At 43.5% G+C, this 72089-nt stretch overlaps 1 long non-coding RNA gene across 1 annotated transcript; it reads left to right on the top strand.

The window, feature by feature from the left end:
* The first annotated feature begins 30978 nt into the window (after window positions 1-30978).
* LOC134482976 (uncharacterized) lies at window positions 30979-34805 on the top strand. The gene is made up of 3 exons (XR_010059758.1): window positions 30979-31756; window positions 31946-31997; window positions 34657-34805. It is a non-coding gene; the product is annotated as an uncharacterized LOC134482976 (long non-coding RNA).
* Window positions 34806-72089: the final 37284 nt, after the last annotated feature.

Below are 72089 nucleotides of genomic sequence, written 5' to 3'. Positions count from 1 at the left end.
TCAGGTTGCTTTTGGTCAATGTTTTATTACAGCAACAGAGAAGCAAAGCAGAATACGATCCAACCAGGCAGGAAAGACAGTGAAGTGTTTGCCTAAGAGCTACAGAACCTAAGTTCCAACCCCAGAGCCATGTTTTCAAAAGGGACATGGAGTACTACCTGCTTATAATCTCAGTGTAGGCAGGGCAGAGAGCCACATGGATCTCTGGGGCTCCCTGGACAGCTAGCCTGGTCTACTTGGTAAGCTCCGGGCCAGTGAGAGACTGTCTCGAAAGGCAAATTGGACAGTTCCTGAGAAACAATGGTACAGGTGCACATACACACAGAGACACACTCACACACACACACACACACACACAGACACATTCACACACACTCACACACACACTCACATACACACACAGACACACACACACACTCACACACAGACACACACACACTCACTCACAGACACACACACACTCACACACAGATACACACACACACACACTCACAGACACACACACAGACACATTCACACACACTCACACACACACTCACATACACACACAGACACACACACACTCACACACAGACACACACACACTCACTCACACACACACACACTCACACACAGATACACACACACACACTCACAGACACACACACACACACACGAATTCACTAAATGTATTATATACTTCCACCAACATGTCTTGTGTGTATTTGCAAACATCTACAGAGGGGGATTTTCTGTCTCTGGAACTAGCGATTTGCCCTGGGTCAGGATTTTGTTCTCAACGTTCTTTGCTTGTAAGAGTCTTGTTTGTGATGTTAATAAATGAATATTTATCTTAATAATTAAGCAAAACTAATACTCTGTCTTCCCAGAAAGGGAAATAGCAAGGGGCCTGAGGCTGCCAGTTCCACTCTGGGGCTATCCACAGATTTCCCATCTTGAATTACTTGTACCCAACACTTACAGCAGCAAAAGTTCCTCTCAGGAAGGCCTGGCAATGATTGCAATTCCCTCACTGGGCTCTGACATCTGTCTGTTCTATTACACTATATTAGCCATGACTGCTTTGTAGAGGCAGAGTCTCATCTTTAAAATTCTTTAAGATTAGAAATTCTCAGAATAGTGAAATAATGCACATCAGAATGGGGCAATGTCAATATTCTCACCATTCTTCCCTATGACTCCATGTCAGAAATGGCCAGAAAGGGTTCGCTTTCGCCTGGTGACTGGTTTGCAATGCAGTTGTTTGGACTGAAGATAGCGTTTCTTCTTGTTTCATTTTTAATATCATAACTGAGTTAAGATAATTAGGGTTGAAAGAAATTTTAGATACATACATTTATCCATAGAAAGGCTTTTATCAGTTTGAAAATTCTATTGATTGGGGCTACTGTAGTGTTTTTGTTTTGAAGGCATCAGTGATGACAGAGGCATTAGCCATGGGGCAGATTAGGAATCAGCTGAAGGCACTTTCAGAGAATGACCACAGAGGCCCATTTAGACCAAGATAGAACCGAATGAGTGAATGGAAGTCAAAGCCAAGGAACTCCTAAGACAGGTTATGAGGCTAAAAGTAAGCAGGAGAACAGAGAGCAAGCGATAGAGTATGGGTTTGTGCTGGGTTCCTCTCTAGGGGGAAGGATACATGGAAAGTTCTGTAGCCCCCACTTCTGCAGGCCTCTCACCTCGGCACCCATAGTTAATGAAGAAGTAAACAAGGCAGAAAACACTGCCTGGGATCTCTTCAGGATCCTGACAGAGCTGGGGAGGGCCTGCTGCCAATCTTGGTTTTTATATCATTTACAATGCAGAGACCATAATGGGCAAGGGGGAAATTACAAAGGTCAACCCCTTTCTGTCACTCAGCCCTCACCCAGATTGAATGTCAGAATGATAAAAATTACTCCACAGGAAAATCACCTTGACCTAAGGCTACATCCCAGTCCCTGTTGTGCCAGTCACACCATAACTATGAGTTACCTCCCATGAAGACTCAGACTGCCTTTCTCCAAGGACCCTTTGATCATGTTGACCACATCTCTTCTTGTCTGTCTGGATATCAGTCACCAGACTGCCATGTGTTCATTGTTGGCCAATTCTTTTCCTCTGAAGATTTAGATTTCCAGGAAAAAAAAATCACCCTCCTAAACTAAAACCTTCAGACTATCTTCAGAATGTAGCAAACTTATGGCTTCAAAACAAAACCCATAGATAAGGGGATGAATTCCCAAAGAGCTAGAAAGATTCAATTCTTACAAAGAAGGAGGGGGGCCTACAAGTATGAGGGTCAATTTTCTGTGTTTGAAAGAGCCACAGACCATAAAAGTAAAAATAAAAAATTAAATTTTATCCTGAAGATATGGCTTAATATGCTGAATAGCTTTTTGTCAACCTAACACACGATAGAGTTATCTAAGAGAAGGGAACCCCAATTGAGAAAATGCATTTATAAGGTTGGCTTGGGCAAGCCTGTGAGGCATTTTCTTGATTGATGATTAATATAGGAAGCCCATCATTCCATTGTGAGTGGTGCTACCTCTAGGCAGGTGGTCCTGAAGTATGGAGGAAAACAGGCTGAACAAGCCATGAGGGGTTTCTTAACTACGGTTTTACTGCTGTGAAGAGTCACTGTGACCAAAGCAACTCTTATAAAGAGAACATTTAATTAGGGCTGGCTTACAGTTTCAAAGGTTTAGTCCATTATCATCAAGGTGGGAACATGGCAGTGTCCAGACAGGTATGGTTCAGGAGGAACTAAGAGTTCTACATTTTCATCTGAAGGCCACTTAGTGAAGATTGGCTCCTACAAGGTTAGGAAAAAGGTCTCATTGCCTAGGTCCCCAGTGACACACTTCCTCCAACAAGGCCACACCTACTCCAACAAGCATATAGCTTCTAATAGTGCCACTCCCAGGACCAGGCATATTCAAAGCACCACAAGGAACAAGCCAGTAAACAGCCTTGCCTCATGGCCGCTGGATCAGTTCCCACCTCCAGGTTCCTGCCTGCCTGACATTCTTCAGTGATGGATTGTGACCTGAGAGTTTTAAAATGAAATACATGTTTCCTCCCCCACATTGCTTTTGATTATGATGTTTAATCAGAACAATAGAAACTTTGCTAAGTCAGTAAAGCACTTGCTGTTCAAGTGTACAGGCATGGTTCAATCCTCGGAATCCAATTTGGAAAAAAGAAAAAATCAGGAATGGTAGCATGTGTTTGTAATGTCAGGGTTGCAGAAGCACAGACAGGCATGTCTCTGGAGCTCCATGGTCAGCCAGTCTACTCAAAACAGTGAGCCTCAGGCAAGTGGGAGAGTGCCTCATGCAACAGAATGGACAACACCTGAAGAAGAGACCCAAGGTTGTTCTCTGCCCCTGTAGATGTACACTGCACACATACATGCACGTAGCCCCATACGCATGTCTACACACCCACAAACAAACCAAATAATCCTTACAGGTCATGAATTATCCTGTAAATGAATGCAAACCATCTGCAATAAATAAAATAAATAATACATAAATAATTCCACCTATTAGAGCACCCGGCACCTGCTGAGCTCTTAGGGTGTGTTGGGGTCTTTGAACATCCTTTCAAAAGGATGCGATTTGCAACTTTGACATAGTGGTCAGGTGATGGTGAGCAGGTGCATGAATGGTGCATGCACTGGTGCACTGAGGAGACAGAAGGTGCATGCTCCTTCTCTGAGTGAGTTAGGACTAGAAGCATCTTTCTTTGCACAGTAGCATATTTGTGTTATTGCAACACGGTGAGGTTGGGACCTAATGAAGTTGACTATTATCTCATTAACACCTGGATAGAGCCCAGACATAACTTTTCACAATAGTTTTAATGTTTTGTGCATGAAATGAAGTTTACAGAATAGAATTTTCCATCTATGGCATCATTCGAGTGGCCAAGATGCCTTGGATTTTCGTGTATTTCAGATTCCCATGGAGTAAGCACCTACTGTACATTCTGGGGAGATACTTTAGGGAATACTTCGTGTCTTTAAAGCGGTCTTTGCATTTTAACAGACTTCCCTGATTTTATGTTAATTCTTCATATTCTAAATAAGAAGTGGCTTTTCTCACAGTTCCCTCCCTCCACAGATCTCTCTATGTGAGTAGCAGTTTCTTCTTAGAAATTTTGATGATATTGGGAGTCCAGAGAAACCATAGTAAGACAGAGAAGAAAGCAGAGTTAGACCTCCCAATTCCAAAGCTGGTGGGACTAGGCTGGTGGGTGAGTCTGCTGTCTCTGCTGCCATCCCAAAGAAGACTCCAGGGGAACAAAGATCTAGTCAGTGATTACGTTCCAATTCTCATGAGCCTGGAAAAGGCCACGAACAAATGAAAGACAGTGGGGTCTCAGAACTTTATTCCAGGGCTGGGATATAGCATGTTAGAGAATGTCTTGCACCACGTTAATGGGAAAAGAAAGAAAGAAAGAAAGAAAGAAAGAAAGAAAGAAAGAAAGAAAGAAAGAAAGAAAGAAAGAAGAAAGAAAAGGAAGGCCAAGTGTGGCTGTGTAGATTTATAACTCTGGTGCTATGGAGGCCAAGGGAGGCACATCCCTCCCTGTGGCTCACTGGCCAGCTTGGCTGACTCAGTGAATTCCAGGCCAGTGAGAGACCCCATCTTTAAAAAAAATTTTTTTTTAAATGTGGACTATGTCTGAATAACAACACCTGGTTCCACCCACACATACATGTGTACCTGTACACACACGAACACACACACACACACACACACACACACACACACACACAAACACACACACACACACACAAGAAAGAAAGAACTGAAAATAAAGCAATGTCCTCTAAAGCATCGTTACTGGGATTTCCGAGACAGGAAATAAGAGTGGAAGGAACGGAGAAATAGGTTGAGGTAGGTGGGGACTAGATGAGATTTGTTCAAGAACAGATTTAAAGCACTTTGCTTTTTTTCCCTGAAACAACTTACTTTGTAATCATTGCCTTGGCATCTGGCCTTCTCTCATTTAACCTCATCTGCCTGACTTTAAATTCATGGAACAGATTTTCACTGCCCTGGATTCCGCGCAGTTGGCCGGCAGACTGTTCTTGGATGTTACCAAAAAAAAAGGCATTTGATACCATTAATCATATTGCCATATGTAATAAATTGGCTGCCTATGGTACATTGCCTAAAATTGTCACATGGTTCCAATCAGAGCTCTGCCAACTGCGCTTGGTTACTGGAAATTCTGATTCTCCAAGCCTGCCTCTGCTGGGTTCCACCATCCTGTACGCACCACATGTTAGTGACATGCTGGCCCACCAGCTACACAAAGGGCAGTCCTTGCTAGGATGCACATGTCTAGGTGTGCTGCTGGACATGAGCAGGGACCTGCTTGGGATCAAAGTCACATTGTTACCGTCAGCCTTTGAGAGCCAGACAGGGACTTGAAGGCTGATCCCAACCACTGCTTTATTTGGGGGTTGTATCCTCTTGCAGCCCAATTCTTTTCCGCTGTCTGCGCCCCTCCCTACGAACTATTTCTGTATTAAATTAAGCAGTGTCTCTGTGCTCCTAGGTCAACGTGGTGGCCTAGACTCAGCCCAGGTACGAATGTCTTCCCTGTCCGACTAGACCTGCCAAGATGGATTTCTCAACATGAGAAAGAGGAGGTGGTCTAGAATGAGAAGCCATAAAGAGTGTGTTTGAGCATTTCGTGCCATCCCTGCCCTGCCCCTGGCCTTAATAGGTTACATTTGCACGTGGGTCAGCTGGGGTCGCTTTCCTTGTTCCTGCCCCTGTCCCCAGGCCTCCCAGGCAGAATGATCAGACAGAGCTGGATAACATAATAATGAGCTTACCCTTTCCCCCAAATCAGATTGTTGTTTGGTTTGGTTTGGAAACTGAAATGCATTTATGAATGTTTTGGAACTTGATCCTGATTTATTTGAAATGGAAAGTCCTGGGTGCCTGATTTAAACAACATTTTTGTGAGCACACAGCATGCCCTTCGTGCTAGGTTCACTGGTATCTGTGTGACCATACGAACACACATGTTCCTCTCTGTGCACACCTGCATGCCTGGGCTCAGTGTGGACCAGGCACTGAAATTCTGAATTACAGTGTTTGTCTCCGTGCCAGTGACTCTAAAACATGAAGTACAGAAAATCTCAACTACCCCTCCTCCACCCTGAAAGAAAAGTTCTGTTCTCCCGAAATCCGCAGCCTGATAGCTGCAGGCCCAGGAGGCTCAGTCAGTTTGGGTAAGGTTCACATAAACACCCCTGCCACCATCTGAAAGCCATAAATAAGGCCTCTGGGGAAAGAAAAAGAACTAGGGCTCTCCTTTTTCACACTACATTGGCATCTTTTATCTCCAGTAAGACATTGTTTGGCGGAGTAGAGACCACTGCGGAGTCTGAGGAGGGAAATTAATAGGTGGTCTTAAAATAAAGGCTCTGAGAGGAAAAGAGCTGGTGGTTTGCACCTCCCCACCCCCACCCCCAGAACCTCAACAAGAGTTCCAAAGTCTCTGTGCAAGGAGGCCTGATGGCAGCCCCCAGGCTTTGGGGAAGTACAGTGAATGTGGAGACCCTGGGCTCTGTGTCCTTCTGACATTCCCCACCCACATAGGTGCTATGGCGGAAACAGAGCGAATTTGACCTTTGCTTCCCAGAAAAACAAATAATAAAAGAGAACTAAATGGCAAGTTCAGAAGAGAGTTGAAGGTTACATGCTCATCCCCTGGACGAGCAATGCCCCAGGGACACATGAAAATCCAGTAATACACCCACCACGCAAATAACCCTATTGACTATGGTGCAAAGTTCAAATCTAAATATTCGTCCCTCCTATATACAAGCACTTTGTTCTAGAATTCTGACTCGAAGAGGCCACAAGACAGCGTTTCTTAATCCACTGGTGTGTCTTGGACTGACAAGCAGTTTCCCCTTCAGAAACTAGACACACCCACATGGGAGGCAGCAGACTGGCCACCCAGTGATCCCATGTTTGAAGAACTCAAGGCTCTGGCCAGCACATTTTCCTTCTCACTAAGCCAACACTTTGTGTGTGTATGTGTGTGTGTGTGTGTGTGTGTGTGTGTGTGTGTGTGTGTGTGTTTGTAGGTAAGTAGGTCGCTAATTAGGCAGATTGGTGGGCAACTTCAAATGTCAATATTTTTTATTTTTTGAAGTTTTAATATAATTATACAACTTCCCCCCTTTCCTCCCTGTACTCCCTCCTGTGCACCCTTCCCTGGCTCTCAAATTCATAGCCTCTTTTTCTTTAATTGTTGTCACACACACACACACACACACACACACACACACACACACATTCCTAATGCATAAGTACATCCTTTTTACTCTATGCAATGTTTTGAGACATCTCTTGATTCACTGATGCTCACACCTCCTCATTGACTCATGAGCTTCTGCAAGTTCTCCCTCTCACCTGGGCTACAAATGCACACATTCGTCTTTACATGGGTATTGAGGATTCGAACTCAGGTCCTCACATTTGTACTTTACCCACTGAGCCATCTTTCCAGCCTCAAGCCAACTGAGTTTGTGGTAACATTAGGAAAGGAAAGTAGAAATCTCTGTCCTCAACATTCAAAGCATTTAGTTTAAGCACATCAAATCACCGTGCTATGGTGTATGGCTCGAAAAGTCTTTATTTTTCCTGGGCATGTTAAAGGGTTTTGTTTGTTCGTTTAGATTTGCCATTTTGGAGGCAGTATGCTTTTCCTGAGGTAGTTAGTGACTGCCTCTAGGAGAAGCCATTGGTATCCACGGTCAGTTGCTATCGTTGCTAAGTGGGCCGTTAAAGGCGAATACTGTGTGGGAGAGAACAGGTGTGTGCATCTTTAAAAAGCAAGTAACAGGCTACAAAGAAAAACTAGTGAGGCAATGAAGCAGTCCGGGAGTCTCCTACAGGGGCAGGACCCTCAGAGGGACATCAGTATAGTCCGTAGCCAGCTCTTAGCCTCCCCTGTCTAATTGTCCAGCAAAGGTTGTCAGGAAGCCAAAAGGAATAGCACATTTTCTGCTGACTCAAGTATCACTGAAGCCGGCCAGCTAAGAGGGTCATGCTCAGTGACCTCAGACCAAGCTGCGAGTGCCATCCATTTATTACAAGGTTGGAACCAAAGCACTGACTGCCAACAAAGGGCACTCTGGCAAACCTTAATGCCAGAGGGTGGCATAATTACACACAAAGAAACCTCACAACAAGACAAAGTTCAAGAAAAGTTAAAAGGGGTATCCCAGTAAAACGCCTTTGTACTGGTTAAATGATAAATGTTTTATGGTCTGTGCTACATAGCTCCCTCCCCCTGTGCGTGCATGTGTGTGTGTGTGTGTGTGTGTGAGAGAGAGAGAGAGAGAGAGAGAGAGAGAGAGAGAGAGAGAGAATATGTGTACTTAGTCTCTTTAAAATGTCTAAAAGATTTTCAACTCTAGAGTCTTACCAAAACAGGTCCCAGGGTGGAGTTAGCCTGGAAGCCAGATTTGTCCTGTGAGTAATGACTCCCAACCCTGCAAATTTCACTGAACAAATGTGTTACTGGCCTGCTATTGGGCATTGTGTCCAGAGTAGAATGATACAGATGGATGGATGGTCACCATTGTCAAGAAGCGTCTTTAATAGCCTCCAGGGACATAGGAGACCAAGGCATCTCTGAAAGCATCAGGAGCTGTTTTGAGTGGTACCCAATGCTATCCTCACGAAATTAGCTTCTTGCCTCCTCCAGGGCTTAGTCACCTTGATATTTCTGCTACCTAGCATGTAGATGGATGATCTCAAAACATCTATATTATTAATACATATACTAACTAAGCTCTTTAGCTGAGATTTGTGTCCTCTTTAAAAGCTTTCTGTGTACTGGGCATGACAGCACAAACCTCTAAATCCAGCACCCAGAAGGTAGAGGCATAGGATCAAGGTTGAAGTTAACCTGATCTACAGAGTAAGTTCCAGCCCAGCAAGCATTACACAGTGAGACGTTATCCTTTTCTTCTTGTGTAAAGCGCTCAATGTAGTATTTGAATGCAGAAGAACACTGCTTAACGAAGCTTTGTTATGCCAGAGTTCACCAAAGCATTTGTTTCTAATTTTTACCTTTGGACATATCTTTTACTTGCCCTATAAATCTTTAGGTTAACATACCACCTACATGTGTACTACACATATACTAATGTAGTAGGATTTACACATTTCAGGATTTTATGCTGTCTAGGTAGGCAAATTATATCTTATCGATTGGATCAGAAGTTATTGTGTGGTGTGTTCTTTCATGTGGCCACTTAATTGAGTTCAAGAGAAGGTACAGTGGCAGGATGCACCAAAATGGCCAGAGAATTGGGATGTGTAGGCCTGGTGTGGTAACAACCCGTCAAGGGAACTGTGAGTGAGAGCAAAGCAACCTGGCAAGGTCACTCGGATGGCCCAGGTTAGAGAGTACCATGGCAGCCAGCATGGAGACACTGAGATCAATTAGCGCTAGTTCCTATGGGCCGTCAGAGCCTGACCTAGCGAGAGACTGACTGCCCAGGTACGAGCTGGACCGACAGTGCTGCTTTATTATTTTTTTACCTCATCAATGGGAAGTCTCATGGGGTTTTCCACAGTGATGACTCCTCTTCTCTTCCAAAGCCACAGGAATCTTTCCCAGACAAAAAGCCTAAGCAGTGAAAGGATCCTGGGGAGAACTGTCAGCCTCCCTAAGACTGCAGTGCCCTGGGGTGGTGCTCTGTGGGTCTGGTACACACTTATTTCCTACAGCTCTTTGCAGCTCTTCAGGAACAACATTGTAGTGTACTTCCCACTTTCTCAGCAAGCTGAACTTCAGGTGAGCAGAGCCGAGGTAGAACTTTCCGAATGTGGTTATACCTTCAGCATGGCTCCTTTATGAATGAGAGGAGTGTTGCCTTCTTGTTTGTTCATGTTTCTTATAGAAACGGTGGGAGTAACAGTGTCTTAGTTAGGGTTTCCACTGCTGTGAGCAGATGCCATGACCAAGGCAACTCTTATAAAGAAAAACATTTAATAGGGGCTGGCTTACAGTTTCAGAGGTTCAGTCTATTATCATCCTGATGGGAACCATGACAATATCCAGGCAGGCATGGTGCTAAAGGAGCTGAGAGTTCTACATCTTGCTCTGAAGACAACCAGGAGGCCACACCTACTCCAACAAGGCCACAACTCCTAAGAACGTTACTCCCTGAGGGCCATGCATTCAAACACAAGAGTCTAATGGTGCCAAACCTATTCAAACCACTACACTTTCCAAGGTCTTCACAAATCAGAACTTAGATGTAAATAGTGAGAGGTTGTAATGAGTAAATAAATGGTCAGATAAGCACAAGTAGACAATGCATTTTCAAGTCAGTCTCAGTGGTGAAGTTTTCTTTAATGCTTGCCACTAAGACTAAAATACCAGTGCCACTGAGTTACAGGAAAAGGATGCAAACATGTATCTGTAGGACCAACAGCACATAGAGCCATAACAAATAATTTATATATATATATATGTATATATATATATATCTTCACACAGAGGATCAGTGGTGTGATTTAACTATAGTATGCCTTCCACTCTTAAACCTATCTAGTTACAGTACTCAGTCTGCTCAGAATGCACACCATTTCCTTCACCGAGTGATTACACAGCACGTTGCACACCATAACTATGAGGACTTAACAATGGCTGAGGTCAGGGAGCCTAGTGAGCTAGGACTCGCACTACAGTTGAGGAAGGCACACAATGAAGTATCCAACCACAAAAGGTTATATGAAAAATCACAAATTTTCATATATTCCTGCAGAACATCCACTGATTCTGTAGGATCCTAGTCTGTGTTCTGTTGCTGTCTAGGGATCGGACTATCTACAATGAGCTGGAGTCTCCTAAACCAATTGGCAATTAAGATCTCTGACAGACAAGCCTACGGGTTAATTCAATAGACGGAACTGCTCAACTGAGGCTCTTTTTTCCCGAGGATTAGCAAAATATTAGCTGTGGTATTTTAAATACTTTTATGGATGGTGTGCTGGTATACCACTTCATAGCTGAATATTAAATTAAATAAATAACATACTTGATAAATAGTAAGTAGCATAGGCAGTGATCCCTGAAGAAAATCAAACACCCCATGTACACGTACAGTGGTTAGTGGGGTGCTTGTCATCACCTCCCTTTGTAGACACTTGAAAGATCCAATTAACATTAAGTGCTACTGTTAGCTGAGGTGACCCACCAAACGTCATTTTATACGATGAGATGGAGACCACCAAGCAAGGCTTGTGGAAGAAAACTTAATACTACTTGGTAGTCCTTTGGTGATAGTTCACTTCAGGTGAGGATTTAAAGTGGGGATTGAAATCTCAGAAAAGGCTTTGGTGGGAAAAAGAGTGGTGTGGCTTGCCTTTCTACAGAAAGGGAGTTGTGAGGGAGTGTGCCTTCAAAAAAAAAACACCCACCCCATGAGGAAGTTAAATCCCTCCATCCAAACAAGAATTCTTGATCCAAGGCTCACACCCCAAACATGAAAGCTAGTTAAATAGCACTGGCTATTTAAATACAGAGTTGATTTCCATTATGAGGTAAAGTTAAATGCTGGTCTGGTCTTGCATCTGGTGCTCACTGACCACTGTGGCTATACCCACAGCAAGGGAAGAGACACTATCAACTCTGAAGGTTCTCCTGGGGCTGCACTGAGACACACTCTTCCTTTCCTGTATTTCAGTTTGCAAGAAACGTTTAGCAAGCCCACAGCTAATGCATTTCTGCAGTGCCCAGGGGCCTTCATGACACATGCATTTTGTAAGCATTTTTTGCTTTTGACTTTGGGAGGCAAATGTCTTCCCAGAAAATGCCGGGACACCTACCAGAAGCTTTCGATTTCAGAATTACCTTGGATCCAGAGCACTGATTTGCTACAGTATCGTTTGCTTGTAGTTGTTGTCTTCTTTAAAGTAGCCTTGACTGCAGGATGTCTCTCTCCCTTCCTGGCTATTTGTATACTTCTCCTTTGGAAAGGCTGGTCAGTTTCTTTTGCCAACTTGTTTTTCTTGAGCCCATAAGTGAAAACCAGCTTTATCCAGTTTTCATCTTCTCAACTCTGGTCTGGCCCTCCTTTTTACCTCTTCTTTAGGGTTCTGTGTTCCTTGCTCTGTGGCTGCCGAGGGAGTCAAGGGGAAATCAGCGATAACACTTGTGCCCCCTGAGGAGAAGACCTGTGACGAGACTTGTCATTAAGTCACTGGCAGTGGCTCGCGTGTAGCAACAAGTTAAATGTTAACGCCAATTAGCTTCTCCTATTAGCCAGCTATTACTGAGCCGAGGGCGGGCCCCCGGAAAATGGTGCAGGGGAGGGAAATGACCCAAGGTGAGGTCAAAGAAGGGATAAGACATAAGAAGCCTGCAGAGAAAGCCAGGTCAGCCCAGGAAAGAAAGGCCTTGAGTAGGGCAGAGGTATAGGGAGAGAGAACATGAGGTGCAAGGGAAAGAGATGGAGCTGACTGGCCAACTTCCCTTGTCTGTGGAAGATGGAGGTGACTGGCCAACTTCTCTTGTCTGTGGGAGACGGAGGTGACTTCCCTTGTCTGTAGAAGTCACAGGTATCTGCTCAACCAGTACTCATTGAGTTTCTGTCAGGGTACTTGTACCCTCAGACGGAAGGAGTCAACTATGAGAATGGGGTTCACAAGGAGAACCAGAGAGCCAAAGTCCATTGCCACTGAGCCTGGTGACTTTAGGACTCAGTGGGTCCTCTGTTCCCTTTCCTACACTCGAATCATAAGAACAATGTGGGTCTCTCTGGTTCTATGATGTAGGGCGGTGCTTTATAAGCTGGGGAGTGACCGCAATAGCAGAGTCTAGCACAGCACTGTCTCTCCACACAGAGCATCTCCATCATTATCTACTCATAGATCAGACTCTGTGGCCAACTGATTGCAGTGTTGTGTTTGTTAGAACTGACTGTACCAGCAATGGTGTGCTCGTTAGAGCTGACTGTACCACCGAAGTGGTGTTTGTTAGAACTGTACCAAGGATGCTGTGCTCGTTAGAGCTGACTGTACCAGTGCGTTGATACAATGACTGATCTGCTTGCCTCAGAGCTCCTCTCTGACTCTTAAGCCCTTGAGTACATATTAGAAAGTTAAATATGCAGGAAGAGAGGAGGCAGAGGGAGGAAGGAGACAAGGAGAGAGAACACTCGGCACTATTGCCCACCTGGGGCAGGAGAGACTGGTCGTCTCCACAAAGCAAGCCACAGAGTGTCTTTTCCAGTAAGTGCTACTTGTTAATGAGACAGGGAGACTAAGATCACCCAGTCTGTTTTCAGTAAGCTTCTACGGGAAGTTGACAGATCATTAGGCAAATACAGCAAAACTCGAGTGCCTATGACATAGGATTTTTTGAAAACTGTTCACATTGTTTTTATGGGAAAAGGTGGGGTGTCCTGATTTGGAGGGGAGGTAGGATCAGGCTTGTGAAGTTCCAGTTTATGTCATCACTTTCAGGAAAGACTAGTCCCCTCCAACATATGCTAAAAATCTCAGCACAGAGAATGGTCTAGTCTAAAAAGCCAAACCCTTTAGTTGAGAGAAAGAACTTGACAATGATTTAGGGAGAAGTCTCTTTCTCTTTTCAAATGTTCCAACTTGCTGTAGTGCACTCCACATCTGATTACATTAGTCACGTTGTATTACACCATATCCGAAGTGACATGGTGCATTGGGATTGTGAGCTGTGTATGAAGATGTACCAGCAGCCACTCTCGATGTCAGAGCTCAGCCACTCGTCTTCCTGGTAACACTGTTAGTTCAGGTGAAGTATCAAATTCTCCTATCAAGGGGGTACTCCATCAGCCCTCATTAGGCCTTGCCCAGGTCACCAAGCACACGATTCTAGAGCCCTTCATTAAACACTGACACTTCTGCTGTCCTAGGACCAAACTAGAATTTTCTGTCTCCCAGACACTATCTTCAGTATTGGCCTCAAGTGCCCAGATATTCTATTTTTCATTAATAAGTTCCTGAGAGCTGTCATCCATGTGTATGGAGATCAGAGGGCAAACTCTAGCGTTATTTCTCATGCGCATCAACCTTGCTTTTTGACGCAGGATCTTTCGATGGCTAACTAGCCATGTAGGATAAGTTATATGGCCTTCGACTCCAGGTATCAACCTGTCTCTAGCACAGAGACAGAATCCCCAGCATAGGAACCAGTGTGCTATCATGTCTAGCCTTTTCATGAGTGTTGTGGGGTTGAAATTGGGTCCAGGTGAGTCATCATCTCCCTGATTTTAAATGTCCAGAGAGAAGTGCCTTCTTTCCCTGGGACTTCTCCTTGAGTTGGGTAAGAAGGCAGCAGCTATCAGAGCCCCGTCTTTGTAGCAGAGAACAGCCATCATCCAGCCGTGGCCATGTGTGGCCCACACCCATCTGCGCCTGTAAAAGGAGCTACTTTGTATGTGGTGCTTCACATGACTTGACTTTATTTTGATCTAAGTTCTGATTAAAAGCAAACTCTTGGAATCACATATCATAATAATAGTACAATAACTTCAAGATGAATTAAGATGTTTTCCCACAGAGGGAAGTTAAAAAAAAGTCTTCCCAGGAAACCTAAGACTGAGCAACTCTAGCATAGTTAAGCAAACCTCGTACAGAAATTGTGCCTGGTTCTTACAACAGCCTTTCTTCCTTTTGTCATTTTCAAGTGACTCAAAGCAGCTTCTAGAGTCTCATCACAGAGAACCCAAGATCTTGGCTCCAGTTTAATATCTGAGGAAAAATTGCTTACTGACCTTCAGCCATTATAACCAGAGAGTAACTTCCAGGTCAGTGATGTGGATGGTGCCTTCCTTTTCTAGAAAAAGCAAACCTTCTAAGAACTGCTATGCCCTCAACTGGTGAATTTCCTCTGTGAGTCACAGGAATTTGCACCCAATATGTGTGTACACGTGTGTCTGTGTGTGTAGGCTGGAGGTCAATATCAGGCTTCTTTTTCTGTCATGCACTTCCTTAATTTTTGAAACAGGGCCTCTTGCTAAGCCTGGAGCTCACTACAGCTTGGCCTGGGGTTGCAGGCATAAGCCGCTGTCCTCAGTGTTTTTGTTTTGTTTTATTTTTAAACATGGGTATTGGAGGTTGAACCCCAGTCCCCTCACTTACGAAGACAAGCTCTTTACTGACTAATTCATCTCCCCAGACATCCCCACTATTTCTTAAATCAATTTCTGGCTAAAAGAATGGAGTTATCCTATCTGAACAGAGGCCACCATGTTTAGAGCATTTGACCTGACTTGTATGGAAGCCCTGAGAAAAACTCTGTTCCAACAGCAGACAAGAAGTAGCAGGAGCATAATGAAGGTCAGCGGGAAAAACACTTGGGAAGTGACAGCCTGGCTTGCTGCTCTTCAGGTGGGAAGGGTCAATTCTTAGGTGTCTTCACATTGTCATACAAACCATTCATCATGAGCAGTCTCTCTGCATATGGAGGTAAGTGAGGGCCCAGCTTCTGTGGAGTGCTTAGTACCCTTAGAGCAGACCTTACCTTTTGTTTTGAAGAAATAGGTACATTTTTCCTTCCACATGGTAGACTCATATGGGTACAATGCATACACATACACACACACACACACACACAACACACAACACACACACACACACACACACACACACCTTCTTATTGTTTTCCACCAAGCTTTATAAAAATAATGTCTGCAATACCCAAGATTGAACTTCTTTTCTTGGCCTACTAAGGTACCTTGGGCTAACCCTTGAAGTTTAGTGGCTAACTACTCTAAGTTGTTAATTATTGCCACTTTGGTATGAAGTAATTTCATCAAATAAAAAGATTTATGAATTTTCCGGGGGAGTCCTAGGAGGCAATGGAGAAAATATAATGTCACCATGCTGATGACACTCACACATGCTAGCTGCCTGCTATCTCCCAGCTCAGGGAAGCAACCCAATAAACTAGGCTGAGCTGAGACTTAAAAACACTGCAAAAATAAATTTCTAGCAGACACTGGAAGAATGTCCTGGCTGGTAAGAGAGAGAATTCATTCCATTGCCAAATGCTTCTTGAATGTCAGCTCTGAACGAGGCTCTCTCCTAGACATTGGTCTTGCCATTCCAACCATGAGTAACACAAGCGTCAAATTTGCCCGGGGAGAAGATGGACAACCTGAAGGAGCCGAGTGTGTCCCAACAGAAGTGTGTCTCTGTGATCCAAGAGAGGACATGGGAAATCTAGAGGCAGGTGGCATCTGGTCTAGTGAGCGGCACTTGAGGCTGCAGAACCCTTGATTTGACCTTCGATAATGAAACTGCAATGGAAGGAAACCGTTCTCAGTGGACAAGGGCATTAGTCTCAAGGAAAAGAACAAGTCTAGCTGGCTACCATCATGTCCAGGGTGGATCTTGTATACAGAAGGAATCTCCTTATGAAAATCAGAACGCAGTGTCACAGCTCAATAGGTGACAAGATTCACAAAGTGCAGAACCCCAATCCCCTAGTCTAAGATCAGGACCAGACCTGCTACCCCGAGCAGAGCTAACCACCATGCAGCTTGGGAGTCTGGGACTCTTCACTGTCAGGCCACCACCTTCTTCCCAGCAAACCCTCTTTCTTGACCTGCCAATCCTTATTTCTTCAATTCCGGAGCTGCTGTGGCCCATTAGATCAGCAGGCTGCAGCACTCTGCTCCCCTGAGGCTGTGTTTGAGGCATACCAAGTCCAACCTGAACAAGACAGTTTGCTTCTCAGCATTAGAGGAACTACTAATCCAGATATCACACAATTACAGTAACCTGGACGTAAAGACTAATGTCTCACGCACGAACCATGTCGAGCCTCTCACAGCTCTACACAGAGCAAAGTGGTCTATAGTTTAGTTAGGCTTGGCTCTCAGACTTACAAAGCCATCCTCACCTCACGCTAAGCGCGCTGGATAACAAAGTACTTTCTCTCCTAATCCCCATCACCTTCTCCTCTTGTAAGCACATTAACAGTTGTAAACTTCAGGCGATTGGTTATTCTCCAGCAACACCACTTTGTAGTGTTACAGAAAAGCTTATTGCTCATCAATTTTAATTAACAGCCTTGGCTGATTTGATGATTAGATTCTTGGAATTTACCACTTAAATACCAGCTCTTCACATGACAGAAGGGTATGATTCCTCTCTTCTAACCAGAGCAAATTGCCCCCATCGTGTACGAATAAATTCTCCACTTCCCAGAACCAATGGCAAATTCAGAGCTCCATAAAATTCACGCATGACTCGCTGCTGTAGCTGCGTAATTAAAAGAAAACTAATATATCGACTACTTCTCCTCAAAATAGCATGCATAAGTCACTGCTGCCTGAGGGAAGCTTGTTGCTAAAAGGATTATGGGCAATATCATCTTTATGATTAAAGAGAAAGCAAAGCCTGTGTTTCCTCTCACACGGATCCAAAATGCTAATGTTTTTCATAAGTCTTGAACTATCGGGATAGCCATAAGGAAGTAGATGTCCACCATGCAGATTTACCACTTTATCTCTATTGCACTGGCCCTCTCCGGTCCAATCCATAGAAGGCTTATTTTTAACAGTGGCTAAAGGGCTCCACTCTAATTTATGCACACATATAAAATCAATAATTACTTAGTCGACCTTTTCATTCGTCTAAATTTGGCCTGGCATAATGGAAGCTGTCCACACAGTTCCCATTGAGAATGATAAACAGGAGACGAGCGCCCATCTCTATCCCTTCACTCAGGGTCAGAGGCAGTTCGAAGCGCAGCCAATCCTCGATCTGAGCCGCACAGGCTTTTTTTTTTTTTTCTTCCAGCCAGACCCTGCTTTGATGAGCCCTGGGTCTGGTCTTTTTCCAAAGAGGAATGCTAACTTTGACTCGGCCCCACACTGGCTTTGTGTAACACTCACCTTCAGTAGCTGATCTACCCGACTAGAGAGAACAGTTCTCCTAATGAACAGCAGAAACAGCAATGGGTCCCCAGAATGGGCAGAAGTGAAAGGGGGCGCAGATAAAGGTCACTTGCAAGTGTCCTGGACGAGGTGCTGAAGGGCAACAGCCATGGCCCCACATAGACCTGTGCTTATCTTATCCAATGGCCTCTTTTAACTGTGGGGTTTTCCTACTGTTGTCCCTGTATACTTTGAGAGGGCTGATTTCCCACGGAATGTATGCTAATGTGGTCCCAAATTCACTTTTAAGGAATGAATTTTGGAATTTCTTTTTCATAAAATTATCCAAAAAGAAAAGTACTGGGATACTTGTACTTCGCCCCATTCCTAAGAAGTATTCACGCTCGCCTGAAAAGGCTTTCATTTCCCACGATCAGGGCAGAAACGAGATGGCTATGCCTGGTCTTAGTCACACCCTATGTGTATAAATCTACGTCACTGTTCATCCTGAATGAGAGGCATAGCCACCTTTGCCAAATGGCATAGCCAACCAGAACTTTGAGTTTGTTCTCTGTGCCTACAACTTTATGTCCTCTCCTACCTACGTCATCAAAATATTTCAGCTATGGTGTAGGAGGACTATCACAGCACTTAAAAACATGGAATTCCATTTATCATACATTTATCACACACTGAGCAATTTTTAAGGCATTCAATATCTACAAACTCATGGGGTCTTCACTGCAAGCCTGGTGAGGATACAGATGAAACACCTAAGTCATCTTACCCAAGGTCACACTGACAGGGAATGACAGATCGACATTCACAGATTCTGTGATCCAGTTCCAAGGGTCTACGAATCTCTCCCAGATTTTGAATGCTATACACATTATCTGACTGTAGCCTCCTTACAGGCTTTGGCCTCAGACCCGGCTTCTAGCCATTAAGCTGTTCTAACCTCCTTAGATTTCTGCCCGGCAACATAGTATCTCCTTAGAAGGCTTGAACAAAGGCTCAGTCAGAAGGACCTGTTACCCATCAGACAGCAGTCCCTGTGTTTATCAACCACTGTTTAGGAAAGTTCGGTATTCCTCAGCAAGGATGCCTGGCATGCAAAAAACACAGTGCACATCCAGTGAGTGCTGGCACTAGGGAGCAGCGAGGGAAAGATCACAGGGCCTGGAAGCCAGGAGGGGAGGGAGAAGGAGGCTGAGGAGAGGCTTTGGAACACAAAAGCCCCAGACTCTCAGGGGTTTGGTGGCCAGCTGCTCACATCTTTGCATAAAACATGGGCACAGGGCTGTCGGGGGATGCGGTTAGGAGGGCTCCTGGGGGCAACCAGCAAATTGGAGCATGTGCCTTGGTGAGGAACACAGTTAAGGGAAAAGGGGGTTTTTCTCTTGCATGTGCCTAAGCAATGCATATTGCACAGAGCTAAGGGGAGACTGAGAAATTCAAGTGCTAAGGCGCTCTGTATGTCCCTTTAAATTCTCCTGGCAACATCCAATGTCCTCACCAACACAGAGGGGAATCTAGCCACCTGTCAACCCCAAGACACACTACCGACTGTTCGGGGAGATATTCTAGACAGGAAGGAGCCTGCCACAATAATTACAGCACACTGTGATGGCCTTAAACACTACCGTCCTCCGTGCATTATCTGGGGCTTTTTGTCAGCTCCCTGAAAACCTTCAGCTAACTGGGCATGGTTTATTGGCCAAAGAACCTGATGCTTGGCTTTGGGTGGTTTGTGGAATCTGAATTCTCATTATGCTGAAAGTATTACAGTCCGCAGTTGAAAAACCCCTAAGGAAGAAATGCCAGGTGCCAGAAATGACAGAGGAATCTAGGGACAGGGCACCGAGATTGTTTAATTATACTCACTGGATTTTTTTAAAAAATGGATCCATTCCACTTAAAGAATGTGCAATTTTTATTTTTAAAAGCCTTAAAAAACGTTCGAGCAGCAAAGCAGTGAGCTTAAGAGCTTAAGATTACTTACAATATAATTAAATTACAAATTCAGATCAAATGGCTCTGGGTGGAGATGATGGGGCATGAATCTCACTCCCCACCCCACCCCACCCACAGAACAGAGATACAAGAAAGATACCCTGTTTCTACTTTATCTGTACCTAGAGAGGAGACGGGACATCCTCCCACAGCCAACATGGCTGAGAGTTCAAGGGGTTAATTTGTGGAGACATTTTAAAACAATTAGACATGAATAGCATGGTTAAGTGACAAACCACAGTGTTTACTAAAGCTTTGGGGTCGTGAACTCTAATCATACATGGGATTCTGCATTCTAATGTATGAAGCTGGAGATGATTAGAAAGAAACAAATCCAAAGACTTAAAAATAGTCTAAAAATGGATGAATACTTCACAAAGGAGGAGTCTGGCTAGCTCCTGACTAACATCTCAGGATGAAGTGACAAACATATGCCAGTTGAGATTCTTCCAAGAGACTAGCCAGGATGCTCTAAAGATATAACAATTGGGCCTAATGTTCACTGGGCGGCTCATAGGGTTAGTGGGGGGTGGGTATCCCAACTGCACAGCAGCATACAGACAGACACTTTGTATCTGTGTGTGGCCTGGGTGCAATTTGGAACTGACCTGTTGCTCAGTGTTCCTTAGGATTCAAGCAGCAGAGAGTTAACAAGTATCAGGCTTAGCTACCTAGCCAGTCAGCTGTAAAGCTGTATGTATGAAGTAACTGTTGTCAGTGATTTATAACATAGGGGAAATGGAGAAAGAAACATAACCTTGCACTCCATACTCAGCACAGAAAAACTGAGCTCATCACAGGTCTTACTGGGATGTAACAAGTTGTTGACAATTGAGTGGTGTAATGGTTAACATGCACTGAGATTTCAAACTGTAGCTTTTATTGAGAATGTGTGAAGGTATGGCTTTCCCAGAAGAGGAGTATGAAGATTGCTATTGGAGAGGTAGAAATAATTTTTTAATCTCTCTAACTAAAGAGACTCCACTCACTTTACTTTAACTGCCCTAGAGTTGTTTATTTGAGGTATCTTTATTTCTAAGTTTTAGGTTGCAAAGGCAACTGGAACTGGTAAGTTAGAACCAAGCAGAGAGGTGGTCTTTTTCTCAGAGGAAACAACCCTTACACTCTCAGAGTTCCTTTAAATGAACTGCATCTCAGGCATGCACTGGGCAACTCAGGAAAGGTCTGGGAGAACAGTCACTCACAAGACAATCAGAATGCACGTTTGAAGGCACACAGGGCAGATGCTGACGTTCCCACCCTTCAGAGAGTTCTCCAAAGACCTTAGCTATCCGACTAAGATCCTCAGAGTGCACTTCAGTGGGAGAAGGTTGTTCCAGCTTCTTATAACAAAGCTTCAACACAATCACTCCATGTGCTATGGGTTCCAGATTTAGGCACGAGCGGGAGAAATGTACTTTAACCAAACTAATAATCTAATGTTTACCACATAATTAAAATTCTCAGGGCTGGAGAGAGGGATCAGAGGCTCAAAGAACTGCCTGCTCTTGTAGAAGACATGAGTTTAGGTTCCCAGCATCCATGATCAGCCAACTCAACTGCCGGTGACTCCAGCCCTAAGGGATCTGATGCCCTCTTCTGGCCTTGGTGAGCACCTACATACCTGTGGCACAGACAAACCCAGAGTGACACACAGGCATGAATAAAAATAAATCTTGGGAAAAAAGAGTTCTTAGACATGTGAAACGCAGAAAAATGAGACTAATGACCAAGAAAAATATTTGAAACATGAACATTTACCTTAAAATTTATTGTAATCATGTTGGCAACAAGGAAAAAGAAATTCTAGGCTGAGTGCTGCACAGGGCTAGACTTTGGAAAGCAGCTAGGTAACGACAGAGCTCCAGCAGATCTGTTTGTAGCCTTAGAGCAGCATGTAAGGACAGTCGGTAGAAATCTCCACACTGAAACACTAAAAAAACACAGTGATGGGAAGAATGAAAGGAGAGAAGTTCAGTGGCCAAATAAACACTAGGAATGGGGTTACCAATGCAGCAGGAGCTGGTGTAGAAGAACAAAAGAAGAGGGAATTGGAGTAGATGAAGAGATACTGAAGACACATACACACTCAATACACATACACATGCATGCATATATATATATATACACACAATGCATTTACACATACATATACACATATACATACATACATAGACACACAATACATACATATATGCATGCATACATGCATGCATGCATACATACATACACATGCATACATACATATATACATATGCATACATACACACAATATATACATCACATACATACACATTTCCAAGACATAATGGCCCAATGTATTTTCAATGTCATACCTAGATACAGATGAAGGAAACCTCATCAAACCCCAAGCAGGAAAAATGTGAAAGAAATTTTACTGGGACAAATGGTGATATACTGAAGAGCAATTATAATGAGAAAATCTTAAAAACAGCCAACAATGGAAGGTGATTTCTCTTCAAAACCAAGGCAGAAGAGAAAGTCCTGACTAAATTGGGAGAAGAAAAATAGCTATCAATGTAGAATTCTATATCTAGCTGAAATTATCCTTCAGAAGTTAAAGGAAAGAAAACCAATTTTAGATAAACACTGGCTGGAAAACTTTATCAACAGCTATTTTGGCAAAAATGTTAAAGGCATTTCTTTGGAATGAAGAGAAATGGCATTTGAATCCAGTCTGAGAAAATTAAATGTATTGAAAACAATGCTACCAAGCCAAAAGATAGTTCCCATTTCTACTTCATAAGACAGTTGTTTTCAAAGAAATATTAACAAAGTACTTTAGAATTTGTAACATATCTAGTCATAATAGAGAAAATTAAAGTATACTATTGTAAGTGGGTTTTTCTGTGACATTAACAGGGATTCAGAGTCTGATAGATTGGGGATGCTATCATAATCCAGTGCAACACACTTAAAACTAAAACAAACAGGCTGGCAAGATGGCTCATCAGCTAACGGTGTCTGGCATGCAAGTCCAATGACCTGGGTTTGAGCCCTAGAATCCATGTGAACAGATGTGCTGGGTGCACCTGTCATTCCAGCACTCCTAAAGGGAGATGACAGCAGGGGACAGTGTGAAGAGTTTGGCCGAACAGTTCTCAGGCCAGCCTAGCTTGGAGTAAGTGAATCTTCAGATGCCAATAGATTTGCCTCAAAAGATGGAAAGAAAAAAAACTTACTTTTGAAAGTTGACCTTTGACCCTCCCCCCCACACACACACCTACTGTGGAGCACACTGCACTCACCACCCTCGCTATGCTAATCATATTAAACAGCAATTTTGAAGATAAAACAGGTAGGTAGTTAATAAGTCATTGGTAGAAATAAGATGTAATACTAAGAACAATTCAAAATAAGCTTTAAAAGGAGAGAGGAACAAAAAACCAAAAAGCCAGATGAAAAAAAAAAAGAGAAGACAAATAGCAAGACGGTGACCTCAAACCTGCTGGCATTGATAATTACGCCTTAAACACGCTGTGACTGCAATTGAAAGACAAAGACGGCCCCACTGTATGCACAAGCCTAAATTCATCCTACCTAGAAGGGGTGAAATGTTAAGAGATACACACTGGTTAAAAGCAACAGGTAGGGAAAATAGTATACAACACTAAGCAGGATAAGGTTACAGTGTTCGTTCAGGTATCAACACATGACAGGGATAAGCTGGGACATTTTGTAAGATTCAAAGGATTGTTTTGGGAGCTGGAGAGATGGCTCGGTGACTAAGAGCACTGTAGTGCTAAGGACTGTGTCCAGTTCCCAGCATCTATATCCAGCAGTTCACAGCTGCCCCCAGTCTGGTTCTAGGAGCTCCAGTGGCCTCTTCCAGCCTCCATGGGGTACCTGCATTCTGTGTGAGGTATGCAACCTCACACAAACATGCATGCATATACATAATTAAAGATAAAAATAAATCTCTAAAAATAGCCATCATTAAGATAACATTTTAAAACCTAATTTTTAAGTTGTATTCCCAATTACAGAATTTTCAAATTCTTGAAATAAAAATAGAAATTAGAAATAAGAGAGAAACCAAGAGTTAAAATCGGGGATTATAACACTCAGTAATTGACAAAAAATGTAGATATCAAATCAACAAAGACAGAGGATTGATAAAACTATGAGAAAGCTTTCTACCTGGATATACTGCTATCCTTTCTTGAAATTATGTTAGAGAAACCATGGGCTAACTTCACATACAACATTCAGAAGAATCATATTAAAACTACCCGACCAGACAAGTCACTATTGTTTTTTTAATTAGGAAGAAAAATCCAGAACCTTGTCAAGTGTTATATCTGGTTTCTAACCCGGAATTTTTTTTCTTCTTTATAATCTGAAACCGTAGGACTCTGTGGAAATCCATTCTCTTCCCTGTGGGGTTCTGTAGAATAGACTTTCAGAACTGACAAGGTTTTAAACATTGCATGGTACAAATGCTGCTTTTTACAGAAGAGAGACTCTGCTGATGCTTTGTGGCCCAGTTCAATCGACACATCCACATCTAAAGGTGAGAAGGCAGTGGGCCTCAGAAAGAAAGAGTAGTTTGACAGAGATCACATGTAGTAGTGCCTGTGTCCTTACCTTCACGGGCTCGTTCTGAAACCCACCCCGTCCTTATAAAAGATGCTTATTGGATAGGAGTAACAACAGAAACATTCAGGACAATATTAAGTTCCAAAGATTGGACTGCTTTGACAGGGGTCAAGGATGGGACCTACAGTAAGACCCAGGCCTTCTAGTTCCTTCTATTCTGCCATAGTGCCTGTGAGGAGACAGGGAAACAAGGAATTAATTTTTCAATCTAATCTTTAGCTTTTCAGTCTCATCTCTTGATCAAATCAGCTCACTCTAAAGCGTGAGAATGTTTCCCAACTGTCTGTTTTAATCATATTGTAACTAAAATCTAACCCATGGCTTGAAATAAGCAAGGGAGAATTCCTTGCCAGACATTAATAACATTCACTGTGGCTTTTCAACGTAAATCAAAAGCAATTTCTGGTTAAACAGCCTGAACTGTATTTAGATACTTTTGTTATCCTCTAATCGATGTCTATACCTTGATGTAAAATCTCTTTTCTAGCCTCCAGATCTCAGAAAATCTCACAGGTTTCTTTTTTTTCATTTCTAGTACTACATGCCCAAAACAGGGTAGCCCAATATTATTAACAAGCTCTGCCTCTCAATTCCATCATCATGGGTGTAAACTGACCCACCCCGCCTTCCCTGAGGCGATGAACTGCAACACTCTGAAACCATGAGCCAAAATAAACTTTTCCTCTTGGAAGTTCTTTCAGTCAAGTATTTGGCCGCAGGATATGGCCCTCATTGCTTTGAAGACCTCAAGTGTACAGGTATAGGGATAAAAGAGAATCCATGAGTTATAAGACAACCAAACAGCTAACACAAATTATTTCCTCCCTACCATTAAAAAAAAAAAAAAAAAAAAAAAAAAAAAGAGAAGCCTGGGAGGAATTACCTGACCAAGGATCAAAGGATGGTGTGAGTTTATCTACATAGTAGCAGACCATGTATGACCATGAAGGAGAGTGAGGAGGGTAGAACTGGAATTCTGTGTAACCTTTAAATGCTTCCCTTCTCCTGTCAGCCAGACCTCACCTGCCCAAGGTTCCATAGCCATCAAAGTATCACAATAAACTGGGGCTCATGCACTTAAAACCTAAGCCTATGGGTGAAATTTCTGATTAAAAACATATGAAGATGACTCAGTGTCTACCAAGGGCTTCAGAAAATCAGCACTTGGAAAGTGATCTGACTTTCTTGCCATAGCCTCTTGCTACTGTTTTTCCGTGACTCAAGTGAGCAAGCACTTTAACAAAATCAAAATTCTGAGCCCCAGGGTCACAAGTTCCTTCAAACTTCGGGGAAGCTGATAAAGTCTCTCAAGTAATTTCTCACCATCTTTGGTTCCTTTCCCCTGCAAAGCACTGGACCTGACTCTGCAGGTATTCAGCCAGGGCTGGTGAAGGTCACCAGTCCTAGCTAGTAGGTGATTTGTTTGATATATCCTTCGTGTGGCTCTTTAAGAGAGAAGGTGAGACCCCCATCTGCATCCTAGCCACAGAAAAGGAGATGAAGAGAACAGCTAATTGCTTGAACCATATACCCCATATCAGCATGGGATAGCCCATGTAATCTCCAGGATAGGTGAATAGGATCAGGGTTGGAAAGCAACGCAGAGATCCACAAGAAGCCCAGACTCACAGAAAACAGGCAGCTCAAGAACTGTGGGCACAAAAATGACACCCAGTAAATCAGAGGAAATACGTGACAGCAGCTATCTGTTTCATTGGATTTCACGGGGTACACGTGAGTGGAAGGACTTCACACCCAGAGTCTCAGCCTCTCCAGTAAGCTCTTCCCAATGAACAAGACTCTGACTGAAAACTGTACGCTACAGAAGTAATATGTGAGCCAGAGGGTCTTAACTGAGTTTAAGAAATTAGCAGACCCTTGAAGTCTATATACTCGAATTACAAATTTGACCATGGTTTGGGTCTCAAATGTCCCTCAAAAGTCATGTGCTAAAGGCTTGATAGTCATGCGTTTCACTTTCTTTTTGCTTTGACCAAGCACCTAATACGAAGCAATTATGGTAGAGTCTTCTGGGTGACCGCTTAATGGTGTTATTCTATCATGACAGGGAAATCATGGCACCAGGAGCAGAGGGATGGCTGGGCACTGTGCATCCTCAGTCAGGAATCAAAGAGTAGTGAATGCTGGAGCTCAAACAGCTTTTCCCTTTTTATGCATTCCAAGATCCCAGCTCAGGGAATGGGCTACCTATAGTTAAGATGGGTTTTCCCACCACAGCATAATTAAGGTATCCTTCAAAAGTAATGTCATGGGGTTGGGGATTTGGCTCAGTGGCAGAGTGCTTGCCTAGGAAGCGCAAGGCCCTGGGTTCGGTCCCCAGCTCCGGAAAAAAAAAAAAACAAAAAAACAAAAGTAATGTCACAAGGCTTGTCTCTTCAGTGATTCTAGACCCTGTTGAGTTGATGATATTAACCTATCACAATAACTGTGGTACTGCTGAGGGATGATGCAGCATTTAGGAAGTGAGGCCAAGTACAAGAAAGTGATGTCAGTGGAGACCTTTCCCTTGAGTAGAATATGATACATTGGCATCTTGTCTCTTCTCTTCCCTACCCTTCCCTACCCTTCCCTACCCTTCCCTTCCCTTCCCGGACCTCCTCTTTCCTTCTGCTCTCCTCTCTCCTCCTCCCCTCTCCCCTCTTCTCTTCTTCTTCCCTTTCCTTCCTTTCCCTTCCATTCTCTTCTCTCTTATCCTCTCTCCTCACCCTCTCCCCCTGTCCCTTTCTCCCCCACCTTTTCTCTACACCCTTTTCCTGGATGCTCCAAGATATGAATTCTCTCTTAAGGTTTCCTCAGTGATGTCCTGCTTCATTCAACACAGACCTTAAAGTAAAGGAGCAAAGGAACTAGGAGCTGAAATCTGAAGCCATGAGACAAACTAAATATCCCGTCCTTTCAGCAGACTTTCATGTTTTGTCACAGTCACAGAAAACCATTGAATACATTCCATAATCCTAGTTTGGAAAATTGTGGGTAAGGACCTCAATGGTCTCATCAGTAACTTCTAAGCTTGATTGGGATTCAAATGCAATAAATAACACATCTTTTTCTCACCTCTCTCTCTCTCTCTCTCTCTCTCTCTCTCTCTCTCTCTCTCTCTCTCTCTCTCAGACAGAGTCTCACTGTATAGCTCTAGCTGTCCTGGAACTCACTGTGTAGACCAGGCTGACCTTGAACTCACAGGGATCCACCTGCCTCTGCCTCCCAAGTGCTGAGACTAAAGGTATGCACCCATACCTGGTCTACATCTGTCTCTTCTTAAGTCCTGATCACTATGTCTAATCAATCCTTACTAGCTTCCTCTCCCCTTCTTTCTATGAGGTAACTGAGATAAGGGCTTTTTTATAAGAAAATTGAACATGGGACCAACGAAAGAAGAGGAACTCAACGAGGTAGGGAACTGCTAGAAGAAAAGACCTGGGGTCAATGAGAAGAACAGCAGACCAGTGGTACAAGCACTGCTTCTAGATCTTGCTCTCAAAAAGACTGATTTGCAGAAAAGCATTTCTGTCTCAGTCAGTAGCAGATCATCCGCTGGGCAATGGACCCAGGAAGATGAAGTCAGCTCTACTGACCATCCTAATGAGATAGCCACACCTTCCTTCTCAGTATGCCCTGAATGGACACCCCCAGATCTATACCCCACCTGACCCCCCCAAGGTCAAGAAAAGCAGCTCCCCAGTGGTTTGGAAAGAAACAGCACCTTGTTGACTAGAATTCTTAAGGTCCATTTGTCCTGACCTTGATTAAAGTTTCACTGCTGTGTACTGGGAAGTGGCCAACCATTGTCTTATAGAAAATATTTGCTCTGTGGAGAAAATTTCTCAGGGCAACCACCCAGAGGACACTGATTATAAAGCGCTCACTCCTGTGGAAGAGCTAGCAATCCCTCATCCAGATGTCAAACACTGGTTAATTAAGATTAAGACATAGCTTCCTTAGCAAGTCCAGTCAATCATTTTCCTGTATGGTTCTTTCCCCATTGTTCATTTCTACAGAACTCCGTTTGTCTCTGGAGGAGCTGTAAGTGTAAAAAGAACCAGAATTCACAATACCGTTTCTCTAAGAAGAGCTGAAAATAGCTTATTTATTATTAAAGAAAGGGAAGGGGAGATTTTAAGGAAAGAATTGAGTTGTCTAGGTTCACACTATCAGTTTTAAACACAAGCATGTACAATAAGTTAAAAAAAAAAAAGGTGGGCTGAGGACATGAGTTTGAGTCCCCAGCATCCACATAAGGCAGACACAGAACTATACTACTAATGCTCCTTCAAAGAGATGGGCGGATGCTGAGACAGCAAAACCCTGAGAGCCCCTGGGCCAGCTGGCCTGGAATATAGGGGAACAGATCACGGAGAAGCCCTGCCTCAGGCAAGGTGACAGGTGAAGAATGACTGCCCAAGGTCATCCTATGGCATGCGGTCACTTGAACACATGCAACACGTGTACACGCACACATGAAGACAGAGAATACAAAAGGAAAATCTGAGTGTTCCTATCGAACAGAGACACACTGAAAAACACTGAAATCTCATAGCTGAATCCGATTCACACGGATTTCCCGAGTTTGTTCTGGTAATTTCTTCCATTGGCTCAGTCATAAATACTCTGTTGCATCCAGTGTCGCTTCCTTGGCTTGACAATAACATGAGGACACGGTAAACAGCACCTGAACAATCTGCAAATTAAGGTGATTTTTCAGCACCTATAAACTTCAAGCTGAAGAGACTGTTTGAAAAGCTTGGTAAAGGAGGCAGTAACCATTTTATCTTTTCCCATAAAACTCTAATGCATTGGAGGGAAAATAAAGAAACCCCAGGTATAAACACTGCCATTGTAAGCTCAGTGTACAGCCTCCGAGATCCGTCTGTAACAAAGTCGAGTCCGTAGAATGTGGATGATGATAAAATTCTAAACAGAACTCGTGCAGGAACCCAAACGATCTGAAGGAGGGTTTTACTGGGATTTATTAGCAAGACCATCCTCGGGAATTACAGTGACATACATAGAAGAGTTTTGCAAAGGCAAATTATACTATGTTGGGCATTATTCTACCTCAATTTAAAGGTAAAAGGCAAGAAACCAAAGGTCATCAGCCCAAGAGTATATTAATTTATATCTAATGTAGGGGTTTTTCCACACGCGAAAAAGTCCGAAGGCGGAGAAGTTATAGCTCCCACAAGAAAGTTCTCGCAATAATCTTACATAATTTACAACATAAAGGACATTTCTGTGTTCAGGAACTGTGGCCGATGAGCAGTGTAAAAATGGATCTGAGTGGAAGTCACGCTAAGGCCAACACAGTCCTCTCAGCCCCTCCCTCCTGCCCTGCTGGAGTGCGGCTCTCCACCCGCCGCCATATTTACGGGCTCTGGTGGAGAGACAACCAGCTAACCTTTGGATACAAGAGGTCAAAGTAAAAGGACAACAGCAATTCTTCAGAACCGGAAGTTGCTCAGCAAGACTCAAGCCAGCTGTGTTCTCTGTGTAGCTTCACACAGGCTCTGGACAGCCCTGAACGATTTCATTATCGCTTGCGTTCCGAGGGGAGAAAGTGCCTGCTGTCCTATTTCATAATAATTGGATGAAGAAATGTAGGTGGGGATACAATTCATTTCAGAATTTGATGAATTATTTACTAATTAAGGAGATGCATAGAGGAAGGGGAAGGCTACATGACTTCAGTATAAATGCTGCTTTTATTATATTATTTATATACATGAAATTGTTGCTTTCATAAACATAGAGGTTAATCACTTAAATGGGATACCTGGCACCCTTCTCAATCCCATACACAGGCAAATTGGCTCACTGAACGTTAGTAAAATAACCCTGCAATTTTTCTAGTGCTTATCTGTGTGGTGGAATATTATAACATTTTATAATATGAACAATGGGGAAGGTAGCCAGGCTGCTGGGGTTGCAAAGCCACTTTGTTTGGGTGGTGAGGGAAAATAGATAAAATCAACATGACTCTGGGGGAAAAAAAGAAAGAAAGGGAGGAAGAAAAGGAAAGAAGAAAGGAAAAGAGCACCATTGGGACGAAAATCATGTCTTTTGCTGTTTAGGATTCCAGCATGAAGATCCGTGTGACGTAAAATCAGAACAGACGCTACAGGCATGGAAAGTGTTGTTGGAGGGCTGGGTTGGTATAACGTTTGGCCAGCATGCACGAGGCCCTGGGTTTGGTTTCTAATACTTGAGAAGAGGAGGAAGAGGATGCCGTGTGTGTGTGTGTGTGTGTGTGTGTGTGTGTGTCTGTGTGTGTGTGTGTCTGTGTGTGTGTGTCTGTGTGTGTGTGTCTGTGTGTGTCTGTGTGTGTGGGGAGGGAGGCATAGAGGAGTGGGGGAGAAATTTCAGTATAGGAGGGAAGCTAGCATACATCTGGCTCGTGACAGGAAGTGTAGCTGGAAAGCCCACTTGGTTACTGTGTGTCTGACACAAGCCATGTGTCCCTTAAGTCTTACCTTCATTTGTCTAGTTACTAATTAACTTCCTAATTAATTAATACATGCTGATGGCTTTGTGTTCCTCTTACGGGGCACGAGGATTATAATGGCAAGACTAACAAAATCCTTGTGCTCTTGGTCCTTTTGTAGGGAGTAACAATATACACACCATATATACATGTATAATCTTATGATCAATATTCTTAGGGAAATGATAAGAATGGTGGGACAAGAATAAAGACTAGCACTTTCTAAAAATTGGGATAAAACTTTAGCTGAGGTCTATCTTCTGACATGTGTTGTTGGCTATGTATCTATAGTTTTTTCATCTTACTTAACTAGAGCTTTATGTATGTTAAGATCTGTAGTTCCTCACTGCCCTCAATTCTCCTGGAAGCCACCATTGCAGTCTTTGATGCTGTAAACTTGATTCCTTGAAATATCTCATATAATTATATTATGCAGTAATTCTCCTTCTGGGTCCTGCTTATTCCAGTTGTCATTGTCCTCAGTGCTTGCCTGTTGGGAATGCAGTCAAATATCACACGATGTCTTGTTTTAAGTCTGAACAGTAACCTAGTATGTGTTTATCTTGTCCTACTTTGATAAGGAAGATCAGGGAAGAAACATTATTATCCAAAGAGATGACAAAGCTGAGACCTCGAAATGGTCAAAAACGTCAACAGAAGAGAGGTTTGCAGACAACAGCAAGAACATAATCTCCTGATGCCTGAAAGACTAGGTTTGTTCAAGCACAACTGAGTTCACAGTCAGAGGTATCTGTGCTATGAGGGTGGTCAGGGAGGTAAGGGAGGAGGCTAGAGATATGGGAGGACCCAGGTCCCACAGGAACTTATAAACCATGGTAAGGATTGTTTTAGGATAGATAGGTTTTAATAGAGAGTTGACATGATTTTTACATGTTTTACAGATCCTCTGCTTACCCTGCTGAATCAGCCAGAAGGACTCAAGAGATGACAATGGTAAGCAGTTGTGCCCATCACATTTCCCAGGAGAGAAGGCAGAAGCTTTGGTTGTTCTGTCTTTAATAACAGTTTGAGCTGATGCTAACAGATGATGCTGAGCTGAAGACAGCTGAGAAACGTTTCTGAGTTCACTTTACATATGACTTTGAAGTTCCTTTTGAAACATCCAAGTGACTAAGTCAAGCAAGACACAAGCAGAATGGTGAGCCAGAGGAAAGGCATGGTTAAGGATGGGAATTTGGAGCGCTATAATTAGCAGCACTGTAAGAACTATAGTAGTGTATCTTTGCATATCTCGTGATTTTTCACTAAACTGCGGGCTCCTATCTCATTAAAGCTATGCTGTGGTAACAAATCTTAATAAGACTAAGTACAATCCACACTGCTTTCCTGCCTCTGGTGTATGCCTGTGGTAGGTTGCCTGGTGGCTCTGTCCTGTCTCTCTGTTATCATCTTTCAGACCTAGGCTGACAGAAGTAGTAAGCCTAGAGAACTGTCGGTCACTGTGGTTGTGAGAGTTAATTTCATGTACAACTTGTTGGGACAAAAGGTGCCCAGAAATTTATGTCACTATTATTCTATGTATGTTTGTGGAGATGTTTCAAGAAGAAATTAACCTTTGAGTTGGTAGACTAAAAGAGTATGAGTGGGTAGAAGGCATCATCAAATCCAAAGACCTCTAAGTGAGAAAAGAAAATTCTTACTATGTTAATCTCATTGTCTGGGGCAGGGTGTAAGCTTCCTCTTGCCTTCAGCCTGCAGCTTAGGCCAAATCCCATACTCTCAACTGCCTGGCTACTTATCTTTAGACCGAACTCTCCTATCAGCTCCCCTGGGTCTCTATTGTGCCACCTACAGCACCTCTGAGCCTTCCTAATCATATGTGCAATGTCTTGTCATTAGCATATAGCATAGGTTTAAACATAGAGATATCATCTTGCCTCTGTCGCTCTCTAAGAGCCATACTAATACTAATGTGTGGAACAATTCCCACCACACCATTCATTTCATATATGTGGCCTGGGCTGATACACCTCTATTGGAGAATGACAGTGGATCACTGTAGGCTTTAACAGGTGGTGACTCCAGTTGTAACAGCTGTACCAGATGTGGTGTCATTGCTTGAGCAAATTAGCATATCCCTTGGTACTTGATAAGTAGTTTCAGATCTTGTCTCCATACCTGCCCACAAGGACCACCCAAATAAATTTGTTTTCAACTGATAAAGCCATGAACACACATGTCCTACCACAGGGACCACTCTCCAGCCTGATCTCCTATTGACTACACTGGGTTCTTCACACCATGAGCTGTCACATTGGTCCAGCATACTAAGGACATGGTGCTGACTAGACCTAGTGAAAAGAAAGCATCAACTACTTTAAGACTTACTTACTACTAAGACACTTTTGCATCAGAGAGTAGCAAGTAAATATGATAAACACTCAGGGATGTGATAGGTAAATTCTTGGAGGTCTGATAGTGTAGGGCCTGTATAAATGGTCTTTTTAAATGAAAGTAAGTTGTTGTATTCCATCCTTCCTGTAACACACACACACACACACACACACAGACACACAGACAAACACACACACAGACAAACACACACGGAGACACACAGACAAACACACACACAAACACACATAGAGACACAGACAAACACACACAGAGACACACACAGACAAACACACACACAGACACACAGACAAACACACACAGAGACACACACACACAGAGACACACAGACAAACACACACACAGACACACAGACAAACACAGACAGAGACACACAGACAAACACACACACAGACAAACACACACAGATAAACACACACAGACAAACACACACAGACAAACACACAGAGACACACAGACAAACACACACACAGACACACACACACAGAGACAAACACACACACACATACAGATAAACACAGAGAGAGAGAGAAACACACACACACACAAACACACACAGAGACACACAGACAAACACACACATACAAACACACACACACAGAGACAAACACACACAGACAAACACACACAGACACACACACAGACACACACAGACAAACACACTGACACACACAGACAAACACACACACAGACACACAGACAAACACACACACAGACAAACACACACACACACACACACACACACACACACACACAATTATATATATTTGGTAGAACTCTGAACTTATAGCAGCAGGAAAGACCTTACTTGTGTGTTTAATTCTTTCTTCCATGAGTAACTAATTAAGCAACCAGTTTCTAGTAGGGCCCATAGCAGGGAAAGCTCTTCAGTAAGGCCAGGCTCCACCATATTTGACTCTTGAGGTATCAGTGGCACACAGGAGAAATATTTTGAGCTTTTTGCCAGCCTCTATGCATGAAATACAGTGTAGACCCTTAATATGTTGATGTGAGGCCCATCCAGTCTCTGCAGACAGTTATACTTCCCCCACGGGAAAGAGAAAATGCCTTACATGTACTTTTGTACTCTATGGTTTTAGCCAATAGTTTAGCTGCATAATCAGAAAAATGGTTAGAAATTAGTAACAAAGATACTTAGGGAAGAGGTATATGGGTATCTCTCTAACTGGCAAAAATAATAAATGATGATGTTTGTGTCTTCTGGGTTTGCTCTTAAAAGTCACCCTCAGAGAAGAAGGGTTTTGATAATCAACAGATAAGATGACACAGCTTATGGATTCCAGTCAGCCTACTCCCCAGCTGTCTCTGTCATCGGCCAATGCGTTTATGAACAAAGCAGCCACCACATGAATGGAAATCACATGAAGACTCAGCCATGTAAGCTACTCACCATGATAATGCTGGTAGAGCCACTTCATATATGCCAACATGGGGACCAACACTGAACCCTGAAGAGAGTCCTGAATGTATCCCTAGGTATAATCAGTGCTGTCTCTAGGAGCCGGTTGATTGTTCCCATTGTCTGTCCTCAGTGGAAGACCTGGATGTAGTTTTCTCCCCTCTGCATACAATGCTTCAGGTACAACTATCACCTGTGGCTTTCACATGCCATCTCGGTGACCAGATATAGCAAAACTCTGATCAAAGAGCTCACTTCCCAGCAGTTGAAAAATAATGAATGTCTTATTTTTTCATTGGTTTACTAACTTATCATGATACCTCACAGGCTTTATGAGATTCTCTGTCACCTATGAAGCATATAGTCTAATTTAATGGTCTTTTAAAGGCTTTCTTATGATACCAGCTAGGTGGTAACAGTGGAAGAGGTTGGGGCAAGATTATCCAGGGGATGTACGTGATATGAATCAGTTGGGAATCCATGGTACTCACCTCCCACAGCCAAGACTCATGGGTCAAGCAATCAAGGGATGGGAATGAGGTGGAATCACTCAGGGTTCCCCCTACTGACCCTCTGGAATTTTTTTCTTTCCGTTCTCCCTACTTTATATTCTATTTGCTTACAGGTTTTGCTTCTGAAGACAGCTAGCTAGCTACGCGTAATCTTCAGATTAAGAAGATTTCATTGAACTGCAAGTTAAGACTGCCACCTGGCCGTTCAGAATGCCGCATGCTTCGGAATCAGCATAGAAAAAAGATATTGTTTTATCTGTATTAACTGATTCTAACAGTAAAGGGCAGGTAAGTAGGGGGCTGGAGCACAGGGCAGGTAAGTAGGGGGCTGGAGCACAGGGCAGGTAAGTAGGGGGCTGGAGCACAGGGCAGGTAAGCAGGGGGCTGGAGCACAGGGCAGGTAAGTAGGGGGCTGGTATAAAGGGCAGGTAAGTAGGGGGCTGGAGCACAGGGCAGGTAAGCAGGGGGCTGGAGCACAGGAGATTTTTGGCATCTCTTAAAGAATTTGACTTAGAGTTAAGGTCAGTGGAAAACCTCAGTATAACCCAGCCAGGACCACTAACCACACAAATCCTGCAGGAATAGTTTTGGGTCACCTCATCAGACACGATCCCATAGTCATGTAATATGCACACTGAAGGTAAAGAAAACACTCAGAAAGAATGGCATGAGGGTTATACAACCAGTTAGAGAAACAAGCACTGTTGTTCTCATACTCGTATACATACACGTGTACTCGTGTATATGTTTTTGTTTTTGTTTTTGTTTTCTCATTTTTCTATAGCACGAGATGGTTTGACTTTATAATACAATATTAAGGTCTTGCTAGCTATGTACTAAGATTTAGATTATAGTGTGTCATAGAGAAATGTCTAAACGATTTTAATGCCTCTGGTGAAGGGATGTGACGGTCTGAGTGGGAATGTCCCCCATGGGCTCATGTATTTGAACACTTGGTCCCAGGGGGTGGCACTGTTTGGGGAGGTTTAGCATGTGTGGCCTTGTCATTGTCTTGATCTGAAGATTAAGTATTGTTTAAGGAGATGATGTGGATGCTAAATTATAAGTGTTATGGACTTGTGGTAGCCAATTGTGTGTCCGCTTAACTAGAAGTCATCAAGGTATTTGGGTACACATTCTACTGTTATGTTTTTCCTTTAAAAAGTTCTAAATGGAAAAATGGCATACTGAATAAAGTAGGTTCCACTCTTCAGTGTGGGCCTCAGTTACCCTTCTCTCTCTCTCTCTCTCTCTCTCTCTCTCTCTCTCTCTCTCCTCACCCTTATGGTTTATGGTGAGGCTGTTTGGAGCTTACGTCAATAGTGCTTAGGTCTATAGACAGCCAACTCAGAGCTTCAGATGCTCCGTAGGAAGTATCTTATTTCTTATAATTTATACTACAATACCATCATAAGGAATAGATGCACATGCAGAGACATGAGTACACACACACACACACACACACACACACACAGAGAGAGAGAGAGAGAAAGCACACTATTGGTTCTGTTTCTCTGGAGAGCCAGACTCACACAGAAGCAAAGGGAAAATTGAACACTGAAGGTTTCACATTGACACTAATTTCCCAGCAAGGTAGTGACATGCACTGCTTTTGCTTTCAATTCATTGACCTGAACTCATCACCCGCCTCTATCAACAAGGGGTCAGGAAACACAATCCCGTCACAAATCTGGAATGTGGAGAGACTGGAATATTTGGCCAACAGCACTAATTAGCATCCTACCAGGGAGATGCTGCCCCTTTGAGGACAGAAGGGGTCATGGAGCTAGGAGTGTTAGCTTTACCAGGCTCTGAGTCCCATTTCTCGTGTCTTAAAGCACTCTATTGATGTGTTATAAAACCTTAAGTCAGAAAAATAAAGAATGGAAAGTGACTACATTTTAAGAAAGGATATTCTTGGGGTAAGTTCAAGGCCCTGCCTTAGAAGGCAGTGTGGACACCGTGACACACGGCAGATCATTAAGTATTTAGTAGCCACTGCTTATCAGGGCCCTGGCCGGACAGCCTCATTTAGGAGGCAGCTGCACTTGCTGTATTGATTGAAGTGGTGTGTACGAACAGAAGCTGAAACCTTCAGATTTAATGAAGGCCAGGAGCCATCCACGAGCAGAGAGCAACTGTTGAACTGATTATGGGAGACAAACCAAGAGTCTGATTAATTCCATGGAGCACCAAGTGCAAAGAGAAAGCGCCATAGTTTACATGAGCCATCTCAATCAAGATCACAGACACCTGGCAAATTCCAGTTGACTACTGCTGGGTGGAATGAGGCTCAGATAGGCGGTCAGAACACAGATAATCCCTGGGCCGGATTCTCCCAAACGCCTTCCTGACTACAGCTTAAATCCTCAGGTGGTCCTTCTCACTCCCTGAAGTCATTTGGATATTCTCCAGGCTTTGTCCTCTCTGATTAGCCTTTTCACCTAACACAGGAATGTATGGCTTCTAAGAACCTGTAGTTCTGTCTATTCTGTTCCAACCGGGGACTAAGGAGTGCTATATGTCAAAGGCCACACTTTTGTCTCTCAGCCATTTGACATTGCAGTCCACACTCTCTTTTCAATTACATGTGTTTAATTAGTTTTCGTATTGATCTTTTGGTAAACGATCTCAGTTCTAACTTGCATGCACAGGTAGACTAGAAGGTACCATTTCAACCTGAGAGAAGTGGGGGGTCTGGGAGGGCAGAAGAGGCAATTCTAGGGGCAGAGTGCACAAGGGAGTTAAGGATGGGTGACCCCTCAGCAAATGGACCCTTACTCTAGGGATATTTTGTGGACAAAGACCATCATTAAGAGGGGGACCACGAACAGCAGGGGATTTCTGATGTGTTATGTTGGTTGGACACCTTGTGATGAAAATAGATTTCAATGACCACGGTAAAAATATCACCTGTTGAGACCTGGTTTTCGGTACCAGGGATAATAAACATTAAAGTGCTTCATTCCCACTGAGATAAAGTGCCTCCCTCCCCAGCGCACACTTTTCATGAGACAAGTTTTCTTAGTGTATCCTGGTCTGACCTCCAACTCACAATCCTCCTGCTTCAGCTTTCCAAGTACTTGGATTACAAGAATGTTCCCACTGGGCTTCTAGGCAAAGAGGAGACATGAAAAATATCTTTAGCTGGAAAGAGACCTGGTAAGAGCTGCATTTTAAAAGGAGGCTAAGTCAGAGCAATGTTGAAGGTGGACAGGGAGAACCAAGGGAAGGATTTCAGGGTTGGGGCTACTGTAATGATCCCCACAGTCATTCTTCCAAGCTGTTTTGTACTTCCTATCTCCCATGTCATCAGTGACAGCTGACCTCACCCACACACATCCTCTATTTTCTCCCGAGGGGGAAAAAACTCTTCTCTTTGAGCACTAAGGATCTGAACTGATCACAGTGACTCACTTCTTCCACAGGGCTCTCCTTTGTGACAGACACTTCCTTCCAGAACTGAGAAACCAGAGGCTGATGCGGCTGTTCTTATTGCGCAGCTCCACTCAGCTCCCTCAGAAACACAGCTATCTGTGCACTGAGCTCCTGGGATTCCATGTGCCACCTTGACTGAACCCTGGTGAGAGAAGATATTTGTTTTAACATTAGCTTGTGTCTGAGACTGTTTCTAGGTGTTTCTCTCCTCTTTCTCCTCCTTCTTCACGGTTTTTCCCATTTTCATGTAAGTCTATGCTGTGCTTGTGTGTATGTATGTCTGGACACATGTCTGTGAGGGGGTCTATATGCACCTAGATACCAGGTTGATGTCAGGAATATCATCGTCCATTAGTCTTCCACCTAATTATGCATCAAGGTAGAGTCCCCCAGTCAAAGACAGAGCTCAGACCAGTCAGTGTGCTTGCTCTGGGAATCCCCTTTCTCCATTTCTGAGGCTGGAATTGTAGGTGGGCTCCTACACTCAGCCAACATTTACTTGGCTTCTGGGATTCTGAGCTCCAGTCTCCAAACTTGTGTGGTGAGAGCTGTAAGCACGAGACGATTCTCCCAGCTAGTTTCTAGGTGGCTTTAGACATATTTGAGTTTGTAAACCAAGTAACAAGAACCAGATGCTGTGTACTACAAGGCAAAGATCATCCCAGGAATGTCAACTAAGGATGCTCAGAAGAAACAGAGGCATGAATACAGGACTCACCACCAAAGACAGCAAGACAGACTTACAGTTTGCACTGCCTGATTGCCTTCTTGAAGGCAATAACTCCATGATATCAATAATAATTAAGGCACATAACTTCATGAAGGGAGGTGGCTATAACCAAAGTCAAGTCCCACCCACAGTGTGTCCAGAAGAAACAGTGAATAAGTACTGTTGGATTAGCAGCATGCTTGCGTTTAAAAAAATAAATAAATCTACTAAGTTGGCATATCAAACAAGGAACACCAAGTGCCGATGTAAGCATAATAATGCCTTGGGGGGTGTGGGAGAAGAGAAGACATGAAGGGTGGGGTAAACTGTCAAGGGAGACATTCTTGTTTATGAGAAATAAAGGCAAAGTACCAGCTGTTCCTAAGCATTTTTGTTTGTTCAAGTAGTCCTCAAGTCCTATTTTATCCCACACATGATATTGTGAAATAGGTCCTGTTAATATCCCCATTTCTCAGATGACAAAACCAAGGGCTGACTCAGGACACAGAACTGACAACCAACTGAACTCCACACCCATGGGCTTATACACCACACTTATACTGTGTCTTCCTTCTACATATTTCCTTAATTATTAGGATTTGGTCTGGTGACCCTTCCTTTTGCAGTTACCCTTGAATCACAGGTCTATGTACTCTTAAATCTCTAACTATAGTAAGAACTTCCTTTTGAAAATCCAACAATGGCCTCCTGTCTCCTATACCCTATCTATTCCTCTTCCAATCGTCTTTGATCCACTGAAGAAGCCCATCAATTACTTGTTCACCCTTGATTGGTCTCGGAATTAGCCATTCTTCTGGCTGCTGTGGCAAAACACCCAACAGAGAGAGATGTAAAGAAAGAGCTGACAGAGAGAGATGTAAAGAAAGAGCTGACAGGATTTATTTTAGAAAGGCACTATAGCTGTGGCAGGAAGTCACTGATCTTATTGCATCAACAGGTAAGAACCAGAGAGTAAACAGGAAGTGAAGCTGAAGACAAACCCAGCATCAGGTCCCAGTGACCATTTCTTTCAGCAAGGCTCTATCCCCTAAAGATTCCACAACTTTTCCAACAGTACCACCAGCTCGGTGTCCAAAGCAGCCTGTTGGGAACATTTCCTGTTCAAATAACAACAATATCCCAGTACTTACAGAACAGCTAAGCACACATTCCGCCTCTTCTGCTACCTCATAAGGCTCCTAAGCCTTTTCCTCGCCAGCTCTCTTGTTCTCTCCCCACCGTATGCCACCATCTACCTGCCTATCCCACGCCATGACACTTCCTGGTTTAAAATGGACATCAGCGATTGGGATCCTTGGTGATAAATGAGTTGAACTTAGGGATTTGATGGATTCTGGAATCAGATGACCGGAGAGCCTCAGTTCAAACCCCGGTTTCCCCATTTACCAACCATAAGTTTTGAGCACCAGTTGATATTGCTTTAGTTTCATCTATTAGTGTAACCATAACACTAGGCCTATGGGAAACTCGAATGAGATACTCCAATACAAGGCTGAAAAAGGTGAAGGGACTGGACAGCTAGCGCGTGTCAAACATGGCTCTGGCAGGCCTTGCCCTTCTCCCCCATTCCCTCTGCCTTGCTAAAACTGTTGGACAACATTTCTAGAGCTAGTCACTAAGGTCTGTTCCTTTATTTGGCCACTTCCTCTTCCTGAGGCTGACTACTAAGGTCCAGCTATCAAAGTAGTGAAGTCCAGCAATCAAAACCTGCTTTGGCTCGCCTAATCAACATGCCCAATTAAAATTAAACACCTCATTCTCATACAGGGTTTCCCCCTTTATCTTTAAAAAATGACATTTTCCCATGTCGTGCCTTTCTCCTCCCTATCCAGAGTCAGTCTTTTGTCCCTGAGGACAAATATTCCTCTTCCTTCTCCCTTGTTTCCTTCCCCTTCTTCCTCATTCTCTATCTCTTGGCCTTGTCTGCTCTCTTTCCCTCTCGGGGAGGGGTGATCTCCTTTGATCTGATAACTTGGTCTTAGGGGTCCTAAGCTGATTTTTTTTCCTTTCAAAAGGAGTCTATATAAAATGTTGCTAATGATAGGCTGTCTTCCTCTCTGAGCTTATAGGACTTTCTCACCAGGGAGTTCAAATCCCAACAGACCACTGTTTTAGCCTACCTCTCTGGGCTTCGTTTCTCTGTCCAAGCTCTCTCTGGAGCATCTACAGTATGCTCATCCCACTGAGTCCGTTTTACAGCTCCCGGACTCTGCCCACTCCATCCACACCCTCCCTCAAGGTACTCTTGCATTCAGAAAGTCTTCATCCATATGACCAGTCAAATCATGCCCCTTGTATTTCAACCCAGCCTTCTGAAGTTCACTTTCCGAATCTCGAGATTCTCTTTCACCTGTGCTGCATCTTCCTTCCCAGCATCCTTTTTCCCCAGTGAAGGTTCTCCGTGAATGGTACATCTTATAAAGTCATCCTCATTCTGCTATTCCCCTGGACATCCCTTGCTTCGTCCATACCCATGCTTATCAATACTGTTCTTCCTGGGAACGGAGTCTTGAGAGAGACTTTGAGTCTCCCCCATGCCAACCACCTTCCTTCTCAAACACCTCTGTCCATCAAGGTTAACTATGCCTTAGAAGAAGGGTCAGCGAGTTAGCATAGAAAGGTGAAGTGGCCTTTACCAAACCCTAACAAGCTATTCAATAGGAGTCTTTCCTCCAATCTACACAGTACAGACTTAAGGAAAGACGTTGGCGTGGACAAATGGTTTTCAAATCTACTTATACAGTGAAACCACTTAAACAACTATATTCATGTCTACGGCTGCCGTACCTAAGTATGAACAATGTGGATGTTTTAAAACAATAGGCAGGCATTTCATAACAGAAATCTGTAGGCCAGAAATCTGAAATCAAGGTGTCCGCAGGCCCATGTTCCCTCTGATGAGGCAACACACCCCATGCCTCTTAGCTCCTGCGGGTTTGCTAGCAATCATGTGTGTTTCTTGGCTTCCAGCTGTGTAGTCTATATTGTCACAAGGTACCCTTCCTCTGTGTTCTTGTCTTCGAATGACCACCATCATCGAAGGAAACTAGTGAACATGTCAATTACTAACATCCTGCTACCATTCTGAAAGGATCACATGCTGACAGACCATGGATTACAGAGCCAACACATCTCTTTTGGAGGACATAACTCCTTCCAACTTAGGAGGCACTGTTAGTAACATGTCACCCCAAGGGGGAAAATTTCATTTGTATAGATTCTGCTGTTTAAAATCCTTACACAATGGGCAAAAAGAAGCTGAAAACCAAGTATTTCAAGTTCAGCTCAAGGAATTTCAGAGTCTGGCTGCCTGGTATTGGCCATGCCTATGCTGCTTACCAGATGATCAGAAATCAGAATAACCCATAATTTGTCTACTCCGATTTACCTACTCCAAAGATGAACTATAAGAACCAAATGAAGTTATAATGGAGAGAAATCCACTAGAAGCTGCAATTTTAGTAGTGACTGAAGAGCAGTCTATTTTAGAGACGGAGTGAAGAGTCCTGATGTGTAAAAGCTGTCAGTGAAGAGCAGTCCCTCTATTTTAGAGATGAAACAGAAACAGTCAGTGATTTACTCAAAGTCAGTGGGGAGCCCTAGAAAGAACTTCAGATCTCCTGTACAGATCACAGTACATCTCCCCAGGAGCCAGTGCTTTTCAGCCTAGATCTCAGGGGTCACCATGATGGAGGACAGTGAGAGACTGCGACAGGATGGCTCCCTTTTATCTACTTGGTGTGTTGATGTTCTGGTAGGGTTTTATTTCTAAAGAAAGAGGTGTCTGGGGATGCAGTCAGTTGGCAGAGTCCACTGTGAATGGAGCCCGAGTTTAATCCCCAGCACCACATAAACTGGGTGTAGTGGTAGAGCCAGGATGGAGGCAGGAGGGTCAAGCTTAAGGCTGTCCTTGCCAACATGGTTCAAAACCACCTGGGGCTGCATAACACCATGCTAAGAGAAAGAGGGGGGCATTGGATGGAGGGAGTGAGAATAGGGATGGCAGACCAAGGTTGGGGGGTCTTTCCATAGCTTAAAAAAATCACTAAGCTCTGTGCTTAATTATGATCTCAGAATGGAATTCATCCTGAATTCTGTACCTTCCCTCGAGCAGAGAGACTTCAAATTTTGGGTGGTTGAGAATGTTTTAAAAAGAGACACAAGGGGCTAGAGAGAGGATGGCCCACTTGGTAAAGGGCTTGCTGCATAAGCATGATAACCTGGATTCAGAGCCACAGAATCCATGTAAACCACAGACACAGGAGCACCAACTATTAGAATCCCAGCATAGCCAAGTGGGGAAATGGGAGGGAGAGAGAGGAGAACTGCCAGAAACAAGGGTGCGGCCTAACCTGGCTTACATATATGGAAAGAGGTTGTCTCAATCAAGATGAAAGGGAAGCTTCAACACTCACAGGCCATTCTGACTGCACATGAAAGCCATGGCATGCATGCATGCATGCTTACATTGTGTGTGTGTGTGTGTGTGTGTGAGAGAGAGAGAGAGAGATAGAGAGAGAGAGAGAGAGAGAGAGAGAGAGAGAGACATACACAATTGATTGGCTAATTAATTAATTTAATCTTAAACCAGAAGTGAGGTAAGTGAAGTCACCATGTCCAATACAGAAGGGAGCACACGGACTCTGCTGCAGCATGTCAAATGCCTGCTTTCTATCATTACTAAAATTTGTGTGAGAGGAGCAAAGAACTAAGACCTCCCAGGGCTCCAATCAGAGTCGTGTCCACTGAGAGCCGGGATGAAATGGACGGAGCGATCTCTTATTCTTATGCTTCTAATCACCAGGAAGCTCAGGAAATTGGAAATGCCCCAGAAACAACATGACATATCAAATACCAGAGCCCGGGTGATCCATCATCATCTTCACCATGGTGCCCATTACCCTTCACTTCCGCAGCGCAGGCAGTCCGTAAATCAGCAGTAGAGTTCTTTGGGAACCCTGAGTGAAAGGCACTGGATAAATGTCAGCAGGGATCATTAAGGCCACCTTTTGCTTTAGGCAGATAAATGTTAGTAAGTCCATGTTCCAGGAGGCGCCAACAGGGATGCTGGACATATCCAAGGGCCCCAAGATTCAGTAATGCTTTGCACAGTCTGAAAAGAAAGATCAGAAAGGAAAGGCATTTTTTACCCCCACACTAAAAATATCCCTCAGGTATAAAAGTCCTCAGCAAAGTGCTTGCTTTGCAAGCTAGAAGACACAAGTTCAAGCTCGGGGAACCATGAGTTTGCTTGTTTGTTTGTTTTAAGTCAGGTGCATTTGTAATCCTAGTGCTAGCGAGACAAAGGTAAGAGTATCACTAGGGCCCACTGGCCAGACAGCCTAGCCTACTTGGTAAACTCCAGTCCAGAGAAGACTGTTTGAAAACACAAGACACACAGCACCTCAAGAATAACACCTAAAATTTGTCCCTGGCCTCAAAATACACTCACCCTAACATGGACACTTACAACACACACACATACACACACACACACACACACACACACACACACACACACACAGAGAGAGAGAGAGAGAGAGAGAGAGAGAGACAGAGAGACAGAGACAGAGAGACAGAGACAGAGAGACAGAGACAGAGAGACAGAGAGAGACAGAGAGATACAGAGAGAGACAGAGAGAGACAGAGAGACAGAGACAGAGAGACAGAGAGAGACAGAGAGAGACAGAGAGACAGAGACAGAGAGAGACAGAGAGAAACAGAGACACAGAAAGAGAGACAGAGAGACACAGAGAGTCATTTAGCAGAGCATTGGAGGAGGAGGAGGAAGAGGAGGAGGAGGAGGAGGAGGAGGAGGAGGAAGAGGAGGAAGATGAGCAGGAGGAGGGGGAGGAGAACAGATTTCCACTGAGCTCTCTCTGAGATTCTGACATAAAACCAGTCAAAAAGCCAGATAATTTTCAAATGTTGTGGATCCATCAGGACAAAACCATGGAGACACCACTGAGGCATAGGGATCAAGCCAAGGTCACACATAGGAGAAGCTACTTGCTCTGTATCCCTTTTGTCTCCCCTAGCCCTCTGTGTCTTTTTCCAGCCTTCCCTTTCCAGGCGATGGTTCTTTGCAGTGGGCCGAGCTAGGTAAATCTACATCAGCTCTGGAATGGATGCCTAGGTCTAGGGATTGTGACAAATTCCATGGAAGATACTCCATCTTCTCAGCATCAGGCTGCTGTGTTTTCCGTACCCAAGCGGTTGTCTCTGGTCAGAGCATTTGCAGCAGTATAGTAATTAATTCACCCTAGGCCCTAGTACATGGTTTCCATGTACACCAAAGATGACTTGTGCCTTCTGGGTTGAACCTCTTTTGTTCCTCGTTTTCCTTGTGCTAAAAACATTCTCAGTACACTACCACTAGAAGTGTACTCAAGTTCCCCTGAGGCCCAAAGTCCAAAGCAAAGAGACAAAAGTGACTCACACAGAAAACTGCTCTTCTGGGAAGAGGGGCCAATTTGTTCATGGTCTGTGTGGGAGCCAGGTGGGTGGGGATGTTTATGCTAGAACTTCCAAAGCCCAGCTTCCAGGGAGGCTCCCAGGGGATAGGAGACTCTGTCAACTCCTGTCTTTGGGGAAAAGTGCCTTCCTGCCTTGTAGGAGGCAAGGCCACAGGAGGCTTCTGGAATTTCCCGTTTGACAACTGAGACACAGACACCTTTTCAGTGCTATATTTATTCCATGCTTAGAAATGAGGCAGAGTGGAAGAGTCTGGAATTCAGAGGGAAAATAAAGAAATCAACATATTGGGCTCAGTTCTGCTCTTCAGGGAAAACTGCTTCCAGATTTCAAACCTCGTTCTTCCCTTCACACTTTGTTCTAGAAGTCAATGGGTGGAGCCAACCAGAACTCAGAAGTAACCAACCCAGGAATTTATCTTTCAGAAATGAGACGAAGGTAAAGCCAGACTAGCAAAATGGCTCAGCGGGTAAAAGTGCTTGCTGTGTGAGACTGTCGGCAGGCGTTCAGTCTCCTGGATACAAAACAAAGCAAAACAAGATGGAGGGATATGGTAGCTTGCATCTGTAATCCCTTCATTCTTACAGAAGTATTGGAGGCAGAGACAGGAGAATCTTCCAGAAGCTTAAGGGCCAACTAGCCCAAAGTATATAACATGACAGCTTATAAGATAAACTCTGACCCAACAAAGGTAGAAGGTCAGTTCTTGGCACGTGTCCTCTGATGTCTCCGAGCACAGTGGCACTTGAGCCTATAGAAATACACACAAACTAAAAGGTTATAACATTTAGCGAATTACACAACAACACGCATAATTCCAGGAGCTCATATAACTGGAGACATTGCAGTTTGCTCTCAACGCAGACAGGTTGCAAACCGCCCTCTGGGTGTGGGGAGAGGGTTGGGTCCTTCCTGTCTTGCTTTTCCTGCTCTCATCAGCATCTTCCACTTGCTCTTGATAATGCCAAGTAGGCTGGAGTGGGAAATTAGACTCAGAAAGGGCTGCCTCAAGGCTCTTCGCTACTCTTTAAGAGCAAGGGTGTTTAGCTGTTTAGAGCCATTTCCTTCTTTCTCCTGAACACGTTTGTGGCTTCACCGAGGCCCCATCTGAGCTTCCTGACTGTAACTTCTGTGGTTCTGGAAAGTTTTCTTCTACTCCTCACCACCTCTTTCACCCGCATGCTCTGGTTTCCTGCAGTCTGCTTAAACACCCTTCCTGGGGGTTTCCTTGTACCCTCAAAATATTCCTGAGTCCCGAAAGGCCAGAAAGCAGAAGGAAGGGAAATAGATAAAAGTGAGCCCTCTGCCAGTTGCCAGCTCCCCTCCTCAGGGCCTTTTCCAATTTACTTCATGGAGCATAGACACTAAACAAAGATCAGCAGCCAAGAGTTTATAATAGACTCACTTACAGGGGAGTCAAGATTGGTAGCAGGGCTAAGTTCTCCATGACTTGAGGAGTCATGATCAGAAGGGAGAGCCAACTGCAGAGAGGTAAAGTGGGTATTTTTTGTACAATGTTTCCTTGAGGTGTTTTCCAACTTCTAGCTGCACATGTGAGGCAGGTTGCCAAGAAAATAAGCGAAAAGCAGCTGCTAAGAAACTGAATATCAAAGCAGACACTTGAGGAGTCTCATGGTACTAAGAATATAAAAACTGAAGTGCGTAGGCTGCCAAGCAGAGGATCCCTAATAAACATACAGGGCTCACCCTTGAGATCCTTGGAAGAGTAGGCTCCAAGAACAAAGACGAGCCTGAAATAGGCCAGCCTTGCAAGGCTCACACTGTGTGCAACCCAAGTACACAATGGCTCAGGTTAGCATTTCTATGGTCTAGCCTCCCTCCTGTCACAACAAAATTAAGTCTTCTCTATGGGGAGACGTCAGTCATAGAATCTACAATTTTTCATTCATAATGTCTATCTTAGGTCAATTGTACCAAGAATTCCAGAGTATTTAATCAAATGAAAACAAACTTCAAAACAATGCTAATTTCGAAGACAAACTTAAAGACATATTTGAATTGATTGAAGTCAATTTTTAAACAACTATAAGTAATATAATTAATAGAAGAAAGGAGAATTTATATAAAATTAGAAAACAAAAAGTTTAATATTATTCACCAGAAAAAACTCAATAGTTGGGTATATTATGCAGATTACATGTAGCAGAAGCAAAGATTAGTGAGATGGATATGAATTAGTAGAGAATATTTAGTATTGTATTTCCTTAGAGGGATAAAATAGCAACAGGGCATCAAAAAGTTGAGCAGATGCAAGCGATGTGATGGAATTGGTTTCTTTGAGTGTAATTTCAATATAAACAGGAAAAAGAAAGAAACACAGAAAGATGTTCTGAGAATTTTCTAAAAGAAACACAACATACAAATAAGTTAGAGAAACTCCCCAAATCCCAAAGAATATGTACGATTAAGCAAATTCACTAAGATTGAAAAGGGCATCTTATAAGCAGAGGAAATAGAAGCGTGGCTTTCAGAGAAGCAATGATAGAACTATCACTGACTTTTCAACTGAAACTTCGAAGAGAAAAGACAATAAAAAGACATCTTTAAGCACTAAAACAATTTACCAACCTAGCAAAATAGCTTTCAAAACAAAAAGCTTGTCTGTGGAGTGCTCAACCATACATGGGACATCTATATCATACCCTCTGTCTCCTAGACTCAGGGTTTCATAGATGACAGGAAAGAAACACAGTAAGAGCAAGAGCTCCCCAGATAAGACAGGCCACGACGCTTGTGAACTCACACCAGCTCTAGTTGCCTGCACACAACCTCCACAAGACTGAGCCAATCAGCGCTCCAACATCAACGAGGGAAGGGCACGTGAGCCCCCACTCCTAGGTGAGAGGCAGATGACATGTGATGGCACTTTCCTGTGAGGATGTGGTCCCTGGCCTGTTAACCATGCTCCAGGAAGTGGCCCCACATCCATGCATATATGAGCAGCACTGGTTGAATTCAGTGAGTTAAGATAAAGAAAAAGAACAAGAAATTGGGAGTGGTATATGGGGAGGGGTCCAGGAGAAATTGGAGAGGGTAACTGAGATGTTAAGTGTTACAGAGATGCATTGTATGGATGAATAGATGAAATACTATGCGAGATATATGAAGGCTAATAATAGAGCAACGTAACTGAAAAAGCAAATAACTTAAGGCAGAAGAAAACAATCCAGATACACAATCAGAAACGTGTTACTGCGAGTCATGGTTTTTTTCCTGGGAGGTGTGCACCCTGCCATATAATATAAATTAGACAGAAATAAAAGCTAAAAATCGCACAATATGTACTCACACACGGAGCAGACGGTGATAGAACTACAAACCAAGGCTGGTGGGAGAAATTAAGGATAAAAGTCAGGATTTTCCCCCGTTGAAGGAATCAGAGAAAGAACTGGAAGAGCTTGAAGGGGCTCGAGACCCCATATGAACAACAATGCCAAGCAACCAGAGCTTCCAGGGACTAAGCCACTACCTAAAGACTATACATGGACTGACCCTGGACTCTGACCTCATAGGTAGCAATGAATATCCTAGTAAGAGCACCAGTGGAAGGGGAAGCCCTGGGTCCTGCTAACACTGAACCCCCAGTGAACTAGTCTATGGGGGGAGGGCGGCAATGGGGGGAGGGTTGGGAGGGGAACACCCATAAGGAAGGGGAGGGGGGAGGGGGATGTTTGCCCGGAAACCGGGAAAGGGAATAACACTCGAAATGTATATAAGAAATACTCAAGTTAATAAAAAAAAAAAAAAGTCAGGATTTTTTGAAATAGGATAAGAAGCATTCCAAGAAAATCAAGGGTGCAACATTAATCTTTGGAAATATAGTTGAATCAACTACTCTGCAGGTTTCATCAAGAAAGGGGCCATCTGGAATGCGTAGTCTACAACGGGATGGCATTTTAAAAGACAATAAGTCACTGTAAACAAATTTAGATTCTGAATTTGAAAATTTAGTTGAAAGGAATAAAACCTTGAAAAAAAAAAAAAAAACCACATCAAAGCTGATATTAGAGGGAGCCCATCCGAAGAGTCCTAAAATTTGCATCTCATTTTACAGTTCGCGCCCATCAGCAAAACGGTCTTCCGCAGCTTTGCCTGTAAATATGTGACGTTCTGTTGGAACTGTTGCCCTTTTCAGTAGAAGGCACTGAAAGGGCAGTAGAAGGAAAAGCTTTGTTTCTTCCGATTGTAGGTGCACCTCTGTGGTCCACATGGCAGCAGCAGACCACGCGGGGAGGGTCGCTCAGCTTGCTAGACCCCTCACTCCTCTACTCAGCCCGGTGGTATTACAGTAATGGATTTCCTACTTCGGGTGACTTATGTGCTACCCATGGGCTGCTAGACCTCCAGCTTGAAGCTTCCTTATTCATTCCTGGGCAATGATTCTACGCCACCGGCCTTGGCCAACTTTAGACCAACTTTGACCCTGGAAAACTCAACAAATTTCTCGAGCATTCAATAGGTATAACCCATGGATTGCAAAGAGAAGAGGCCTCACTCCCATGTTTGCTCCTGCCTCTAGAGTGGTCTGGAGTATTTTATTCTCCTTCCTTAATAGTCATAAAAGTAAGTAGACTGGGATCTTTGACATTAGCCTTTCCTATTTAAAATTTTCAGTGATATTTTCTCCCAGCTACACCTTTATGCACTGATTAAGAAAAAAAATTCCATATAAAAATAAATCCAGATATTTTGTGTTTTATTAATATTTCCTTATAAATTTGAGAGAAATCCTTTTCTAATATTTATTTATTTGGCACTGCAGATTGAACTCATGACTTCATGTAGCTCAGGCAGGTGTAACCCAACCCAGTCATTGATCTTTCATTTTTTTTCATTTGTTTGTTTGTCTTACGTGTTTGTTTTCTTGTTGTTCGTTTTTGAAATCCACCCAAACTTTCCCCATTGCTCTCCTCCCTGCTCTCATGGCCTCTTTTTTCATGAACCATTATTGCATACATGTGTTTGTATACATACATTCGGAAATATAACCTCTTGATATCGTTGATCTTATAGAAAGGCTCATGAAGAATAAAATTAAAGGGAAAAATCCTTCGGACTCATTATATGAGGGCATTTGAAAAAGTTTTATTTCATTTTTTATGTGTGTGTAAGGCCATGTCCAGGCCTGTACACATAAGGGCAGTGCCTACAGAGCCATAAGAAGGCACTGAATCTTCTGGAGCTAAATTTACAGCGAGTTGTAAGCCACTCAGCTTGGGTGCTGGGAACAGAATTTGTGTCCTCTGGAAAAAATTATATACTGATAATTTCTGAGCCATAGCTCCATATATATTATAATATTTATACAAAATTTTGACAAAGAAAAAGCAGTACCTGTCATGAATGCAGACCACGAACTCCTAAGTTTAAACTTAGGGCTATATATCCCGGTGATAATTCAAAAGAGCATTTTGTCATGACCAAATATAGTCAAAACTATCATTTACCATGCTATAAAAATATAGAATAAAAAGTTTATATCACTAAACTCAGAAATTCAATACTAACACCTGATTTTTAAAAATGTGGCAAGAAGTATTAGGTTAATCTAGGAAGGCTGTTATAAATACAATATGTAAAAACAAATTCCTATATGTTAGTAACATATTGTACCCTAATGCCATTTATAATATTGCATATAACAAATATACCCTAAAATGCCATTTATAGTAATATGAAAACTGCCTGATATGGGCAGGGGGAACCAAATGAAGCAAGGACAAAACCATGCATATTCTATAAAATACTCCTGAGAGAAACTGAAAATTGAATGAAGGAACACACACATTCATGAACTGAAAGCCTCAGTATGTAAGGATGTAAGTCTCCCTCAAATTGTTTTATAGTTTCAATATAATTATAATAAAAAACCCATCAACTGCCGTGGAAATGAGATGAGTGTAAAAGGAAGGTATGGGCCCTGAAGAAGGGCAGTTACATCATCACAGAACAAGCTGTATTGTAAGCTACAGTAATTGAGACAAAGTAACAGTTGGTACAAGGACCAGCAACAGGAACTAAAGGGCAGCATAAGCCTAGAAACAGAGGCACCCTGATAAAACCACTGATTTACAACAAGTATTCTATTGGATTTAGTGTGGGAAGGAATGGGCTACTCAATAAATGGTGCTAGAGTAATTGAATTTCTATATATGAATAAAATTAACCTTGATCCATGCCTCAAACCAAACCCTAAAATCAATTCCAGATGGATGATAGACCTCGAGTGCAAGAGAAAAAGCAATAAAGTTAGGAAGAGGCAGTGCCAGCGAATAACTGCCCAACCAGGAATAGGCTACGAAGAGAGAGCTCCTAATCTGCAGCCAGAAAACAAACGCCTGGAAATAACCGAGGCACCCGACTTTATTAGCATGAAAGCTTTGCCTGGTAAAAGGGAATAAGGAGTGGAGCTCAACGCAGAGATGTCAGTGGAGTAGCTCACACAAACTTTAAAAACAGAAACATATTTCCTGATTTATTTAAATGGCCAGAGACACTTCATAAGAATGCATTTCTGAACAGGAAATGAACACACAGACAGAACACACTTCTATTTGTCACCAGGAACCACAAATCAGATCACAAAGACACTCAAACACCGTCATCAGAATGAAAAACAACAAAGCAAGAACAGAACAGAACAGGAGGTAACCAGTAAGATCAAGTCCTGGCAAAGGCACAGAGCAACTGTGCCCCACCCCCACTCCCCACCCCCACCTCCCATCCCACACATTCACTTCTCTTAGCATTTTCTAGGAAACTCTGGTGATGTCTACTAAAGTCAAGTGTGAACATGTTAGGTAGCACAGCAATTTTACTCCTAGGTAGAAGAAATGCATGTATATTTACACAATGCATAAAAATGTGTTCTAGGGGCTAAAGCAATGACACGTGGTTAAGAGCACTCACTGTTCTTCCAGAGGACCTGAGTCCAGTTCCCAACAATTGCATGGTGGCTCACAGCCATCAGTGACTTCAGTCTCTGGGGATCTGACTGTTCTGGCCTTCAGAGTCATCAGCCACACACATGTACACAGATATACATGTAGGCAAGACACCCATGCACATAACATAGGCAGGACACCCATACTTGTAACATACAAATAATTTGTAAAAAGATGTGTTTTAGATGCAATATTCCTAATTGTCCCAAGCTAGAAATTACCCCAATTTCTTATTCCAAAAGAACATATGCACAAGCCATTGTACGTTATTAAAAATTCTAATTATTTTTAGCAATGAAAACAAACTAACAAATACTGATGTACGAAAAGGCCAAGGCAAACCTGAGAGGTTGTATGTCACAGACATCTAACTGAACATGCTGCATGAAGCTGGTCATATAATTTCAATCTTTATATTTCTGAAACTATAATTACATCGTGTCTCCCCTCCCTTCCCTCCCTACAACCCTTTCCATCTGCTCACTTTGCCTCTCCTTCTTTCGTGGAAACTCATCAACATAGTTGCCTAAAGAATTCCCAAACCAGGATGCCATCCATAGACACGCTCACATGGGAGCAGAAATCTCAGGGGCCCCACCCTAGACAAAGGGCTACAGAAAACTAAGGAATGTCAAGAGTGGGAAAATTAATCTTTCCCAGGAAAGAGCCTACCGATTAGTTATCTGATTCCAAGTGATCAGCCCTGAATCATACATACGAGTAAATTTTGTGGACAAAGCAGGTAGTATTTGTATAATACACACACACACACACACACACACACACACACACACACACACACACACTCACACACACAATATGAATGAAACCTGAGTTCAAATCCCAAAACCCACATACAAGGCAGGCTTGATTGCAAGTACATTAATCTATGCACTAGTGGAGCAGTATGTCAAAGTACACTTTTATTCCATATCCATGTATCAAACAATTGAAGTGACTAGAATAGCAAGAATAGTTTTAAAATTAAAGTTAGAGTACAGTACATACACTTCTGCATTTCAAGGCTGTCTATAATAGTAATCAAGAGCAAAGAGTTCATGGAGGGATTGAACATGGGGCCTCATACATACTAGGTAAATGCTTTATCCTTGAAATACATTCTCAAGCCTAGACAATGGACGTGTGTGTGTGTGTGTGTGTGTGTGTGTGTGTGTGTGTGTGTGTGTGTTTATATATGTGCACATGAATGCAGGTGGGTATGCTTGTGACCACAAAGGCCAATATCAGTTATCTTCCTCAGTTTCTTTTTATCTCATCGTTTGAGACAGGATCTCCCACTGGGCCAAGCCTAGCACATAGTGAGCCCCAGGAATCCTCCTTTCTCCACCATCTGAGCCCTGGAATCATGAGCATTCACTGTCATGCCTGGCTTTTTAAAGGGAATAATGGGAGATTCAGACTGAAGTCCTCATGCTTTTATGGTAAATTCTTGACCGACTAAGCCATCTTGTTAGCCCCTCTGAATTGATTTTTGACAGATATGCCAACCCCCCCCAAAACTATTAAGGAAAACACAGTATTTTCAACAAATGATATTGAAACAGCTGGAACCTATGTGTTAGAAAATGAACTTTGGGGGTTGGGGATTTAGCTCAGTGGTAGCCTAGCAAGCACAAGGCCCTGGGTTCGGTCCTCAGCTCCAAAAACAACAACAACAAAAAGAAAATGAACTTTGGATATACCTCGCAATTTAAGCAGAAAAACTAAGTCATACATCTAAATGTAAAATTTAGATTCCAAATTCCAAAGAAAACAGAAGAAAATCTTGGTAACTGTTGGCATTATACAGATATTAGATTGGGCACCAAAAAACAACCGACCAAAGAGCAGCAACAAAGACATACACACACTTCAGCAAGCTAAAATAATTGGGCAGTGGGGGGGGGGCAGTTAGTAGAAGATTGGCTACCAGAAATACTATTTGAAATTCCTGGATCATCTTAGCAATTATTGGTATCCAGAATATATAAAAACTCTCCAAACTCAACAACAGAGAAGAAAAACACAACGACTTACATACATGAATAGGGAAGGTATCTAATCAGGTACCCCATCAAGGAAAAGAATTTGATGATGAATAGACCCAGGAAAATATGCACGGTATCATTAGTTATTAGAGAAGGGCAGGGCAAAAGCACACTATACACCCAAGAAAGTGATTACAACACAAACAAATGGAACTGTGAATCTTACAAAGTTAAGTTTATGTGGGATAATTGTAATCTTACAATTATCTAATAATTTTAAATTTTGTGTGATTTATTTTTTTATGTGTAATAACTGGTGTGCATTAATTAAGAAAGAAACACAACATATTTGTTGTAGAAATCGGGCCCATAGAGAAGGCCTATTTCTCAGCCCAACATTCTACCCAGACAACAGAATTCCCCAAGGACCAAGACTTCATTGTCAGAAACCTTGATACCTACAATGCAGCTAGATGGCTTGGGGTGCACGCACCCCATGAATCAAGGCTGTAGAGGATGATGTGCAGAGATGGACAGGCAGATCAGACGAAACTCTCATGCAGAATAGGAGAGCACATTAAGCCAGCCCCCAGGGATTGATACATCACTGGAGACATACCGTATAGAGTACAGCCATGAATCAGATGCCTACTATAAGCCTTCCAGTATTTTATATACTTATAATCAAAATTTATGTGTGGTCAGAATGCAAATAGGTGTCATGAGAAACAGGAAAGGCACTTGGTGATTTGAAGAAGCAAGTCTCTAACATTATGCACTATAAGGCATAGGTTTCGGCATAGTTTTGCTCTTGCCAAAGAAATTTCTTTTCCTGTCCCTTCTCCTACCCTCTTCTCTTTTGAGCACGTGGGCTTCTATGGGTATTTAAATGGTGATTATATATGTGTGTTTGTATGAGCCTGTACCCATGGGCATGTGGGTAGAAGCCAAAGGAGGATGCTGGATGTCCTGGTGCATCAGTCTCTACCTTATTCCTCTCAGACAGGGATCTCCTGGTGATCTGGACCTAGGCTGACAGCTAACAAGCTTCCGTGACTCTGCTCTCTCTAACTCCCACCCCAGGAATGGATTTATAAACCGTATTTACATGGTGTTTCCGTATGCTTTCTACATGGATGCTGAGGATTCGAACTCAAGTCCTTGCTTTGCTCAGCAAGCACTCTCATCTACTGAACCTCCACAGCACTTCCTTTTCATTGGAGGCTGCTTCATTCACTAGGAGCCCCTTTCCTCTCTGTCACCCCTGTTAGCTTCTACAGCTCTTTCTTGAGATGAATTCTGAAGAATAAGGAGTCCCTAAGATGCATTGCAGGTAAACAGAATAACATGAGCAAACCATTCAGGAGACAGTGTGACTGGCAGTGAGCATCGCTCTTGTAAAACATTGTGAAGAGCAAAGGGAGGTACCAGGACCGAAAGAAGTAAGCACCTTGTAAGCTTTGCCCGACGTAGACAGGAAAGACAAGTCTGACTTAAGTAGATCCCTTGCCCTAGAGCTATCCATAGACCAGGAGATTTGCTCATCTAGAGAAATAAGTCAAAATTATCAATATAGTTCTCAACAGCCTTCTGCTGCTGTGACCACATGCCTGAGAAAAATCGCCTTCAAAGATTCATTTTGACTCATTGTTTCAAAGCTGTCAGTCCATGGCCACTTGGCTCCACCATGGCTGGGCCATCCACGTGAGGGAGAACAACAGCAAGCAGGGGAAGAAAGCTGCTCACCACATAGCGGCCAGGAAGCAGAGCAAGAGTTGTGGTGAGGAAGTCGGGGTGGTGGTGGGGTGGATGGTCGCTTTCAAAAGCAAGGTTCCAATTACCTGCTTTCTCCAACTAGATCCTATTCCATAATATCTCTACCACCCTCTAGTAGCCTGTAGAGTTATGAATCTATGGATAGAACTACCTATTCTGGAGGCCAAAGCCCTAGTGACACAGTCACATCTAAAGCCACCACCTCTGAACAAGAATGCTCTGAATACTGGGGACCACATCTACAAGACTTGAGCATGTAGGAGGCACTTCAGACCAAACTGATATAAGCCCAACCTCCACACGGATCTTCAGTCTTTGTGTGACTGTAGTTCTCTCAGAACAATAGAGCCATCTACTCATTATATCTACGTCGGGGTTCTCTATGACCTGCAGTTTGGCAGCATTGTGCACAGGGTACATCCTGCCTCTTCTTTTTTTAGCTTAGTCAAAGAATTACTATATGATCAATCCCTTCATCCTAGTGGGAGATATTACCATGTAAACACAATGAGAATTTTAAGAATACTGAACCCACACCAAAAATCTTTCCTGTCTATCTCAAAAGCGTGCAATTACAAAGAAAGGAGACACCATGGGAATGAGTGAGTAATGTGCTCACAAAATCCATCAAATGTCATTTTATTTATCTTGCCCAAGTGTCTGTCTGAAATGATCCTAAGCATTCTGATGTCAATATCTATGAATGCCAACATTATACAGGGATGCATAAATTAGCCTCCAGGAGAATCAATGGTGCAGAGATAAATCTCCATTAGGCAGGCTTCAGATTTGGGTGTTCTCCTCTCACCAAACGCATCAGCTCTGAAATGTTACATTTTTGGACAAGTCTCTTGGAAAACCACAAGCTATTTTTGTTGTTGGGGGAGATAAGTGGAGCCCCACCCTGGGACAGAGAGATCCGCGATGATAGCAAGGAGCTCAGATTACCACAGCTACAACATTCAGACAAGAGCGCAAAGACAGGCGGCAGTTCTAGGCTGCAACGAATTAGAGACTCCATTGTTTCTTCTCATAGTGCCTCTTGGGAGAGTCTTTGAGCCATCTCTCTCTCTCTCTCTGTGGGCTGCTCATCTGGACTTGATGAAGGAGGAGCTGTTTCCAAGAAGGGATCTGAGCTCCACGGTTTTCACACACCTGGGGGTCTACCCACCACGTGGGTGGCTCTGCCTCCTAAACCTGGAGAGAGCTGGGTTCAATTTCCCATCACCACCCTGTACCCACTTGGTTCTTCCTTTTTCCTTTTTTGTTGTGGGGGAAACATGTTTTTCCACTTTTACTTGGTAAAATAATAATTACTATTTTAAAAAAAGTAGATTCCAAGAATTTGGGTTTTTTTTTAGTTTTAATTAAGCCTCTATAGCAAATAAATAAATACATACATACATACATACATACATACATACATACATACATACATACCTTAATATAGTACCTCACTATCTTTCCAGCCCCAACACAGAACTGTAGTGAAGCTCTTACTGTGGCTGGGTCTGACGGAGGAAGCAGAGCGAGCCATGGAAGCTGGAAAAGGGTGGATTCGGTTGCATGTGTTCAAATCCTGGCTTTAGTGGTAACCCAGCCAAGCCTGTGTCCTGTTCCCTCATTTGTAAAACCGAGAGAAAACAGTTGGCGCTGGTGAGATGGTTAAGCCAATCAAGGTGTTCTTCATGCATGCCTGGTAACCGGAGTTCAAACTCCAGAACCCTCACAAAGAGGGACCAAGAAATGGCAGCCTTCTCACAGGCAGCACAGCACATGTGCAACCCTGCACACACAGCTCATCACACACACAGTCGTAGTAACTTGAATTGTTTGAAATGGAGGGCTAAAGAGTTAAGACCATGTGCTGCTTTTGCACCAAACCTGAGTTCTGGTTCCCAGCCTCCTCGTCATTCAGCTTACAGCCACCCGGAGCTCCAGTTCGAGGGCCTCTTGCACATGCATATACATGCACACACATAAAAATAAAAATAAATCCTTAAATATTTTTAATTGAAAAATTGTCCTTCTGTTTCTTGTTAGCATCATGGGGATTAAACAATATGCGAAACACACTTAAAATAATGTCTGTCATAGAGGGAGCGCTCAGAAAAATATTGGTTACTATTATTACATTATTTTATATAAGAGAAAGATGAAATCAATTCATCCCCGAGTTTGCAATTGTGTTAAAATACAGTTGGAATTCACAGTCAGGTCTGGCTTGCTCTTCCATTCAGTCTCCAACCTCTTCCCATTCCCCAGTATTAGGTCCACCTAATATAACTCACCATGATCCTTTGCAGTTCTGCACTTTAATTGTCCGTCATCCTCAGCTGTTGAAGGGAATCTATTATGCAAAGAGATTTAAATCAGCATCTCCTCTTGAGCAAACTCTGGGCACACTTATCATCGATCATAACGTATGGGCTCCAAACACAACTTATTGGGTGCACAGGCACCCGGTTGGGCTGTGCAGTGTCTGTACCTCTCTCTATCCTGTCCTGGCCTATATGAGGGAGGGAAGCAAAGAGAAGAGGCAGGAATATTGACACTGCCATGCTATGAATTAATCATTTTCTTCTGACCCAAGGAACCCAAGTGTTCCATTGGGACTCAAGGAGCTCTGGTCAACTACCATGTGCGCTCAAGAAGCAGGACGGAATTATATACTCTCGCAAGCACTGAAGATGAGATGCTCCCAGATTTGGAAGGAAGGGAGGAGACCACACAGGCATACTTAGGGGTGTGAGGAGAATGTTCTTACCACATGGAAGCAGTCAGCATTAACACGTGCTTAGATTCTGTCAGTGGTGTACAACCTTTTGACACAATGTTGGCTTCTACTAAGTCCATGTTTAAGAGCCTCACAATAGAACTTTAAAACAAATGAAGGAGCAAACATGTTTTTAAACATGTGTATGCATGTGTGTTCCTGTGTATATGTTGTGGACAATCATATGCATGCACACCACAGGTCAACTCCAGGGATAGGAGCTACCAGACTTATTTTTTGAGACAGAGTTAGTCACCCAGTCACTGGGACCTGGACTCACTGATTCAGCTATGCTGGGTGGCCAGAGGGGCCACAGAGATCCTCCTGTCTCTGTGTCCCCAGTGATGAGATAATACTACTCCAGGCTCTTTCATGGGAGCTGAAGTCAAACTCAAGTGCTTAGGCTTGCTAGCAAGCACTTTTCTGAAGGAGCCATCTTCCCACTCCCTCTCCTAAGGTTTTCATGTTGGGCCACATCCATAGCTAACTTTGGCTACCTGTAACCTGTGACCCAAGATTGGAGAAGCCTTGAAGGTGGAGATGGGATTGAAAAGGTGTCCTGATTAGACTTGGTTGTTCCTCATCCTCCTCCAAGAGAAAGGAATAGGAACTGCTAAGCTTGGGTCAATGAGCTCCTGGACCCAGACAAAAGATCAATGGACTCAACAGTGTCTACATAAGGGTTAGGTGGACCAACCAATTACAAGTTTGTTGAGTTGTCAAGGAGCAAATAGCTACTCAAGACTGAAATGGAGAAGTCTAAAGTCACTCTCTATACCATTGAGACACCCATCCCTCTTCTGACCTGTGACCCCAGTGCCCACCATTATCTGTGACATGTTTTTACCCAGAGTAGCCTTTGAAATGGCAAAGCCACTTCTATGCATGTCTTAGGGACAAAGATGATTACAGATAATGCCAAACTGCCCCTATCCCAAGCAAAGAAAACTCTATATAGGTCCAAGTAAGTATACAGAAAAATGTTGGGGGGTTATAGAACTGCTAGAATGCTGTTGACAGCATTGAATACCAGAGCCTGGGGCACTATTATACATGGTTTCATAGGAGAAGGGGGCACCCAAGCTCAACCAGTGCAATTTGTAAAAGGTTCTGGGTCGATCAGAGAAACATACTTGGAAGCTTTGGGCAGATCCACAACTGTTCTACCGTTGACTGTACAGCTGGTTCCACCTCTTGTCCTCACAACCTTGAAAGTGCCAAGGGAAGTCTCAAACAGGGAAAAGCCCATGAATGGAGCTGGTGGCACTCGGGGAGCCTCTGACCCCAGTGCCCACCCCTAGGTGCCTGAGCCTAGGTCACTGACAGTTGGCTATACCAAACTCATGAGGTCTGCTCGACAAGCTGTAGCTCTTCAGCTTCCCTGCCAGGCATGCAAAGCTGGGATGGAGTTCTTTTGCTCTGCGGGTAGAGTGAAAAGCCACCCTCCCGGCTCTGGCCAATGCTCCCTTTGACGAACCATATTATACTTTGATTCGTGGACTCTTGCCAGTGGGATAGCTGTTCGATCTGCCATTTGGAAAACTACAGACTAGCAGATTAAAGGCACTGTGCTTTGGGGCTGTGGAACATGGACGTGTATCATGGCTGTAAGTCAGACCATCTGGGTTGCTCTCATGGATATTCAAAGGAAGAGCCAGTGCTCCTAGGAGGTCTGATGGAACCAAGCTGGTGATGGGGTCAGCAGTGGCCAGATTGCCACCATTACTGGTATATCCTTCATTGTCCCAGACCAGAACTTGTCTCCAATGATAAACAGTGAAGAATGGAATGGGCTCCATGTTTCTAGTGCAGAGAAGCCCACTGTCTGTCACATGTGTTATGCCTATCAAAATGATATCTGTTTATGTCCCACATAAACACTGAAGCTAAAATGTCATGGTTTTGGCTTTCTGATCTATTTTGACACCCACAATGGTAAACTTCATTACAAAACCAACACAGTTGGGGCTGTGAGATGGCTCAGTAGTTAAGAGTACTTGCTAAATAAGAATGAGGACATAAGTTCAATCCCCAGCACCCATATTTTAAAGGTGGGGTGTTGTGACATATATGCCTATGATCTTAGCATGGGGATGAAGAGAGACACCAGTACCACTAGGGATTCCTGACAGTCAGCCTGGCTCCAGGATCAGTGAAAGACCCTAGCTCAAGGAGTGAGGCAAACTTATGAATGAGAACATTCTCCTCTGGTCCATGTGAGCATGTGAGTGTGTATATGGGTGCTCACTCTCGCTCTCTTTCTCTCTCTCTCTCTCTCTCTCTCTCTCTCTCTCTGTCTGTCTCTCTCTCTCTCTGTCTCTCTCTCACACACGCACGCACACGCACGCACACACACACACACACACACACACCCATGCATGACATTATTACCTCCTCCCAGAACCTATTCTTCCAAAGCAATTTGGACACTCTATGATTCTTCCTAGAAGGCAACTATTCTCTGTTGGCCTCTCTCTGAGTAATAAGCATGCTAAGGAATGGGGTTTGCACAATTCTGTTTTGAATTCTGGATTCCAATGACCATCCTTTAGCTGGGCCTTCTTTCTTTGTTCTGACAGTAGCCCTGGATTGACCTGGTTAGATTATCCTTTGTGTAAAACCACAGCCAAAATGTCTTGAGAAATCAAACTTGAACCCAGTTTAGCTACATGGATTGTCTGACTGGCCCCACCTGATAATAGGACAGGAGGATGAGTGCTTGGTTGGTTAATACATTCCCCTACGGTGGCCCATTGGAGCCAAAACAGGGCAGGTCATTGGATACCCCTGTCCATTTTGCATTTTGTGCTTCTGAATGAAAGGCCCAAGTGTGAAAGGGGGTGATCAGGGTCAATGTGATATTTCAGTTCCTAGAACGAGGCTTACCACTTTAGTGATTGTGAAAGGGAAAGAAGACATCAGAGCCTAGAAAGAGAATACTCATTGCTTGTCTCATGACTGGACCGCATCTGACAGAAACAGCTTAAAGAAGGCAGATATGTTCTGGCTCCTGGTTTCAGTGACTTCAATCCAATAGGAAGAATGTGAGAGAGAAGACATCTCCTGCTACAGTAATCAGGAAGCACAGAGAACGTGCTGTCAGGTGCTTCTCTTCTCCTATCACACCCAGTCTGTGGGCAAGTGTCACTCACATTGAGGGTGGATTTTTCTCCATGAGTCGTTCCTCTTAGAAATGCCTCTGCAGACATAGCCAAAGGTGTGCCTCAGTCTTCCAAAAGATTTCAGATTGAGCCCAGGAGACAATTACAATTAATCTTCACAGAAGTGGATTGAGCGTGCTGTGACTATTTGTCTACGACTCTTTACTAGCCCTTTGTTCAGAAAACACCCTCCGCCCACCTTAACGAATGGATATAAGGACTTTAAATTAGGTTGCCTGACGCACGTGCCAGTCTCCCACAGATGTACTGACAAGTCTAGCAAAGTGTCGAGAGGTGGCCCCAGGTTCTGCACAGCCATGACAAATGCCTGTCAGTGCCTCTGCGCATCTTACCCATTGCTGTTTCCATGACTTCCATTAATGGTGCAGGTGACTGCCTCCAGTTTGGCAGTGTGGACAAATGGGACAGGTTGGACTAACTGTTCTCAAGTCAAGTCCCGGATGTAGGAGCTCACTTGGTGCCTTACTTTTTACAGGCGAATTGAGAAACCAAGTTGAAGCAAATATCAGCTACTGCCAACTGATAGAGGTCCCTCCCACCCTAAGGAAGGTCCAGTCATAAACAATACTTTCCTTCCAGTAGGAGGGGGCAGTAACCACTCCTGGAACTACCTCTGGTGTTGAAGTCAGAATTAAAAATAGTAACAGCTATGTAAAGGAGAGCAGAAAAAGATGGAGAGAGGCTGAAGGTGTTTTGCATTGGAGGGACAGGCTGCTTAGTTAGAGTGGTAAACACAGAAGACAACTAAATCTAAGACAAAACTCTGGGAGCTTGTAGCTCAGTGGAGGTCGTAAAGGAGCTGGAGTCAGATGTTTAGGCAAACATCACTAGTAAATTACGTGGCCCTCAGATGACAAGGCTATGTTTGGTTTTCCTGGGAGGCTAGCAGATGTGCTATTTATGCACAGCCTGGGGCAGCTTTCTCTCCAACAGGAGTCATTCAGATAGAAAACTAATGTAAAATGTGTCCCTGACTTCAGCTGAAGAAATCAGTGACATCATTTGGGGTCTTGAAGTCATTGAAGTCAGTATAATATCAGGAATATCAGTGGCAAGAACATCACGTTAGAGTTTCTCCTCTAGCGTCAAGGTGGAGACAGAGCAATTACTCATGCATTCCGGATTAAATCCTTGGGCCACATGAAAAGGTGATAAAGAGGAGAACATTACCTAACTTTTAAGAAGTTTAAATCTTGTAGGCACTCCAGGTTTGCTGGGCTGGTGGGATCCAGAACACTGGGGCCATAGTTGTGGTCAATACTGTAGCTTGCCCTCCTCCTGGTGTTTAAAGTTGGCTTGTTGATAGTAGACAATAAAATATTCCGAGACGAGCTAATGAGATTTTGTTCTAGCTTCTGTCAATCAGATTAATTAGAGGGACTGCATACTCGTGGAAAATTAATCACAAATCATTACAGTAGCTTTGCCAACAGCTAGGAGAGGGGCTGACTTTTGTATTAATGTATATTAATTGTACACACTGTGACATTTTCCTACACATCTATAACATTCTTGGGTCATATTCATAGGGGTTCATATTATCAGAAGGAAATGCCTCGTGGTTCTCTGAGGAAGCTACATATCTTCCGAGTAGTGCAGCAACTGCCCTTCTCCAGGACTGTGTATCTAAGGATGTTTTTAAAGCAAGCATGCTCGGAAGATAGACTTAGTGTCTCCAACTGGATTGAAGGGCACTTTAGCTGAGAGTCTTAGAAGGTTACCATGGCATCTTCTTTGGTACAGATGCCCAGCAGTCAAGTTTTCTAACCTCAGGAATCTTCTGCAGCATGTGCACTGGACTGGTCTTCACAATTCCTAGAGGACTTATGACAAAGGGAAATTGGTAGCTATATTAATGCTTATGCTACTGGCATGAGCAACAGGACCCATTGTCTCTGGCCTGAGTCCTATGTCTTCATTCATGAAACTTGTTTAGTCTAACTTGTGAGCTCACATGTAGGTAATGCCTAGACCTCCTCCAGCCCCGGACAATAATAAAATGAGTCTCTCCAAATAAAACAAAGTGATATTTTAAAAAGGAGGGATCCTATAGGAATCCAAATGTTTCCAGGCCATAACTAAAAGGCTATTTTTAATCCATCTGTCCCTCCCCCTTTACCTTGTTTTATTCCATTCTTAACCCATTTTCAAATGTTTATCCAATGCACCCTTTAAAGTGATGTAGCAACATGAAAAAAGCACATGTGTGCCTGCCAGGGATTGTAGCATGGTGGGAAGGCAGACACCAGGCACACAGTGTTAGAATATAGAGTGCATTCGTGGTGACTTGGATGAGAACCATCCCTAGAGGCTCCTAGATTGACTACTTGGTCACCAGGGAGTGGCACTATTTGAAAGGATTAGGTGTGGCCCTGTCAGAGGAAGTGGGTCACCCTGAGGAGCCCTTTGTGTTTTCAAAAAGCTCAATACAAGCCCAGAATCTCTCTCTGTCTCTGAATTCAGATGTAAAACTCTCAGCTACTTCTCCAACACCATGTCTGCTTGCCTACCACTATGCTTTCAGCCATGATGGCAATGGGCTAAACCTCTAAAACTGCAACCCAGACCCAACTCAATGCTTTCCACTGATGCCTTGGCCATGTTGTATCTTCACAAAAGAACACTAAGTCAGCCTCCTTGGTAAGTGCCATAGAGAATGAGAAAAGGGAAGAAAAAAGGAAAGACTATTCTCAGGGAGCCATGCTGAGATGGGAGGTCAGAGAAGATGGCCCTGAAGAAGGTGAGTGAATTGAGATGTGACATATGGAGATAGCTTAGGTGACATGGTGCTTTCTGCATATGCTTGGGAAGACGTTTGAGATGAAGCTGAGGATTGAGGCATGCCCAGTCTTGTTTTGATAGCTTCAGTAAGTATTTGTTAGGTTAACTTATGAAACAGACATAATTTAAGATGCCAAAAGTATGTAAAGAATAGATTACAGGAAATGATGTCAAATGAAAAGACAAGATAGAAGACCATGACACATCATGGCAACAAATTCAGTACCTTAGAACAGAAGGAGAGCTAAAACAGGTATGCACACACATGTATGCACACACACAATACACACCCACACATGTACACACACTTATACGTATCCATGTATACTCACATGAACATACATACCTACACCCACTTATACATATACATGTATACTCACAAGCACACACACACACACACACACACACACACACACACTTAAACACACTTACACATACTTTTGGTTCAGTTAATCCTTAAGGTTCTGTGCAACTGAAACACTATTAAGAGACTTCCAGTTCCATGTAAAGTAAAAAAAAGATAGCATGTTACATGGCAGTTCAAGTAACATACATGTAATATCCTATTGGGGATAGCCTCTGTGAACAGTTACTGTGTAGGCCATGAACATGAAGACTGAGAGAGAGCTGGCAGCTGAAGATATATACCACTAAAGTTCTAGGCTCATGCAAAGACACCCAGAGCATTCCATCTTCCAGATTCATCAAATGTTCTCTCCCTTGACTGACTGCACCCACAATCCCAGTCAGCCTCAGTGAGCCAGAGCTTCTCATTTCTGTGAAGAGATATAGTCAGTTTCCTCTCTCTCTCTCTCTCTCTCTCTCTCTCTCTCTCTCTCTCTCTCTCTCTCTCTCTCTCTCTCTGATGTGTGTACACGAATATGTGCATGCTTCCAAATGCCGGTGCTCAGCCTTCCTTGAATCCAGTAAAGGAAGCAAGTGCCCATCACTGTCTAAGACAGAATTGCACGTGTAAGGGAGAGAGAAAGAAGACAGAGAGAGAGCAGAATACACAGTGCCCCTTCAGGTCACCTGGTACCCATGCTCCTGGGATGGCATGCCACAGCATCAGGCAAAACAGATCCAGAAGCAGAAGTTGCAAAAAGAACTGGCCAAGGTCATTCTGGCACAAGGTGGTCTCCATTTCCCAGCCCAGATGGCCAGGACCGCTACGCAGCAGAGAGCTCAGTCCCGATGGAAAGCCCAGAACTTGGCACTGCTTAAATCATGGCCACTCACGCCCACTGGACAGGTTGGCATTCCCTTTTGAAGGGCAGGAGGAGGCCAGGGCCTGGGAGAGGTACTTCTCGTTGATAGACATGGAATGGCTCTTCTGGTTCTCAAAGTCCTGCAAAGATTGTCCACAGACCAGGTGGGGCCTGGACAGACAAAAGCAAAGGAGGGGAGGTGGGGATTTCCAGATCTGTGATGAATGACAGAATCATGCTACTGGTAATCAGCCACCAACCAGCCACTTACTGTGATGAAGAAAAGCCCATGGCTATATTTAATCAATAGTTCGAAGAACAGAGCTCGCCTGACGTTATGTCATTACTCTAAGGTGTCATGGGTGGGCAGATTTTGTGTGTGGATGCTTCTTTCCAGCTTTATGAACAGGAACTACTTTCACAGATCTACTGACTCAACTCATTCACAGTAAGTGGAGAACCACAGATGCTTCCTCTGTCCTTAAGTCTTTCTTTGGATAGAAATCATTGTCACCATCTTTAAGAGGTTAGAGAGGCAGGAGAGAGGCAGCTCTGTGGTTCAGAGTGACTGCTGCAGAGCCATGAGGACCAGAGTTCAAATCCACCCCCCCCCACACACACACACAAGCCAGAAGTCTATGGATGCCTATAATGTAAGCTCTGAGAAAACTGACACTCTTCTAGTCTCCATGGCCAAAGGTACAAGAACCTGCACACCTATGTGCACACACACACACACACACACACACACACACACACACACACACCTAATACAATACTCTATTCAGAGTTTCTGAAAACTGTATTCAGTGGCTTCCTGTATACCAGCGGAATGAACCAAAAGTGTATATACAAACTTACTGAAGTAGGTCAGTTGTCTGAGGGAGGAGGCCATCTCTCCAAATTACACTGCTCTTTTCTCCGATTGTCTTGTGCTGTTTTGTGTTGAAGGCACGATCACAGCAGGACTTTTCCATTTAAAACATAATTAAAAATCTTGACATTCTTGTCAATATTGGTGACCACGTCAAAGACAAAAAGTTGCGACTTCTCGTGTACCAACAAGCCCTGTCTTCCGTCCGGATCTAGGATCTTGGCTGCCAGCAAACAATCTCTGCTTTAGGGAGGTATGAGAAAATCTTTTTCTGTATTAAAAGAAAGGGCCTGCTTAGAAATATTTCCCTATTTCTAAACTTGGATCGGGTGCTGCAACTGCTACACGACACCATTAATTCTTACATTGATTGCTTGTCCCAGGCCCGTACACAAAGCAACTTGCGGCCTGTTTACCTTGTCCCCCGAGACCTCTCAGAGCAGGGCGATGGACAAGTCTTATAATTTGTGTTCCCATATTGCTTAAATGGAGTGAAAGTGTCTTCGGATAGCCTGACCCGGGGAAGGTGACACCAATGTCAACTCAGGCTCAGGTCTGGACTCTCCTTCCAACTGTGACTACCTTGTCAGCCACTTCTGATGCACGTGGCCTTTCATTCTCTCCCATGCACATGAACATTTAGTTTGATGTTACTGATTCCAGCTCAGATGCAGGCAAACTTAACTCACCCCTGAATGGCACACCTTAAAACATGGTCTCCTATGAAATGCTTGATTTGGTTTTCCTTTTGATCATGAAACATAGTGTGTGTGTGTGTGTGTGTGTGTGTGTGTGTGTGTGTGTGTGTGTGTGTATGTGTATGTCTGTGTGTGTGTCTGTGTGTGTGTGTCTGTGTGTGTGTCTGTGTGTGTGTGTCTGTGTGTCTGTGTGTGTGTGTGTCTGTGTGTGTGTGTCTGTGTGTGTGTCTGTGTGTGTGTGTCTGTGTGTGTGTGTGTCTGTGTGTGTAGGTCAGAAGTCAGTGTCTCTGTGCCCTCCCTTGTCACTCTACACTTATTTTTAAAAACTAGAACCTTTCACTACACCTAGAGCTTACCAACTAGGGAAGAGCAACAGGTCAGCAGTCATCCTCCTGTCTCCACCCCTCTAGCATTAGAATCACTGGTGTAAAATGCCACAACTGATCTTTCACATGACCACTAGGGATCCAAATTCAGTCCCTCGTGCTCGCATGGCATGCACACTGTAAGAGAGGAACCCACCCTTGTGATACATATTTTTTAAATCATTAAAATAGAAAAAAAATGAGTGTTTCTGTAAAGATGCCCCCATTGTTCCTTAATCTCTAAAGAGCTTTCTGTGCAGGCAAACTGTGTATCCAGTATCCCAAATCATGTAAGGTGCAGAGGGAGTCCCAGATGGTCTGAAGATGTTTATCGTGAGGCCTTGCATTGTCTTCAAAATGATGGTACTCTATTAGTGGGGGGAGATGTGGCGGGGTTCCCTTTCCTGCTCATTCGTTCCTGCACTCTGGGGGTTCAGGGCTCCACATGCTCTCCAGATGTTCTTGTAAATGAAAGATTCATGATTTTTGCTGCTCCTGCTATCTCCTCTACTCCCCTTTAAAACTGATATTTTCGTCAGGAACTTGCTCAGTGTCTGAGTCAGAAGCATCTCCTCCCAGAGGTAAATCAATCAATAGCATGCACAAGAAGAGGAACAAAATGGAGGGGAGGGAGGCATGGGCTGTATTAATTTGTTGACTGCAATGGTCTTCCGATGCATACATCCTGTGCCTGCTCTGCAGCCCCTTGAAACAAGGATCAAACACACTTGACGTGTTTTTCTCAAGTCTCAACACAAAACTCTTTTCTGGGGAAGAGATTGTTTTTGGTTAGAGCCCAACGACAGAAGTATCAACTTTATTTTCAAGTCTGGCTGATCTTCCCCCTAAGCAAGAGATGTAAGTGCCTGAAATATGACTCTGTCTAACTCAAAAGATGCCACCAACAATGCCTTCCTGGGAGAGAAATAAGGGAAGTACCCAAAATGGATTCCAATAAATGAATGCCAGTTTAACATCCAACATGCCTGCCTCTTGTACACAGAGGCGCTCCTTGGGTCCTGCTGCTCCAAGAGCTGTTCAAGGATTGAATAAGTAGGGTTCCAAGGAGACAAAACCTTCTGCCTCGGCTGGTGTTTAACAAGCTGTTTTCTTGCTACAACTCAGTCAGGATTTCTCTCGCCTTCACTGAATAACCACATTTTGTATCATCTAATAAAGATGCTCCTGGACTTACAATGGGACAAGCCCGTGGATAGCAGAAGACGCTGTCAGGTGGAAAGTGCACAGAATATCTTCCCCTCACCGTCTGAACACTCCAGATTAGACACACACAGGATCACAGGGCTGACTGGGAACTGTAAGTGCAGAACTTTCCCAACAAGCATAGATTTCTGGGTTGAATCCCTAGCAACACCGGTAGCCCATAACCCCAAAACTGGGAGCTGGAAACAGGTGGTTCAAGATCATCCTCTGATGGGCAGTGAGTTTGAGACCAAGCTAGATTACATGAGACCCTGTCAAAAGGAAGAAAGAAAGGGAGGGAGGGAGACAGAGAGAGAGAGAGAGAGAGAGAGAGAGAGAGAGAGAGAGAGAGAGAGAGAGAGGAAGAAGAGAGAGAAGAGAGAAGAAAGAGAAGAGAAGAGAAGAGGAGAAGAGAAGAGAGAGACGAGAGAGACGAGAGAGGAGAGAGAAGAGAGAAGAAAAGAAAGAGAAGAGAAGAGAAGAGAGAAGAGAAGAGAAGATAGAGAAGAGAAGAGGAGAGAAGAGTAAAGGAAAAAGAGCAATGGGACTCAAGCATGAGTTGAGTCACCACACCTCAGGTCGAGGCCTATATACCATCTTATGCTAAACAAAGGATGTCTGGGAATTCTGGGATGGGAAAGAAGTTCAGAAGAGGGGAAGGAAGGAAATGTGTACTGACTAAGCATCAATACGTTTTGTCGAGAAGACTCTTCTAGGCAATCTTAAGATGGATTTTCCTGGTATGGAGACATCTATACAAATGGAAACGTCCTTTGTAATGAAAATTTCTTTTAATAAGGAAAATGTTACTCTGTGTTTAAATAGACTTGGGCAAAGAACTGGGTCTGCAGGTCCTCAAGTGTGTTAAGATTAAAATAAGCATTAAATACAATACATGTGGCATATTTAATAGTGGTATACTCTGTGCCACCAGCAGGGTCAGATTTGGGGCCAGCAAGTGCTTCTGAGAGAAAAGCCTATAGCCTTCTTAAAGACACACTTAGTCAGGCACTCTGGAACCCATTGTATGGCAGAAGTAGATATAGAGGGTGACAGGTGCTGGAAAAGACACAACTTGAGTATCCAAACATAAGGGTTATAGGCTATAGGTTAAAAAGGCAAGAAACAGTTGGAGACAGGGTGCCAACCATCCCCCACACCCCCATAATGATTTCCTGAATGAATAAGAAGACCTTCCAACAAAACCTCCTGCTTCCTCAATTCCTAAGGCTACAGCACTGGGAATAACTCTTGCGTGTTCCTATCTGTTATAGGCAAAGGACCTTTCTCCACTCTGTTAGCTCTCGGCTTCTTCAGGATTTGCACTGACCTAGGTGAGAAGCCACTGTGCTTGGTTACAGATATGAACCCTGTGGCTTTTAGAAATTACCATGAAGATAACTCTGGCTTAGAACTAAGCTACAGCATGGCAGTCACTTAAGGGCTTGGCCCCTGGGTAGTACAGATAAGGGTGATGACTTGCTTCTCTGTTTCAGTGGGAAACACAGAGAATGATAGAATTTAATGGTGAGCATCTCAAACTCTCCTCTGGCTAGAGAACAAATTCTTGAATGTTTCAGATCAATGGGTAGACTCAAGGTTCTTCTCTGACCTTGAACACTGAGCAGTTGACATTGCTAGCCTTTGACAGGCACCCGTCTCTTCAAGCAGCTATAAAACCACCATCACCACCCAAGTCTGGCCATGCTGAGATCTAATGGGAAGGTCACCACTTGCTGACCAAGCAGTGATTGGAATGGGAGTTTGATTTCTATTTCTTTGCTCTTGGGATTGCAAATGTCTGCCTTCCTTCTCATGGGAAGTAGCTATAATCCATGGATGTTTGGTAATTTTTATAGCCAAACTTATTTGAGCCCAGCCTTGCTGACAAGTTGATTTCCATCTCTGTCTTGGTATGGAAGACAAAATAGCGGGAGGGGGAGGAGAAAATCCTGAGACAACCAGTCCAGTTGGAGAAACACACTGTTTAGAGCCATCTTTGCTTTGCCAGTGGTTCAAATTGAAAGTAAATAATTCCCGATGTTAACTTGCTTCACTCTTTCAGTGCCGCTTCTGTTTGCAGAAGGTAGTCACCAACTAGATGGCCAAGTAAACTAGTAAGTACTCTCTAGAGGAACAGAATCAATAGATAAATATATATTACATTGCAAAGAGAATTTAAATAGACGAGTTAACACAGTATGGACTGGGTAGTTCCGAGTGGTCATTTGTCCCCTGGAGAGTCTGAGAACCAGGTAGCTTGATGTCTCCATGGTCCCTTCC

The sequence above is a fragment of the Rattus norvegicus genome, chromosome 18 (genome assembly GCF_036323735.1).
Source record: "Rattus norvegicus strain BN/NHsdMcwi chromosome 18, GRCr8, whole genome shotgun sequence".
Lineage (NCBI taxonomy): Eukaryota > Metazoa > Chordata > Mammalia > Rodentia > Muridae > Rattus > Rattus norvegicus.
The sequence above is the reverse complement of the archived record's forward strand: the minus strand, read 5'-3'. Positions and strand labels throughout refer to the sequence as shown.